General features: G+C 42.2%; 1 protein-coding gene and 3 long non-coding RNA genes across 5 annotated transcripts; 2 read left to right on the forward strand and 2 right to left on the reverse strand.

The window, feature by feature from the left end:
* The first annotated feature begins 3,399 nt into the window (after positions 1–3,399).
* LOC133391903 (uncharacterized) lies at positions 3,400–41,748 on the forward strand. Its single transcript, XR_009765343.1, has 3 exons — positions 3,400–3,473; positions 40,915–41,004; positions 41,109–41,748. It is a non-coding gene; the product is annotated as an uncharacterized LOC133391903 (long non-coding RNA).
* Positions 5,941–8,961, reverse strand: LOC133391652 (uncharacterized). The gene is made up of 4 exons (XR_009765131.1): positions 7,575–8,961; positions 6,751–7,515; positions 6,576–6,667; positions 5,941–6,509 (listed from the first exon to the last, which is right to left on the reverse strand). It is a non-coding gene; the product is annotated as an uncharacterized LOC133391652 (long non-coding RNA).
* Positions 21,527–22,473, reverse strand: LOC133391467 (uncharacterized). The gene is made up of 2 exons (XR_009764966.1): positions 21,864–22,473; positions 21,527–21,785 (listed from the first exon to the last, which is right to left on the reverse strand). It is a non-coding gene; the product is annotated as an uncharacterized LOC133391467 (long non-coding RNA).
* A 12,472-nt stretch (positions 41,749–54,220) lies between the features above and the next one.
* On the forward strand, positions 54,221–57,669 carry LOC133391929 (putative nuclease HARBI1). 2 transcript variants are annotated; one of them, XR_009765357.1, is made up of 4 exons: positions 54,221–54,480; positions 54,547–54,776; positions 54,846–54,990; positions 57,506–57,669. XR_009765357.1 is itself a non-coding variant. In XM_061648762.1 (3 exons), the coding sequence occupies exons 1-3, from the start codon at positions 54,609–54,611 to the stop codon at positions 57,592–57,594; spliced, it is 402 nt and encodes a 133-aa protein (XP_061504746.1). In that variant the 5' UTR covers positions 54,221–54,608; the 3' UTR covers positions 57,595–57,669. The 2 variants fall into 2 exon arrangements, 1 of the variants encoding a protein (XP_061504746.1); XM_061648762.1 differs by having other exon boundaries at positions 54,221–54,776.
* Positions 57,670–72,089: the final 14,420 nt, after the last annotated feature.

The raw sequence follows: 72,089 nt of genomic DNA on the forward strand, positions 1-72,089 counted from the left end.
GAGGACAGCAGGAAGGGAAGGCGGAAGTGATTATATTAGTAAACGCTGCTACAGCTTGATTAATGTCACAGTCAGCATCAATAAAGGACCAATCGGTATCGGCTAATATACGATGAAGCTTTTGGTAGTCCAATTTCCTCAAATTGAACATACGAGCCGTAGGTATTCGTTGGGAGGATGCAGGGCGAGAGTGCGTAAGGAGCACGCTTGTCTCAAGAGCAGGATGATGATTGTCTAGCGCGACGAGTGGAACAGGTGAAGCTATGACGGGAGCGCAGCAGTCCAAGAAGGCAGCATTGGCAAATAGAAGATCTAATTGTCTTCCGCGTGTATTTTTTATGCCGGATAATTGCAGCAAACCGTTTACCGACATTCCATCAAGCAGAGAAACATTTTCACGAGATACACCAGTAGGAATGAAGTGATTAACGCACGATGCCGATGGTTGCCAGGAGAGTGATGGTGAATTAAAATCACCAAGTAACACCATAAGATCATTTGGTTTAAGTTTGCCAGCAACGAAACTAACACTCTCATGTAAAACGTCAAGGACTACTTCGGAAGAACGCAAATCGGGTGGGATGTAAACGGCGCCCATATAGATTGCAAGGTTTTGAAGCTTAACAATTGTCCAAACAGACTCCAGCGAGTCGAACGGCAGTGATAAAGTTGACGTGTTCAGCACGGAAGAGCAGGCAATGAGTACACCACCACCACGGCAACGGTTACTGTTGAGAGAATTTCGGTCGCAGCGATAGATGACATACGCATCCTCCGAGATAAGAGAGGACGGAATTGAGCCATCGAGCCATGTTTCAGTTAACACCAACACATCCATATCAAGCTCAGATAGAGAGAGGCGTAACTCGTAGTTTTGTGCGCAATCCTCTTACGTTTTGATAGTAGATGTTTAGTCGATCGATCGAAGGAATGAGAGAGCGAGATGTTAACGGCGTCAAGTTATTAACGGCGGAAGAGAGTCGGACGGATTGTGTGTATTAGATGCAGGGTTAGCTTCCATCAATTCGGGTAAAGTCGGTAGTTTATGAAAATCTTCAGCCGGATCAGCCGGTTTACGCTTGCTAAAAGTACTGCGTATAAGGCAAGCTCATAGGACCATGATCGGGCGAAATAGTGAAATCAGCGTTTCGCAGTTGTGTCGTGTGGTTGATAGAAGGTGGCGATGAATGATGATCCGATTCACGGGTAACAGGCGCAGAAGATGCATGGGATGCTGCAGTAGTGGGTCGCCAAACATTGACGGAGCGGGGATTAAGGTTGATGAACTCCTTAAAAGAGATCCCGCGAGGCCAGGTTGAAGCAGCCAAAGCAATAGCCCGGTGCGAATCCGGTACACCAATTTTAAAAGATACGTAGGAGAGCGTAGAAAGATCCCGGTCGCGTCGTACAATCGCTGTATACCAAGATGTCGTCTGTCCCTATGTTGGAACAGGCCATTTCGCGGATCGCTTCAATCGGAGTATCAGGAGCAATACGGGAGATAAAGACCCAAGTACGGGGTGGGCGTTTAGGAACGGTCGTAATATTGTTGTAGGACAACCCTGTACCCGATGACAGCATAGCGCGTGTAACGGTATTGGTAGGCGACGAGTCGGGAGAGCGATCCATCAATCGACGTTTAGAAGGATTCTCACCAACAGCTTGATGGGTGAGCTTAGAGGCCGCAACTGGATTCGTGGTCGTTGAGTGCGTAGCAGGAATCGCGGAATGGTGAGCACTCGACGTAGTGGTATGCGTGGCAAGATGAGAGTTGAGCTTGTTCATTAGTGAGTTGAAGGAAGTGAGAAACTCACGGTGCATGAGATCAAGCCCCTTGATACCATGCTTAACTTCATCAAGCGTTGTGAGTAGTGGAGCGTGTGAGTAGTTGCGTTCCATTGAGTGAGAAGCAGTAAGTGAGTCGATGAAATCTTTCACGGAACGAATTGACGATGCTGATTCCTGTTTCATCAAAGCTATCTCGTTTCTAAAACAATCCAGTGAAGAGGAAAGTTCGAGTCGCAAGCCAGCTGATGTCGCCTGCACAGAACGTGAGGAATCGCGGAAATCGGACTGCAAAGATTCCAACAGGTAGGCAGCATCACGAGAAAGGCCGTGCTAGAAGCGTAAAGTGTCAACGGCCCGCAAACGCTGAGCACAATCCGCGCAAGCCCAGAATAAATTTTGTGACTTCTTAAAATCACGCAGGAGCGGGTTTGAAAGTCCAATGCACTTATCGTGGTAATAGTGTTCACACAGACCGAAGCACGGAATTGGATCGTTGCTAATAGCACCTTCACATTTCTTACAGATCACGGTCGCCATCGCAAAATAGCGCAAAGTTCAACTGCACAGTGAGTGGTCACAACAACCGCAGGCGGATCGCAATGTTTATTTGTTGAACCGTACAATTCACAGGTGCCGCACAAATTTGTGATACGTGAACGCGCGAGTGCAAATTAACCGAACTAAAACAGTTCAAGCACTTAAACACCAAGAAAATCGCGGTAAAAATCAACTTGGAAATAGGAGAGTGAGAAAGCACAACCAGCCGCTATGAGTGACAAGTGACAAGTGTTTAGAACAATATGTTTGCAGTTTGAGTTTGAGAAGTTTTCGATCGCTTTGCGCAGCGAGGTATTGAATCATAACACGAAAAAATAATTCACTGTTTTCAATACACTGAATACAAAGGTTATCCGTGTAAAAAAATATTCGACCGCATGTCCTCGGCGCGAACCAGTGTGTTTCGAGAAATGTGCCGCAGATTCAGCATTGCATCCAATGAATTTAGGTATCATAAACGTTTTCAAGCATCATACCGCAATCTTGGCTTTGGCTAAGACATATTCGGGAAGGGGTCTCGCGGTCTTGAGATAAAGTGTGAAACCCTGTATCAACAAGAACAGTAGGCTAATATAGTTTGTTACTTAGAGTATAAAAGGAGGAATTTATTAAAATAAATCAGTCTTATACCAGCATTTGATCAGTGCGTTTCTTTGTTTGGTGCTTAGATTCTCTCGGGTGAATGTTTGGGCGAATACGATTGCCTTCTCAACAACACTTTACGAAATCAGTAGCGACGCTACCACGGAACAGACCTCCCAATTTACATTGGAAAAGAGGTAACTAGCCTGGTAGGAGAAATACTGAAAGTAGTTTGGGTGAAGGAAAGTTGGACCGTTGACGCTCCCGAACCCCTTTGCCTGGGACGTTCAGTTCCGTGGCAGCAGACGGTTTACTAAATGTTCCAGAACGACTGAAACCTTCGCAGTTGGCTTGGCCGTCGGGCTCGGAACAGTTAAAAAATATTCTACTAACGATTAACCGATTGATTCAAAGTAAATTAATCATAAAACTATTGAATTTTATAATTTTTATATGAATTGGACATTTCTAGGACTATTATCCGTGCAAATCGATTAACCGGCAACCGTCCGGTGCCGAGCTGCCCGGATAATCGACGTTCTACTGTTTAAACAAAATCAAAAGAACACCGTATTCAGGTGAGTGTTAGTCTAATTTACAAATTATGTAGAGAACGCGAATGAGTTTTGAATATTAGATTATACGTATAACTTTTTTGAAGACTGCTCCAACACGCAAAAACTCGCTAGATTGAGCCTATCAAAAATGGATGAGCGATACAGAATAGCGCATGTCCTCCAGCAAAGAAGACCGAGAACACGCATTTGGGCAAGAGCAATGCTGCTGGAACGAAATCAAAATGCAAACCAGTTAATGCGTGCGATTCTGGAGGAAGAGCTTGACAATACCGTTATTAATTTTATGCGGCTAGTGAGAGAGGACTTCGCCTAACTATTGACGGTTATAACACCCCGTATCCGTATGCAGGATACTTACATGCGAGATGCTATTACACCAAAAGACAAACTGATCATAACGCTAAGATTTCTGGCTTCTGGTGATAGTTACAAAAGCTATACGCCTATCAAGTAAGTTAATTATTGAATATTCCAAAAAAGAGTAAAATAATTAATCATCTCAGAAGTGTGCAACAGTTTGCTTTTTTATCTTCGCAAAAATGTGAAGGTTTGTAAAAAAAATATTTCATTTTTTGCTTATTAATTTGATACTTATTTTAATTATGTTTCTAAATGTCTTATTACAGCTTCCGTCAACACAGCAAGAATGGCTTACAGTGTCGGATGCATTCAATGCCAAATGGAAGTTTCCCCATGCTATTGGTGCCATCGATGGAAAGCATGTTGCCATCAAAGCTCCTGCCAAAAGTGGAAAGGAATATTATAACTACAAACAGTTTTTTAGTATTTTGTTGTTGGCAGTTGCGGATGCTGACTGCAATTTCATGTTTGTTGACGTTGGGTGCAAGGGTCGCATATCAGACAGTGGAATTTAAGGACCTCTCGTCTTTATCAAAATTCTTCCATCAAAATTCTTCCATCAGAGTCCCGTATATGCTCTTGGGAGACAAAGCCTTTGCGTTAACGGACTACTGTATGCAATCTTTCGGTGGTGTTACAGAGAGTGGTTCAATTGAACGTCTTTTTAACGAACGTCAATCTCTGGCATGAAGGGTTGTTGAAATGGCATTTGGGATACTCAATGTTTAGGGTTCTTCGAAAAACTATGGAACTGAATCCAGAAACGACCAGCTTGATAGTACTTACTACAGTATACCTTCTGTATAATTTTATTAGAAGAACTGAATTAACGAGGAGAGAAAGATGGGATAATGAAGAACTCAACCATAATTTCATTGCTTTGCGTGGATTAGTTCCTCGTACAACCAACGAACTTATGCAAATCCGTTTACATTTGGCAAATGAATTTGCAAACGGTTCAATATAATATATTGCCTTTAAAGAGGGTTTCACGTATTCTCATAGCTGTGGGACACTTTTTTGTCACTTGTTCTGGGTAGTGAACTTTATGTTATGGGAATTGGACTGTATGGTACCTTTTTTAAACATACTCATAGGAAATTTCTCTTGGATTTGTACAAAAAAGGGTGCATTAGAGTCCAATTTCCATCACATAAATTTCATTTCACTACAGAAAGTATCATTTAAGCGTCCCATGACTATGAGAACCCTTGAAAAATCCTGTTATACATAAATATTACTAAATTAAACCAAAGAACATGACATAATAACAAATGAGTTTTCATTAATTAAAATTGCTTCTATCTTAGTTACTTGTTTCTATCCCCGGGACATGAGGGCGTGGCATAAGTTTTTCATCCTCATTCGTGATAGGTGAAGTTTTGCAAAAATCTGAAGTTGACACCGATCTGACTACGGAAGGTCAGTGTTAGCTCCCGAACTAGTCGCGTAGCGATATAGTAATCACTTCCTCGTAGGAATCAAAAAATGCTTAAAACGCTGAGTTTCGCTTTGGGTGGAAACTTTATTGTATCGCGGTTTTTGTATACCTTTAAAAAGTGTTTGAACTATTCTCGCTCGTTGTCGTGATGCTACTGGTGCAATCGCGATGGCGAGGAACCCGATTCCTGATCTTGAGGTCATTCCCCTTCCCTGTACCCGAACCCGTTATAGTGCCCTCTATAGGTGAGATTAAGACGAAAACGGATGACTCCGCACGACTCCGACTCCGCACGACTCCGACTCCGCACGACTCCGACTCCGCACGACTCCGACTCCGCGCAGAACTAGTGATTCGAATTTTGACGGAGTCGCTATCGTACTAATAATAGCTGGAGTCGGATCGGAGTCGTTGGTGTGTATTACTATATTACTGCATATAAGCATTTTAGGTGTCAACTGTTGCGTCAGCAAGAAGAGTTTATATAAGTAATAAGTTGCTACCCTTGTATTGTGTTCATTTCCATGCCCGAACACATGGACTTTTGATGAAGTAGACGTGGCAACCAAAACAAGCCGTCCCGATCAATCCCGTTTCCGAAGAACTAACAAATATAGAAGAAGTAAAGCCACGAACACAAAAGGCAATAGCGATTTATTAATCAAATGGAGATAAAGAACGGAATTTCATCGCGCATTGGAACAATCATAAAAATACAGATTATGTCTGATGAAGGCAAGCTCCGTGATTGACGTGAGTCTTATTATTTTATTCCCGAGGATCGTGGTCTTCTTTCTCAACAAAGCGCACAATATTCTCTTCTGCAATCATGCACTGGAATCTCACTAGCATCGCTTTCTATCGCTTCGGCGACCAATTCAGCATACCAGCGTACAGTGGTGCCAATTTATTCTCCTCTCCAGCCGATCGCAATTCCATAGCAGTTTGAGAAACATTCGTTAGCGTCGCCAACACTTCCTCATTGTATTTCAAATTGGTTTCCTGCCAACGACGCTTGGGAGCAACAGACGCAGTCTGAGGAGGAGGAGTTGGTGGTTTGGCTGACTGCTGGCTGGTTTGGCTGACTGGTTCAAACTGATCAGATGTAGAAGCAGCCATGATGATGACATCTTCTAGCATGGAGTGTCGGTGGATCGCTGAGGTGAGCTGATGTGTCGAACTGGTAGCGTGTTGTCTCCCAACTAAAAAGGAAAAGAACGTTACTAAAATAGTTCTATCCTACGATAATCCTTCATAATGTTTCTTACCGTATCTATCCTTGCGCCACCGTCTGTAGTTGCTTGGAGGAATGCCATTGCTTCATATGCGAACCACTTGGGTCGATAGAACTCGGCAGATCCTGAAATATGAACAAAATGTTTAACATGTTAATAATAAACTAATCAAATAAAGATCAATAAGGATAAATGAGTGATACTTTACCAGAACCGGTCACAAGGCTGCTCTCATAGAGCTTCTTGTAGTGCCTGTAGGATCCGTGGGGTGACCGCCACTTCTTTCGTAAAGTGGCGTTTGGAATTCCAAGATCTTGCCCAATCGTCTCCCAAGCATCGAGTTATTTGTTGCGGTTTGTATAATAGCTACCGCTCCTGTCCCAAAGGCGCTTATTTCGACACTGCAGATTAAATTTAGCACAATTTCTTGTGGCATTTCAATTGTCGGAAATATCATTATAAATTTCAATTAATAAATATTACCCTTTCCTAATTCTAATTAATCTGACCCGAAAGATACTGACAACTGATGATTAAACAAATACTACCAAATGATGATAATGCATACATATACCATTGATTAATTGATGCTATGAATAAGATTAGCAAGTGAAATTGGTGACAGTAAAGCGAGATCATGATTTGTAATCTACAATCTACAATAACGAAACAGAGGCAGGCACAAAAGCTAATACACTAAAGGTAATCATAGACAAAAATACATATACATTGCAATCTAATGTTCAATATCTCAAATGCTACTTCTTGTAGCGTTTCTTTCCGATTAGAGGCCATTGTTTGATCCGGCAAATCGCAATGGGCACGTGTTTGTGTTTTCAACTAGTGGAGCCGACGATTGGAATTGGTGGTCCCAAAATATAGTGTACAGCCGTGTCTATGAGCTATACTTACCTTCTTTTTTCTATTTTCTCACCTATCAAACTCGTGTTTAAGGCCATCTTCGTGCAGACACCTATTCAAAAGAACATTAGAAACAATTTTCATGGATTTAAATCAATAAAAACATCTTACTTTGATAATTTTTTCTCTTCACTAAACACACAAGCTTCGGTCCAAACAATCCAGTAAACATGTAAACAAAACGGTAATGACAGTTCAAGAGCTATCGCGCAAGACGGGTAGCTCTGTTTGCAGAATTGAGCTAGGGTAACTGTACCAGTTTTCGGCAGTGTACCTATTTTCGGCAGAGTAGCTAAAAACGTGAAATTCTGCACAAATGCGGTAAAAAATTTCACAAAACCCAATTTTATAGTGAAAGTGTACTTATTTGTTATTCACAAACGAGGTTTGACACCATTTCATTACGTATTTTTCAAAATTAATTAATTGTTAAATTTATTGTGCTTTTTTTTGGCAGCTTTGCTGTCAGCCAATGTTTCGGCAGGTTTTGTGGTTAAGAGAATCAGAACAGTAAAACAATGAAAAAGTGGTGTATATTAAAGATTTTATGCTTATTTAATTTATTCTAACATGTTCGGAATTTTAAAATCACGATAAACAAGTTATCTTCTTCTTGTACCAAATATCACCAATTTTACGACAAAAAAATGCACTAACTTAAGAGAATTGCACTTAAGAGAAAAATAAATATTTTTTAGCCAGTTCGCACCGTACGCTATAACCATCAAACTGTCAATTTTCTTCAATGACTGCTCTGTTTAAACATCGCATCAAAATGGCTGTCAAAACGTGCCAAAATAAGCAACATAAAACTAATAATTAAAGTGCTCTCTAACACCAATCTTAGGAAAGGAAGAGTGTTAAATTGCTTTAAACATTTTTTTTGTATATATTTACATTGCTACATTGATACATACATTGATAAAAACATTTTCTGACCCGTATTCGCGCTGCCGAAAATAGGAACACAGCCTGTCGAAAAAAGGAGCAAAATAAATGTTTGCCTTTTCACGAATATTTATGAAAAAGGGCTTTAAACCTGCAAATACAAAATAGTGTAACATACTATGATAGTTTATAAACTAGAATAACATCGCTGTAATGAAAAATAATTCAAAAAAATGTTTATGTGTGAGCAGTTTTTGTGAAACTGCTGCACTAGCGTGCCGAAAACTGGTACAGTTACCCCAAGGTGTATGGATATTAGGAGGTGAAGTGCTTCAGAGCAAATTGACAATTGGACACTTGACACTTGGTCTCAACGGTTGTGTTCTGGTTTGCGCTCTGATTAGTTTTCCGTTTTTTGTACGTGTTTTTCGTGCTGTGGTTGTTCCGGGCCTGATTGAGTGAGATTGCTGATCGAGTTCATCGTTGCTGTATTCATCAGTCAATTCCGGGCGAGTTTTTCATCAGTGTTTGGCGCTGAAGGGTGCTGCAAATCTGGATCACGACTTTTGCTGATCGTCGACAAGGCTGCTGCCTGCCCTTCATGCCTTAAGCCTGTAACGGACGAGAATGTATATGTGTGTGCTGGATGGTGTAATGAATCGTTTCACCATGCCTGTCTGGGAGTCTCTGATGCAGTGCTGAATGAGATTCTCATCCCCGAGTCGCTTACTTCCTGGTCCTGTGCTGGCTGCAAGAACATCCGGCGTTGCAAATCTGTATTATTTTACGAATTTACGGCCGTCCTGGATGGTTTCAAGGAGGAGCTTCTGAAGGAGTTTGATCGCCGTTTTAATCATGCACTTGTCGCCATGCGTAATGAGATGTTGTCAACACTTACTAAGAAAGACGTTAATACGCACACAACCTCACACTCTGTTCGTTCCATATTGGACCGCCTGGAAATGCAACCATCTCTCACCAATACATTCACACCACTCAGTGCACGCAATAGTGAATCCATCCGCACTTCTCAAAATGCACCGAAGCGCAATGCGCCTAAACGTAGACTTGTCGATTATTCACCACCAATTACAAAAACCACCAATAACGCCGCTCCTCTACTTTTTGGCACAGCAATTACAACACCGTCTCGGGTCTTAGCTACGGTTCCGATGGAACAAAAGTTCTGGCTGTATTTAACTCGAATAGCCCCCTCGGTATCAGACCAAGATGTGAAAGCGATGGTTACTCACCAACTAGGCACTGATGACGTCACCGTTATTAGGCTGCTGCCACGGGATCGCGATACGAGCACTCTCACTTTTGTTTCGTTTAAGGTGGGATTAATGCTCTCGCTTAAAAGCAAGGCTCTCGCTCCGACTACCTGGCCTGCGGGATTGATTTTCCGTGAATTCACTGACCGTCGATCGCCTGTTCAAAATTTTTGGTGTCCTGCTTCTCGAAACCTTCCCCACAAACCTTCGGAAATCTATACCAACACACACCACGCATCAATGCCACATCCCACCATGGGTCCTCACCTTGCTCATTGCCAATCACCGAAACCGATCGCACATTGCACGATAGAGCCGTCCACCGAAGCCACATGCACCGAAACAACAGACAGACAGCAAGTAACAATCCAGCATTAGATAGTAACAGTATAAATAATCACCTGGCTCCCCGCCCCTCACCATACCATAACACACCACGCATCAATGCCACATCCTACCCCGGGTCCTCGCCTCGCTCATTGCTCATCACCGAAACCGAACACACATTGCACAATAGTACCGTCCACCGAAGCTATACGCACCGAAACAACAACAGACAGACAGCAAGTAACAATCCAGCAATAGCTGATAACAGTACTAATAATCAGCTGGCACCCTGCTCCGCACCATACCTTGGCGTAGCACCAATCACTGCTGTGGGCCTCGATGATAGTTCGGCTCATACTCACCAGAATGTCTCTTCTAACTTACATCTGCACGTGTTTTATCAGAACGTTAGAGGAATTCGTACCAAACTTAATAATCTACGTCTAGCTCTGGGAGGATCTGATTACGACATAATTGCACTGACAGAAACGTGGCTCGACGAGTCAATACCATCCTCTCTCATCTCTGATGATTCCTATTCAATTTACCGATGTGATCGTAATGGTGAGAACAGTTCTCGCTCTCGCGGCGGAGGAGTGCTGATCGCATGCTCTTCTAAGCTCTCTAGTACACAGATAACACATACATATGCAACTCTGGAGCTGGTCTGGTCGTGTATCAAGCTTAATCATGTGTCCATTTACATCGGAGTAGTTTACATTCCACCGGACCGGAGTAAGTGTGACGATACGTTAAACGCTCTGCATGATAGTGTCAGTGTAATTGTGGAGAGAATGAAACCGACTGATTTGTTGCTGCTTTTGGGAGACTTTAACAAACCATCTCTCTCCTGGATCGCTTCACCATGTGACGTCAACTGTTTTATCCCTTCGATGACCGACAATGATGGATCGCTAACGGATGGAATGGTGCTTAATGGATTGTCACAAATATCGGGAGTGAAAAATGCTTTTGATCGCCAACTGGATCTTATTTTCGTAAACCAGAATGCTAAATCGGCCAGCTCAGAGATTTCTGAATCCAACACAGCGCTTCTTAATCTTGACAATTACGATCCGGCATTAGAATTAGCAATATCAATTCAAACTTCTGTTTCTGTTCCGTTCGCTCGTTCTAACCCTAGAGTAAAACGTTTTGATTTTCGTAAAATGAACTTTGGTGCTTTTGAGCAATTTATGTTGAATTCGGACCTTAATTTTATTGAATCAGCCCCTTCTATCGACGATGCCGTGAATCAACTTAATCATGTTATCCTTTCATCCTTCCCTCTTTGCTGTCCCATCCTAAATCCTCCTCCTAAGCCTGCGTGGTCGAACAGATCCTTAAAAGCTTTACGAACGGATAAGAAGCGTAAACAGTGTGCATATATGCATACTCGCTCTCAACATGCCCAACGGGTATACAAATATGCTTCCACAGCATATCGTATTTACAACAGAGCGTGCTATAAACTATACATCATGCGTCTCCAATTAAGATTTATCTCTGACCCTCGATCTTTCTGGCGATTTGCTAATAATCGTCGCAACTCTATCGGCATCCCTTCCATAATTTCCCTTGGCGATGAAGTGGCTGATACGCCCTCCAGCTGCAGCGAGTTATTTGCTAGACATTTTTCTAGCGTATTTGTGGACCCAGACTCCAGTCCAGTATCCTTATCTGATGGCTTAGCATATGTACCAAGTGATATAATTTCCTGCAACACAGTGGCTATCGATGATGAGGTCATTTACTCAGCATTGAAAAAATTAAAAAATTGCTTTTCGCCGGGTCCAGATGGCATACCCGCTTGCATATTGAAAAAATTCAGCACTTTGTTTGTTCCCATACTTAAACGCCTGTATGTGAGATCCTTTCAAGAGGGAACCTTTCCAGCTGTTTGAAAAATTGCTTGGATATGTCCTATTTTTAAAAAAGGTGACCGTTCAGTCGCTTCAAATTATTGTGGTGTGTCCATTCTATGTGCTATGGCTAAGGTGTTTGAGTCACTCGTTCATACTGCCATTCTTCCATGCGTAACGAACTATATAACGCAACATCAACACGGATTTATGCCTAAACGATCCACCATGAGCAACCTAATGCACTTTGTGTCTTCATTAATGTCGAATATTGCATGTAATCGTCAAGTGGATGCAATATATACTGATTTTAAAGCCGCTTTTGACAGTCTACCACATGACCTGCTAATAGCTAAGCTAAAGAAATTAGGAATAGGCTATCCTTTAATAACTTGGCTAAATTCATTTATAGCAAACCGTAGCTACACAGTCAAAATAGAGAACTTCCTCTCTTCTACATTCATAGGCCAGTCGGGTGTACCCCAGGGAAGTGCACTTAGCCCTTTACTGTTTATCTTATACATAAACGATTGTAATAATGTTCTACCTGCTGATGGACACCTTCTATTTGCTGACGACTTGAAGATATTTCTTCCTGTGTCCTCTAGTGTTGATTGTCAAATGCTTCAGAGTTTTTTAAATAATTTTTCATCTTGGTGCTCGTCTAATGGGTTAGTGCTTTGTCCCCCTAAATGCTGTGTTGTCTCTTTTGGTCGTCCTGACAGGAAAATTACATGGAATTACTTTTTTGGTCAAACTCAGATCGTTAGAGAGTCTTCTATAAAGGACCTTGGTGTTTGGCTCGATGACTCCCTCACATTCAAGGATCAGATCAATCATGTCGTTGCTAAAGCGAACAAAGCGTTGGGACTAATAATTCGTCTTGCCTCTGAGTTGAGAGATCCGCTATGCCTGAAGGCGCTTTACTGTTGCTGGGTTCGATCTATTCTGGATTACGCTAGTGTTGTGTGGACCCCGGCTGGAGGTGTCGCTATGCAGAGACTAGAGAGAGTGCAGAGGAAGTTTACGCGTATCGCTATTCGTAGATTTCTGCACGGACATAATGCACCTGTGCCCTCTTATTCTCTCCGCTGTTGTATGTTGGGCTTGATGGAAATCAAATCCCGGCATTCACACGCGCAGTCTTACTTCATTGCCAGCCTCCTGACTTCCAATATCGATGCTCCTTCGCTCCTCAGCTCCATTCCTATTTACGTCCCTTCTCGTCGTCTCCGCGACAGACCTCCCATTTTTATCCCCTCCCGCCGTTCTGTTTTTGGTCAGAGAGATCCATTTTTGAGAGCTTGCGCAGCATTTAATGAAGCTCATGATCTGTTCGACTACCACGTCCCCTTGTCCAGTTTTCGCTCTCGTCTTTCTGAGTCCTTGTCTCTATCATCAACCTCAAATTTTAAATCAAATCAAATTTTATTTTTTCCATCACACACCACAAACGGATGTCATAATACAAATCTTCCGATTTTGACAACTTGTCTTTACAATTTGTGTTTAATAATCGGGCCTATTGTAAATATTTGTAAGTGATTCATTTCGCCAATGTGTTTCGTACAATAAACACACACTTAAATACGACTGCGCAATTGTCCTGCTATTCTCCCTTCCAACAGGTTATGGGCCCAGGGAAAGTTCCAAGAAAGGTTTCTCGGAAAGTTTAAGTTGTGTGTTGCTACGTGTGTAGCACTCGATTGATTGAGTCGCAAACGGTAAAGATAATTTTACAAACTGTCGTTTATTCAATCAGATTTCAAGCAGATTTTAAGCAGATTTCAAGCAGTTTTAAAATTGGTGCTTTCTTTCCGTGATCTAATTTGCAACTAATTTTTGCGGTTAGCGATGGCACCCTGTTCTCGATCAGCTGTGCGAACTTGACCCTAGTTGAACCTCTTCCTGATTGGTCCTATTCTGGGAGAACTAGTTGTCGCACAAGCTAACCCTGTCGTCCCTTTCTATGTATTTAATACGCCATCTGACGGGTAAAGTGGGAGTTTGGTCGATCTGCTGTTGACAGATCGATGTTTACTTTTATGGTTTGCAACTTATTACTTATTTATTTTAACAAATTAAATATTACATAAAATAGACGCGTTTACAAGACACGCACTGTACAAGATAAAACGGGACGAGCACGCGCTACGTCCGTCCGGGTCGGCGGATAAAAGATGAAGAGGCCGATCCCTAGCCCTTCATTCGCGAACTTAGCCGAGCAGCGCCGAGCTTAGCCGAACGCGTACGTCAAGCCCTTGTCACGTGGCGACAGGGTTGAGTAGCGGTGCTGCGCTCAGTTTTCCCAACACCTCCCCCTTTTAATTCAGCCGGTACGCGCTGAACCTACGAGGCAGTCTTCTACTCCTAGAAGAACGTCGTGGTAGTCGTGCCTGCTGGTGGTTGACGTCCTCGACACCCAAGGATGGATGTGCTGCTTCCCGAAACACAGGGGCTGCCGGAGATGATGCTGAGACATCCGGCTGCGATGTGGGCACAGGCGCTGATGGCTCGGACAAGGGAGTGGAGCTTTGTTCCGTGGGCAAACCCCACTCCTCTAACAGGATCTGTAGCGGCAGGTTATCTTCATCCCGCTCTCCTTGTTTCCTAGAGACTGTGGTACGACGACGGAGCTGATTCACGTGGCGCCGAAGCCTCCGTTGCTCCGTTGTGATGACTTCGTACATTACGCTGCCGATGCTGCGGATGATCTCCCCTGCAATCCAACTCCATGAATTGCCGCGAAATATTTTGGCGTAAACTAAATCTCCAGGCTATTCGCTGAAGACTCCCGTGATGGTGAGGGCCGCAGCAGATGATGAACCGTCCGCGTCGCCCGGTTGAACATGACTTCGGCAGGCGTGCGTTGGTCCAACATTGGATTCGGGGTGGAACGGTATGTTTGCAGGAACAGATCCAAAGCCTCCTCAAGCGATGCCTTCTCGATTCGAATTTTCTTCAAGGCCCGCTTGAAGGTATCCACGAACCGCTCGGCCTGGCCGTTCGATTGGGGATGGAACGGTGCAGTCGTGATGTGTTCAATGCCGTTAGCGTCGCAGAACTCCTTGAAGACTTCACTGGTAAACTGAGTCCCGTTGTCGCTAACCAGTGTGAATGGTGGTCCGAATCTGGCAAATATTCCTCTCAAAAGAATGATTGTGGAATGTGAGGTTATACTTGCAGTTGTCACGATTTCGGGCCACTTCGTGAAGGCGTCAACTGCGATCAAGAAGTATGCACCATCGATTGGTCCGGCGTAGTCGATGTGCACTCGCTGCCAGGGAGCTGATAGTTTTGGCCAGGGCGCTGATGCAGACAAACGTAGAGACTTTGCTGCGGCCTGACAAGCATCGCAAGTAGCGACGCAGCCAGTGATGTCGTCGTCCAATGATGGCCAGTAGACGAAACTGCGCGCTATTGCCTTCATCCGCTGTATGCCTGGATGTCCCTGATGGAGCTGCTTCAGGCACCTCGTCTGCAAAGCCGCGGGGATGACTACCCTCTCCCCGAACAAAATGCAGTTCCCAACGGTTGTTAAGGCGTCCTTCCGGCTGTAAAAGCGTGCCAGATCCTTGCCGAATGTGACGTTCCTTGGTCAACCGTCCGTGATGTACCGATATACGTTACGAAGTAAAACATCGTTGCATGTAGCCTTTTCAACTTCTCTAAAACGAATCGGAAAAGTGTTTAGTGATTTTATGGATACAGAACTTACAGCTTCCTCAAGCTCGATGCTGGCGATCATATATTCTGGGTCCGGCTTAGCATGCTTGTCAATAAGCCGGGATAGTACGTCTGCGTTGCCGAATTTGTCCGTTGGTATGTACTCGATGTGGAAATCGTACAGCTGCAATGTTAGTGCGAATCTTTGGAGCCGATTCGCCGTGTAGACAGGGATTCCCTTTTTGGAGCCAAAGATTCGTAGCAGGGGTCGATGATCGGTTTGAAGCCGGAAATGTCTACCGTACAGCATTTTATGAAAACGCGTCACCGCAAAAATGATAGCCAATCCCTCGCGGTCTATTTGGCTATATGCTGCTTCGGCTTTTGTTAATGCACGGGACGCGTGTTGAACCACTTTTGTTGACCCGTCTTTAAATGTGTGACTTATTGTTGCACCCAGTCCGACGGAGGAGGCATCTGCGGCTACGATGATTTCAGCGCTAGGGTCATATTGAGTTAAAAGCAGGTCAGATGTTAAAATACGTTTAAATTTGTTGAAGGCCTCCTCGCACTGCTTCGTCCAGAGGAACTGGTTACCGTCCTTCAGTAACTCGTCCAGGGGGTACCTCAAATCCCGCATCCTGGGAACAAATTTGCCATAATAATTAATAGCCCAAATGAGCAAGCCCAAATGAGGCCCAAAAATGAGCGAACCTCCTGTATGTTTGTTGGTGCTGGTAAATTATTAATCGTATTTATCTTTGTCGGGTTGGGTCCGATTCCATTACGATCGGTTATATGGCCGAGGTATTCGATTTTCTGCATCCTAAATGCACATTTCTCGGCACGGATAGTGAATCCAAACTCCCTTATGCGTTGAAGCAGATTGGCCAAATTTGTATCGTGCTCTATTTCGGGTTTGCCCCCAACGACTACGTCGTCCATGTAACCTGACGTATCGTGTAGACCGGCGAGCATCGTGTCGATGATTTGTTGAAAAACCGCGGGCGCGATTTTTATGCCGGGAGGCAAACGGTTATAATGGTAAAGTCCCCGATGCGTGTTTATCGTCAAGAGAGGTCTGTAACACTCCTCGATCTCGACTTGCGAAAAAGCGTCCGACAAATCTATTTTGCTGAAATATTGGTAGTGGGCTAATTTCGCAAAAATATCGTCTGGCAATGGTAGGGGATACTCGTGAGGCTGCAACGCATCGTTTAGCCCGGTCGAATAATCACCACATATTCGAACGTTACCATTGCTCTTACGAACGACGACGATTGGAGCGGCCCAGTCGGAGTAATCAACCGGCGTTATTATTTTAGCTTTTTCTAGTCGTTCAAGCTCATCGTCGACTACTGCCTGCATTGCATATGCAACTGGCCGTTTTGGACGGAAAACGGGTCGACTATTTTCTTTAAGCTGCAATCTGATTTGCGCTTTCGTGCAGAGCCCCGTGCCATTAAAAACTTCCGGAAAACTTTTCTGCAGATTCTGAGGGATATGCGTGTGAGTTGAAATTGTAGCACAAAACGTATTCATAGGAACTGATGCAAGCTCGAAAAGATCCACTAGATCTGCTCCTAATAAAAGAAGCTCACCCGGCGCCACGCGAATGATCACTGGTTTTGTGACATTATTTATTGAAACTGTTGATGAAAATTCCCCCAAAAGCTTCAGTTCTTCGTTAGAGGCAGTTTTCGCATTTACTGAAGGCTTCACCAATGATGGTTGCCCTAATTTCCTCCATGCTGTTTCGTCTATGACGGTTATGTCAGACGCTGTATCCAACTGCAGGAGTATGACCGTTCCATTGATGGATACATTGACAAATTTTCGGTTTGCTTGTACGCTGCACACCCTAACGGTATTAGTAGAAAAAAAAAATGATTTCTTCCCCGGCGAACACCTTTTCGATTGCGACAGCGATTTTCCCGATGACCAGCCTTGTTGCATACTCGACACTTTTGTGTAGCTTGCGGACAATCTTTTACCCAATGCAGTTCACCGCACAGCCAACAAGGATTGGACGGCTTATCGTTTCCTGATCGGCCATCGTGATTTCCCCAGCGCGGGCGTGATCCCTTTGCGCGAATATTCGGCTTGTCCTGCCGATCGCCATTTTGTATTGCATACACTTGCTCTCCCTTTTCGCCCACAATCATTGCATTGTCGAGTTTTAAATTTGCAATACGGTTGCACTCCGCCGAAAACTGCTCGAGTGTTACATCAGCGCGCTCTTCTATGCGAGTGAGCAATTTGAGCCGGAATTCTTTATCCGTTTCCTCCTTTAACCCACACACAAAAACGAGACACTTAAGCTGCTCTTCGCTCATCCCTTTTAGCTGGAAATCGACACACGCCCGATTGACACGACACGCGTACACCAGAAAATCTTCGGAACGGGATTTATTGAGCTGCATGCACTTATAACGCTTACTTAATAGCGATTCAGCCTTGCCAAAAATTGATTTTAGCTTCTTGATTGTGGCTTCTAGCGTAAAATCACGAGGATAACGGGGTAATATAAAATTTACGTACCTTTCGTGCTCCATTGCACCCAGCTTACGCATGAGCAGCCTCACCTTTGCGGAATCTTCAATCCGTGCAGCATCATTGATGAATAAATGCTCGTACCGTGAGTACCAGGCCTCGAACGTGATTCCGGCTTCGGCCTCGAAGCGGAACTCGGTGATGTTACTGGCCAATGCATCAAGGATTTGCTCCGGGTTGGGTGGACCCGGCTGGAACTGCTGCTGTGTGTGTGATGCTGTTACCGGTTGTGATACCGGCTGCTGCTGCTGCTGCATTATTTTTGTCATCAACTGTTGCTGCATTTGCTGCATTTGCTGTTGCTGTTGCATTTGATGTTACAAAAGTTGCATTAATTGGATCATTGAGGGCTCACCGTTTGCGGATGAATTCGACAGCGATGGCGGGTGCTGGCTTGTGGCTTGCGGGAACGATGGCGCTTGCTGGCTTGTCGCTGGCTGGAACGATGGCGCTTGCTGGCTTGTCGCTGGCTGGAACGATGGCGATTGCTGGCTTGTCGATGGTTGGACTCCTGTGGGCTGATCCATGGCAAGAGCGTTGGGCAGGAGGGGCTGACCATTTACCGGTTGCAGAAACACCGGTCCCGGAACCTCGAAATGCTGCGAAAGTCTTCGCTGCTCTTCATCTATCTCGATGTCTTCCGGACTCGTGTCCTTTCGGCGCCGTTTACGCGTTGACGGAATTTTGCACACGTATTACTTTACACTTTTTTCACTACTAATGTCTTTTTCCTTTTTACTCGTCGCCACTTTTATGGTTTGCAACTTATTACTTATTTATTTTAACAAATTAAATATTACATAAAATAGACGCGTTTACAAGACACGCACTGTACAAGATAAAACGGGACGAGCACGCGCTACGTCCGTCCGGGTCGGCGGATAAAAGATGAAGAGGCCGATCCCGAGCCCTTCATTTCCCACCGGGCACCAGCACTCAGAGATCGCTTGAATACGCGCTTGAAAAAGAACTTGGGTTGGCGAAATTATTCAAGTGATTCGTCGGGTCCCGAAGCCGAAGTAAACCCGAAGCCGAAGCAAAACCCGAACGGGGTTCGGCACGAACCTTCGTTTCATTAGCCCCCTCCCCCTTTTTTGCCAGGATTTCTTTCCAAAATGATACAGTGCGAACCATTATATCAACATGATTCGATTTATTGAATATTTTATATAACATAAATACACAAAAAACACAACACATGCACAATAACCACTGCACTTAATTCTAAATTAACGCACATAATTTAACAAACACTCGCACAGAGAAAAATTAGCACAACACTTTCTGCTCCTCATCGCTGTCGCGCCTAGTTCTCGCTGCACTGTACGGCCCACCATCTCCAACACCACGACACAGCCACAGGTTTTGTTGTCTCCGTTCGCCGTGAAACACACATGAAATGGAAGAAAAATGATATTAATTAGAAGGGGGGATGTTGGTTGATAATTTTAATCACTTTTACTTACCTCAAATTAAACAAAACTCTATTTTTCACGGGGTTTATCCGCTGACTACCAAGCGCTGAAACACCACACAAGCACCAACCTCACTGGACTGAAAGTAAAGCCTACTGCGTGAATGTGTGTATGCGCTTCTGCCAAGCCAACCGCGCCGTACTGCGCGTGTAGCCAAGTGCGTGTGTGTGTATATTTGCACCACTGGACACAGAACACAAATCTCACCGCAAAGCAGAGCGTGTGTCGCCAAGTGTATGCATGTGTGTATTTGCACCACTGAATTCTGAACGTCCACCACACAGCGTGTATCGCCAAGTGCGTGGCTGTGTGTAGTATCACCGTGGACTGCAGAAAACTACCTGCACTAGAACAGAGCGCTGGTGTGGCCAAATGTGTGCATGTGTGTACTTGCTCCACTGAAAGCCGGTATCGCACCAGATTTCGGGTGTCGCCTTGTGCGTGTGTGTGTTATTGTCACAGCACACTCGTTCGTCATTTTTTTTTCGTTTTTTCGCTTGACCCAACCAACCAAGCCGAGCTCTTTCGAAGCAAATCCTTCGTGATGAGCGAGAAAGCATGTCACGCATCTCACGTGTTGCCATGCGAACAGCTGCGCGTGTAGATGTGTGAGTGCGCGGAGAAAAATTGATGGATGACGAATGGAGGAAGGGGAGGAGCTTCACTCTCTCGAAGCATTTGAAGGGGGGCCGAACGCTCTCTTCACATTTTGCGAAGAATCAGTTCAACTCAAACGCTTGGCAAAGAGGATATACTACTTTGAGGCACTAAATATTTCAGGCAATGGAGTCGTGGTCTATTAGTATTAGTATAAATTATTTCCCTTACCCCATTTATGAATTAATTTAAAGGAATAAACATTAATCTGAGTAAAATTTCAAAAGTCACTTTTAGCAAAAAACTTTTTCCAAATGTGTTTTGAAATTCTGAATCGATCTTGTAAAGACGGGTTTTTCATACAATGCGTACTTTTTAAGATATTTGGAAAAGTACGGTTCATAGGGTGCGCGGATGATATACTAGCAATGCTATTCCAATGAAATGCTATTCCGCTCTATCAAATTTTCAGCTGAGCGATTTTGTCTGTTTACGTTAGAACCGCTCCATTATTATTGCGCCTTTTACGTCCTCACGCGCGAATTCACAAATAGTTAAAGTGTTAGGCCCGCTTGTGATGAACAGTAGATCCACCATGTACCATGATTCAATTCTCTGATTAAATCGCACGTTATAAATAAATCGAATATCTCTCCTTCCAATTTCAATTAAAAACACATAACCACTGCACATAAGGTAGGAAAATAGATGAGAGGAGGAGGAGGAGGAGGAGGGGCTATAAACACGTACGTAAATAAAAGGGGGCAGGGCGCGCGTGTGAGCGAAACGCGGCAGCAAACGAGAGAATTTTTTCTTTCTCTTTTGTAACATTTCGGCTAAACACCCGAGCTTAACTTCGGTAGGAACTGCCTATCAAAGTTGGTACACCTTCGGTAGAGAACTTCTATCGAAGCTATATCGAAGCAAATTTACTTCGAAAGAGCACGGTTTGGTTGGTTGGGGAGCCACTCGATTTCGTTCTTCGCTGATTTTGGCAGCGCACGAAGGGGGTTCGGTTTCAACTTCCAACAACAACAACCACACGAGGAGGCTCGGGGACACTCATCAGGGGAAAATCGCTCAAATTAGAGCGAGAGACAGATAGAAAAAGTGAAAGGTCAATATACAATCTTCGGCTTTTGACTGTTGGGTTGCGAACTTAGCCGAGCAGCGCCGAGCTTAGCCGAACGCGTACGTCAAGCCCTTCCCAGATAGCAAAGCCGAAGGCCTTTGTATGGGAGCCATCGCGCTGATCAAGGCTCACTTTTTCGCGCGCATAAAGCAAAATGTGCGCGAAGGCGAAAAAAACCCGAAAGCGCTTCGTGTCCTCTCTCGTGTTTCTAGTTTTATTCTCTCTCGCATGTCATCACTCTCTCCCAGTTTTTCGGATTGAAATGAGAATTCACTCTCTTGATTTGGTTGCGGCAGTCTAGCTGCTTCACACTCTTTATTCTCTTCTTTTTGCAGTTCCCATAAGAGCATTCACACATGTGTTCTCACATACTTACATACACACACACACGGTGGTTGGAAGCCTGGCGCGGCTGTTTCCAATTCTGTCTTTTCTTCTTCCCTCTTCACACCGCGCTGGAGCCCGTGGTGGTGCGCGTGTTCAGCCTGCTTGGTTCAGGAAAGATGTCATCAGATTTGGCGCGCCTCAACCGCGGTGTTGTATGAAGGCTGTTGATGAAAGTACACAATTAATAGACACACTTTGTTAAAAAGATTACACTTCATTTAAAGATGTGACAAACTTACCTTTGTGCTTGAGGATCAATTGAAACTTGAACGCCTGTGCACACAGTGTCACACTTTTTAAGTAGTTTGAGGAACAGCTAGCGGTAGCAGCACACATCTGAAACTTGTAATGTGCAAAACATTGCATATTAGAATAATATTAGAATTAGAATAAATGTCACATAGCACTAGACACTTAGAAAAGGACACTTACCCAAACAATTAGATGATAAAAATTCGTCCTCCGATGAAGCAGAAAGAACACTGCGGATGGCGCAGTATGGAAAGTGTTTCACGCAGGAAAAATAGTTCACGCAGCACACAAACACACACTCTCACATCCACGGTTCAGAGCACACTGAAGTCGCTCTTTGGCTTGGATGGAAAAGAGCAAACACCCTGATGAGTGCGATGGAAGAAAATGACGTGTGTTCAACAGGGATGGGTAGAATCCAACACACGAAGTGTGCAGGAGAATTCTCTTCGTGTGGCAAGAGAGAATTGACAAACACCCTGATGAGCGAGAACGCAACAAACGTTGTAGAATGTATAAACGGGATAGGAATAGTAAGCGAAGGCAGTTTGTGGACATGAGGGGGTTGAAACTGGGAGAAAAAAGCTTCGGTTGCTACTTGGGTTGTCACGTGGCGACAGGGTTGAGTAGCGGTGCTGCGCTCAGTTTTCCCAACATTTACAAATATTATTTCCTATCTATATCCATGCGGTCTATATCGTGCTAACACCCCACCCCGTGAATCCTTAGCGTAGCAGGATTAACTAAATTAATACTGCACGATATGCAAACCCTAATTGCTCTCTAGTTATGTGTGTTCGTTTATGTACGAGATTCGACACATTTCTCCTCGATCGCTGTTGTGACGCGTACTGTTGTGTGTGTGTGTACTTGTACTCTCCTTGCTCTCTATGCCTGCTGTCCGGCACCTACGATGCTTATGCGTTTGCACTTTTCTACTATCAACAACTTCGCTCAACTTTCGCCAATCATATGATGAACGTGAATTTTGTCGACGATCTATCTTAGCGCATGTCTCTGATGTGCGTGACTGTGAAATAGGCGGATGAAATCTTCTCTGTCTTCGTGACGCGGTCGGTGTAAACCTAACCCTACTTTTCGCTGTGTCGTTTCGTATGGACCGCTTACTAATACTCATATTTTTCATTTTTAGCGCAATCGTCCCGACAAAGTGAGCATCAACGGCGACGGCAGGGGCCATATACCGCCCATCCTAATCTGCTTCTTACAGCTGAAGCCTCGCCGGGTTGGCCGATCCGTGCCTCGAGCGGTGCGACTAGCTCCAAATGCTGCAGTCCGATCAACAACTTATCTCCGCTTTCAGGTACGATTGGATCGAGAGTCCCTGAAAGTGAGCAAAGTTATTGGTTAGAATATTGGCGTTAAGGTTTTGTTGCGGCAAACTTAGCTTGTCCACAGTACGAGCGTTGGCAAGCTCGTAGCGCGTGCTATCGCCTCTTGGAGAAATCGCCAAATTTATCCGCTCCGATCTCGAATCTCGTTTCGTGAGGTTGCCGGTCCAGCTCATCTCCAGGGGTTCTGGCTGCCCTGTCACACCGAGAGTGCGTGCCAGTTCAGCTTCCATTAGTGTGACTGCCGATCCTTCGTCCAGGAACGCCAACGTCTCGACGCTTTGCTGCCCGTGTTGAATTGTGACAGGCACAATGCGGAATAGAATTCCCGACGATTTAGGCACAGTATTGTGCGTCATGCATGCCGCTCCTCCAGATTGGGTCGTCTCGTGGAGAAGCGTGTTATGTCGCATTTCGCAATCGGTGAAATCGCAACGGAATCTCGACAAGCACCGCTTGGGTCCGTGTGCGTTGAGACAAAGCCTGCACAAAGCTTTCTCATCCACTGCATGCAGGCGACTTTGCGCATTAATGGCCTTGAATGTTTCGCAGAACTTTATGTGGTGTCCCGTTTTGCTGCATATCGGACACCTCTTCTCTGCTACCGCCACTCTCGGTTGGGAGTGGACGTTAACGTAATAATGGTTGGGAGGGTGAGGAGGTGTACCTCTCCTGAGCCTTATCGCGAGGAACATATTTGCAGGCCTCACAAGCCTCATCTAAAAGCTTATCTATGAACTCACCAAAGTCCTTTAGATTTGGTCTCGTTGCCTTTGCAGCTTCCAGCAGGCTTCCCCGGTTTCGCGATTATAAACTGTCGTTTATTCAATCAGATTTCAAGCAGATTTGAAACAGATTTCAAGCAGTTTTTAAAATTGGTGCTTTCTTTCCGTGATCTAATTTGCAACTAATTTTGCGATTAGTGATGGCGCCCTGTTCTCGATCAGCTGTGCAAACTTGACCCTAGTTGAACTGTAGTACGTTTGGAAGTTAGTTACGGTCGCCATGTAATGTGATGCGCGGACATACGGTACATACTGTACATCGAACAACGTCGCGGTAGGTCAGTTTTTACTGACATGAGCCGAGGTGGAATAATACATCGATCGAACTGACTTTTCAGCACTTGATCGTCCAGGCGATCATAGAAACCTTTAGGAGGTTTCCCTTACTGGAAACGTTGGAGTTTAGAAGCCTTACCTTGGGTAGGGGGACATAACTAAACTCTTGAAATAAATTGGACGGCGAAGTATTAGGAAGCGTAACGTCCTATCTTGGCAGTCCGAACGAATCTGACTTGCCACGGTCGGATTTGGTTTTATTTATACTCAATAAGTTTCGTACATTTGGTTTTGGAATGTGTTTTTGTCCTAATTAAAGGTTATTGATATGAGGTGCAATTTATACATTATATTGGAGTGAGGTGCCTATGTTTTTACAAAGGTTCTGGAAAGTATAACCTGTTCTAGCTAAAGAACGGGTGCGTTCGTCGATCTTTGCCTACACTGCGCTTTTAGCAATAAGTTGCTATGCATTCTCTGTTTGTCCACTTTGCTGCAGTAACGCTTGAATTGCTTATGTTGCCCGTTTCGGTTGTTTTTGATAATTGTGTCACGTCTGTTATTTGTTTGAATGGACGGCCTGGACTCTTCCGATGGCGGTGCTATGCTATGATCTGATTTGCTGAATGTGTTAAAATGAATGTGTTACAATGGTGTGGTTTGGCTTTCTAAAGTGTGTTACAATGTGTCTATAGCTGATAGTGTGTATTATAATAAGTTGTGTATAGTAGATATGCTACACCTCCTCCCTTTAGGAGAATAACGAAAATAATGAAATTGTTTGAAGTTATTCTTTTCATTTAATTAAACTGAGTATTTGTTATGCTTTTTTGGTTTACTAATTAAATCATTACTTATCTCTTAAGGTGGGTAATATTTTATGTAATATGATCTATTATCTAGAGATAAAGAATTGTGAATATTTAATTTTCTCCTAAAATATTTTGATTTTCCTTTGATTCCTTTGTTGGGTTCGTTTCTAGAGTTTTCTGCTTTTATAGATCTTATGACTTTTTGCATGGAGATAACATTATGACATTTTTCTTTGAGCTCTTTTAGAATCTTGTCGTAAGTAACATTATTTCTTGTTTCTTTTATATTTTCTGCACATAATGTGGAATAATTCATTTTTCTAGCCTTATTATCGTGGCAATATAATTCTTTGTTTAATTCATTTATATACTTTTTCTTTGATTTGATGTTACGTTTTCTTTTCTTTAAATGTTTTGGCTCAGTTGCATGATTGTCGTTGCAATTAATTTCATCACTCATTTCCATGTTGTCTAGCAGTATTAAACTATCTGTTATTTGTTTTTCAACCATATTTTTCTCATTGTCATTGCTTATTGTAATCATTTGTATATGTTGCATGTTTTTATGTTTATAATCATTGTTAGTATCATTTTCATATTCTTTTGTGAATTCATCGTTCTCTTTCATTATTCTTTTTGAGTCGTCCCCTGACCTTTTCATATCATTATTTGTTTCATTATTTAATGTATGTCTTCTTTTTGATTTATCTTCATATTTTCTGTCATTATTGTTTGCTTTGCTGTTAATATTTCTATAGTATTTTTTAACTTGGTCATTTATTTGATTAGTATTTCAATAATCTTCATCATTTTGGTGGTAAATATGATTCTTATGTAATTGATTATTACTATTGAACTGTTCATAATTTCTGTTCTGTTCTGTTCTGATGTAATAACATTGTATATTATTGGATCTGTTCTGAATACTATTGCTATAATTGTATTCGCGATTATTATATCCTTGATTAACTTGACTCTGACTACTACAATTCTTTAGCTGATGGTGGCGCTTGTAGAAACTGAAGTTGTTATTATTTCTATAACTATAGTTGTTGGCTGTTGTTTGAGTAGTTAATGATTGATTCAAATTTGGAAAAAAATGGTAAGTAAGCTGGTTGTTTCTTTGCGGGTATTCATGGTTTAGACTATAGCCATGTGTGTTAAATTGATAACTATTTTTATTTATTTTCTCGCATTCATTTTCCAATACTTTTTGAGTTGCATCTGTTATCGTTGAGAAAGTACCAATCTTCAAGATCATTTTGGTTTCTTCATTTGAAATTTTTTGTTTTAGAGTTTCTATCCCTTGTTTGATTGCCATATCGCTTGCAATTTTTTCTGGGAATTCTAATTCTAGGTAAATTAAATTGAGTTTTTCTGTAAGCATTTCAACTTTCTCGCAAATTGTTTGTGTATCCTTTGATGTAATGGATTTCAATTCCACTATAATCCTGTCGGGTGTTAGTTTTTCTCTACATCTTCTTTTGATGTCGTTTATAAGCTCTGTAAAAGATGTAATATTGCTAGGTAGCCCTATTCTTGCTTTACCAATCAGTCTGGTTCGTAGGAATTTTATAAGCATCGCTTCATGGTTTGGATTTAGTTCAAACAAAAACTTTGATGCGTCTTCAAATGTGTCAAAAGTATCAGAAGAACCATCGTACATTGGTACAATACCTATGGCTGTTTCAAGATCAAATTTTGCCATTTTTGTTATTTTTGTTAGTTTTAGTTCATTGAAATGATTTAAAATCTTAAATTGATCGATATTTTACTTTAAGATATTTTTTTTTTTTGCTGTTAATTTCTAACATGGTCTTAAATTTTTTTTTTTATTCATATGTTATTGCTTTTTGTACTGGATCTATACGCCAAATATAGTTTTCTGTAGGGGTTATTAAACCTTCTTCACAATCTAGTGGTCTAGTAGTTCTTCTTATGTTAGATAAAGGCTGGTATTATTGAATCCGTTCGTAGCGGGAACGTACGGCGCTCACATGAAATTCTAGGGATGGCAACACATTTCTTGAACCCGGTCCTACAACGCCGCGGTGAATAACTTTAGCAACCATCTAGTACGTTAGGAAAATGAGTGTCGGGACGTACGCCGCCGCTACGTACGGATTCAATAATACCAGCCAAAATCAGTATTGAAAATAGATTTGTTTGATACTTCTTGAATTGTCAGCAAGTAATGATATTTAAATATGTTATCATTGATAGTGTTAGTTTGATTCTTTTGTGTTTCTTTGCTATTAGGCATATCTTATGCATCGCAAGCTCTAAAGCTTGGCTTATCTTCCTATTTACGTTAAAATTTGATTTTGTCATTTTTGCGTCTTATGTTTGATGTGGATTAATTTGATATCTTATTAGTATCTGTCTTGCAAGGGGAATATATTCTTAAACTGTTTTTTCTGCTGCTTTTGCAAATTTATGCAGCCTCATCAGTAAAATTTAGAATTTACGGTACCTTATTTAAACACATAACATGTATTTAATGTTGCTGCTGCTGATGATGATGCTACGCTGCATTTTTACCGGTGCAAGGTGTTAAATCGGTGCTAGGTACATACTCGATGTTACATGTGAAGTTCTGCGATGTCATCAGTTGTCGCTCGATGTCTTGTCGGGGTTGGGACACTTGTTCATTCTCGTCTGCCAATCCAGATTGGGCAGTGGGCTCGCCTTGTCTTTTCGTCTTCCACGTTGGGAACGGTTGTTCCATTCAATCAAGCTGATCACAACTTGTTTTGCACTGCACTTTATTATTCCATATCACTTGCTCCAAGAATCGTATAGATTACCAAAATTAGATAGGCAGTTGCATGTTATTAATTGCATCACGTTTTGCTAGAGTTTTCAATATTTTGAAAATGGTTTTAATTACTTTTTGCATGAGTATGATAGCAAGAAGTATCAGCACAATATTCAGTTTTAACTCATGGGCTTCATGGTGCTCTGAGTGAACATTTTGTGTTTGAATAATGGTAAGATCATTATCGCCATTGACATTAGCTTTAGGGTTTGATGCGTCGTTACCCATTTTATAAATCTGTGCTGTACTGTGGGTTATTGTGAAAAATTATCATTTTTTGAAGCTTTCATCGTTTCTCATTTCAACGTTACTCTACTTGGTAAATCGATCGCAAGAGCGTTCATACGTTTTTACACATTGGGATAGGTTCTCACAACACTGTGTACGGATAATGTTTGTTCATCAATTAAACATTCATTTTGCACTTACACTGCACTAAATGTTTTTATTTTTCATTCTAAACTGCACTGAACTTGCTTGTAGCTGTTCTTTCATTGATATTGTTTTTTTTTTTACCTATTAGGTTACTTGCGCCAGCTGCGTTGATGAATGTTCCGTTAAAAAAATGCACATTTGACACTTTTTTTCACTTTCCGTCGATTGCCGGTTATGGTCACAATACTTTTGGTTCGTCACACGACACTTACGCTTTACGTTACCGTTGTACGTATCACATTTTACTTCAAATAATTTGCTTACACTTCTGCCTGTCGATTGCAGATTAAGGTCACGGTCGCCATGTAGTACGTTTAGAAGTTAGTTACGGTCGCCATGTAATGTGATGCGCGGACATACGGTACATACTGTACATCGAACAACGTCGCGGTAGGTCAGTTTTTACTGACATGAGCCGAGGTGGAATAATACATCGATCGAACTGACTTTTCAGCACTTGATCGTCCAGGCGATCATAGAAACCTTTAGGAGGTTTCCCTTACTGGAAACGTTGGAGTTTAGAAGCCTTACCTTGGGTAGGGGGACATAACTAAACTCTTGAAATAAATTGGACGGCGAAGTATTAGGAAGCGTAACGTCCTATCTTGGCAGTCCGAACGAATCTGACTTGCCACGGTCGGATTTGGTTTTATTTATACTCAATAAGTTTCGTACATTTGGTTTTGGAATGTGTTTTTGTCCTAATTAAAGGTTATTGATATGAGGTGCAATTTATACATTATATTGGAGTGAGGTGCCTATGTTTTTACAAAGGTTCTGGAAAGTATAACCTGTTCTAGCTAAAGAACGGGTGCGTTCGTCGATCTTTGCCTACACTGCGCTTTTAGCAATAAGTTGCTATGCATTCTCTGTTTGTCCACTTTGCTGCAGTAACGCTTGAATTGCTTATGTTGCCCGTTTCGGTTGTTTTTGATAATTGTGTCACGTCTGTTATTTGTTTGAATGGACGGCCTGGACTCTTCCGATGGCGGTGCTATGCTATGATCTGATTTGCTGAATGTGTTAAAATGAATGTGTTACAATGGTGTGGTTTGGCTTTCTAAAGTGTGTTACAATGTGTCTATAGCTGATAGTGTGTATTATAATAAGTTGTGTATAGTAGATATGCTACAGAACCACTTCCTGATTGGTCCTATTCTGGGAGAACTAGTTGTCGCACAAGCTAACCCTGTCGTCCCTTTCTATGTATTTAGTACGCCTCTGACGGGTAAAGTGGGAGTTAGGTCGATCTGCTGTTAACAGATCGATGTTTACAAATATTATTTCCTATCTATATCCATGTGGTCTATATCGTGCCAACATTGTGTGTTTAGAAGTTTATTTTCTGTTTTCTGGCGTGCATCGATGGCAGATGCCGGAAAGTTTTCGTTTGCCAGGTTAAATAATCAAAACTATCAGGGCTGGAAAGATTGCTATACTGTACTGTGCTGAACTTAGGTTGTTGTTAAAAGTTAGCATTTTTTTTTTCTATAGTTTCCCATTTCAAGGTTACTCTACTAGGTAAACCGATCGCATAAGCGTTAATACGTTTTTACACATTTAGGTAGGTTCTCACAACACTGTGTACGGTTAATGTTTGTTCGTCAATTAAACATTCATTTCGCACTTACACTGCACTAAATGTTATTATTTTTCATTCTGCACTGTACGGGACTTGCTTGTAGCTGTTCTTTCATCGTTATTGTTTTTGTTTATATATGGGTTACTTGCGCCAGCTGCGTTGATGAATGTTCCGTAACAAAAAATTGCACATTTGACACTTTTTTTTCACTTTCCGCCGAATGCCGGTTATGGTCACAATACTTTTGGTTCGTCACACGACACTTAAGCTTTACGTTACCGTTGTACGTATCACATTTTACTTGAAATAATTTTGCTTACACTTCTGCCTGTCGATTGCAGATTAAGGTCACGGTCGCCATGTAATGTTCGGATGATAGGTACGGTCGCCATGTAATGCGATGATCGTACAACTGTACTTCGAGTACCGTCGCGGTAGGTCAGTGTTTCGCTGACATGAGCCGAGGTGGAATAAAACTTCGTTCGAGCGGACTTTTCGACACTTGATCGTCCAGGCGATCATAAAAACCTTTAGGAGGTTTCCCTTACTGGAAACGTTGGAGTTTAGAAGCCTTACCTTGGGCAGGGGGACATATCTAAACTCTTTAAATGAGAACTCGATAGATATAGGATGGGCATAGTCCTATCCTGACAGTCCGAACGAATCTGACTTGCCATGATCGGAGTTGGTTTTATTTATACTCAAAAGAAGTTAAGGGTTTCTCACATTTGGTTCCGGGTTGTATGTTGAAAAGTTATTGTTTTCACTCAGCTAGTTACGTTTGTCTTTTGTTGACAAGAACGATGGTTCTTGTCACTAAGTTCCTGTTTTGGGTTATAATGCATAAACTGTTCCTGCTTATGTTGTACGTTTCGGTTGGTTCTGTTAAGTGTGTCACAATTGTTTATGTTGTACGTTTCGGTTGGTTCTGTTAAGTGTGTCACAATTGTTTTTATATGAACGGTGTGGCCTGAGCTCTTCCGGGTGCGGTGCTATGGTATGATCTGATTTACTGAATGTGTTATAATGAATGTGTTACAATGGTGTGGTTTGGCTTTCCAAAGTGTGTTACAATGTGTCTATAGCTGATAGTGTGTATTATAATAAGTTGTGTATAGCAGATATGCTACACCTCCTCCCTTTAGGAGAATAACGAAAATAATGAAATTGTTTGAAGTTATTCTTTTCATTTAATTAAGATACGTTTTTAGCTATGCTTATTTGATTTACTAATATAATCGTTTCTTATCTCTTAAGGCGGGTAATATTTAATGTAAATAGATCTATTATCTAGAGATAAAGAATTGGGAATATTTAATTTTCTTCTAAAATATTTAGAATCTTCTATGATTCCTTTGTTGGGTTCATTTCTACAGTTTTCTGCTTTTATAGATCTTATGACTTTTAGCATGGTAATAACATTATGAAATTTTTCTTTGAGCTCGTTTGGAATCTTGTCATAAGTAACATTATTTCTTGGTTCTTTTACATATTCTTCACATAATGTGGAATAATTAATTTTTTTAGCCTTATTATCGTGGCAATATAATTCATTGTTTGATTCATTTATATACTTTTTCTTTGATTTGATGTTACGTTTTATTTTCTTCAAATGTTTTGGCTCAGTTGCATGATTGTCGTTGCAATTAATTTCATCATTTATTTCCATGTTGTCTAGCAGTATTAAACTATCTGTAACTTGTTTTTCAACCTTATTTTTCTCATTGTCATTGCTTATTGTAATCATTTGTATATGTTGCATGTTTTCATGTTTATAATCATTGTTAGTATCATTTTCATATTCTTTTGTGAATTTATCGTTCTCTTTCATTATTCTTTTTGAGTCGTCTCTTGACTTTTTCGTATCATTATTTGTTTCATTTTTTAATGTATGTCTTCTTTTTGATTTATCTTCATATTTTCTGTCATTATAGTTTGCTTTGCTGTTAACCTTTTTATAATATTTTTTAGCATGGTCTTTCATTTGAATGGTATTTCTATAATCTTCATCATTTTGGTGGTAAATATGATTCTTATGTAATTGATTATTATTATTGAACTGTTCATTTCTGTTCTGTTCTGTTTTGATGTAATAGCATTGCATATTATTGGATCTGTTCTGAATTCTATTGCTATAATTGTATTCGCGATTATTATATCCTTGATTAACTTGACTCTGACTACTACAATTATTTAACTGATGGTGGCGTTTATAGAAACTGAAGTTGTTATTATTTCTATAACTGTAGTTGTTGGATGTTGTTTGAGTTGTTATTGATTGATTAAAATTTGGACAAATTTTATAATTATTTAGGGTGTCTTTATGATGAAAATCCCTGTTGTTATTTCTGTTATAGTTATTTGATCCTTGGAAATGATGTATCTGTGCGATGTTCTGCCTAGATTCACATTCATTTACTATTCTAGTCACTTCGTATATTGTTTCAAATTTTCCTAATGTTAAGGCTGTTCTTGAGTCTATATTTGTAATTTTATCAATCAGAGTTTCCACTCCTTTTCTAACTGCCAATTCGTTTGCAACATCGGCTGGTATATTTTTTTGTATGTATAAAATTTTTAATTTTTCAGTAAGCTCTTCTATCTCATTGCATAGGATTTTTGTATTCTTTGTCTTTAGTGCTTTCATATCGGATATTATATTTCCTAGTTCTATCTTTTTCTCGCATCTTGATCTTATATCTTCCACAATTTCTGCTACTGTTGATACATTTGAAATTATTCCTGATTCAGCTTTTCCTGTTAATCTGGTATAAATAAATTCAACTAGTATTGATTCCTGATCTACTGAAAACATTTTTTTGGCAAATTGTATCGATCTTATAAATGAGTAAAGTTGCTCGTTTGAGCCATTATACATGGGTATAAGAGCCAAAGCGTCTTCCAAATTGAACTGTGCCATTATTCGCGTTTTAATGTATTTCAATTCCGTGAAATTGTTTGAGATTATATAGTTTAATAAAAAAAAATGTTATTTTGTTTGATTTGTGCTGGACGTATAGGTCATAGAAAATGTTCTGTACTGTTTGTATTTATCTTTTTTTTTTTTTAAACTGGATGCTAAAAAAAATCAGTATCGAAAATATAATTGTTTCTTACTTCTTTAATTATTTGCTGGGTATAATATTTTAATATGCTATCATTGATAGTAATAACTTGATTCTTTTGCGTTTCTTTGCGTTTGGGCATGTCTGATGCAGCGCAAACTCTAATGTTTGGCTTGCCTTCGCATTTTTGTTCAAATTTGCTTTTGTCATTTTTGTGGATAATTATCTGTATCTAACATGCAAGGGGGATACATTCCTAACCTGTTTTTTATGCTGCTCTTGCCAATTTATACAGCCTCGTTAGTAATATTTCAAATTTACGATACCTTCTTTAAATACATAGCATGTATTTGCTGTTGTTGCTGTTGCTGATGCTACGATCGTTACCGGTGCTTGGTGTTTCAACGGTGCTAGGTACATACTCGGTGTTGGATGTGAAGTTCTGCGATGTCATCAGTCGTCGCTCGATGTTCTGTCGTCTCAACCCCGACTCGTTCATTCTTGTCTGCCAATCCATATTGGGCAGTAGGCTCGGTTTGTCTTTTCGTCTTCCACGGTGGGAACGGTTGTTCCATTCAATCGCGCTGACCACAGCTTGTTTTGCACTGCACTTTATTATTCCATATCACTTGCTCCAAGAATCGTAAAGATTGCTATACTGTACTGTGCTGAACTTGGGTTGTTGTTAAAAGTTAGCATTTTTTTTTCTATAGTTTCCCATTTCAAGGTTACTCTACTAGGTAAACCGATCGCATAAGCGTTAATACGTTTTTACACATTTAGGTAGGTTCTCACAACACTGTGTACGGTTAATGTTTGTTCGTCAATTAAACATTCATTTCGCACTTACACTGCACTAAATGTTATTATTTTTCATTCTGCACTGTACGGGACTTGCTTGTAGCTGTTCTTTCATCGTTATTGTTTTTGTTTATATATGGGTTACTTGCGCCAGCTGCGTTGATGAATGTTCCGTAACAAAAAATTGCACATTTGACACTTTTTTTTCACTTTCCGCCGAATGCCGGTTATGGTCACAATACTTTTGGTTCGTCACACGACACTTAAGCTTTACGTTACCGTTGTACGTATCACATTTTACTTGAAATAATTTTGCTTACACTTCTGCCTGTCGATTGCAGATTAAGGTCACGGTCGCCATGTAATGTTCGGATGATAGGTACGGTCGCCATGTAATGCGATGATCGTACAACTGTACTTCGAGTACCGTCGCGGTAGGTCAGTGTTTCGCTGACATGAGCCGAGGTGGAATAAAACTTCGTTCGAGCGGACTTTTCGACACTTGATCGTCCAGGCGATCATAAAAACCTTTAGGAGGTTTCCCTTACTGGAAACGTTGGAGTTTAGAAGCCTTACCTTGGGCAGGGGGACATATCTAAACTCTTTAAATGAGAACTCGATAGATGTAGGATGGGCATAGTCCTATCCTGACAGTCCGAACGAATCTGACTTGCCATGATCGGAGTTGGTTTTATTTATACTCAAAAGAAGTTAAGGGTTTCTCACATTTGGTTCCGGGTTGTATGTTGAAAAGTTATTGTTTTCACTCAGCTAGTTACGTTTGTCTTTTGTTGACAAGAACGATGGTTCTTGTCACTAAGTTCCTGTTTTGGGTTATAATGCATAAACTGTTCCTGCTTATGTTGTACGTTTCGGTTGGTTCTGTTAAGTGTGTCACAATTGTTTATGTTGTACGTTTCGGTTGGTTCTGTTAAGTGTGTCACAATTGTTTTTATATGAACGGTGTGGCCTGAGCTCTTCCGGGTACGGTGCTATGGTATGATCTGATTTACTGAATGTGTTATAATGAATGTGTTACAATGGTGTGGTTTGGCTTTCCAAAGTGTGTTACAATGTGTCTATAGCTGATAGTGTGTATTATAATAAGTTGTGTATAGCAGATATGCTACACCTCCTCCCTTTAGGAGAATAACGAAAATAATGAAATTGTTTGAAGTTATTCTTTTCATTTAATTAAGATACGTTTTTAGCTATGCTTATTTGATTTACTAATATAATCGTTTCTTATCTCTTAAGGCGGGTAATATTTAATGTAAATAGATCTATTATCTAGAGATAAAGAATTGGGAATATATAATTTTCTTCTAAAATATTTAGAATCTTCTATGATTCCTTTGTTGGGTTCATTTCTACAGTTTTCTGCTTTTATAGATCTTATGACTTTTAGCATGGTAATAACATTATGAAATTTTTCTTTGAGCTCGTTTGGAATCTTGTCATAAGTAACATTATTTCTTGGTTCTTTTACATATTCTTCACATAATGTGGAATAATTAATTTTTTTAGCCTTATTATCGTGGCAATATAATTCATTGTTTGATTCATTTATATACTTTTTCTTTGATTTGATGTTACGTTTTATTTTCTTCAAATGTTTTGGCTCAGTTGCATGATTGTCGTTGCAATTAATTTCATCATTTATTTCCATGTTGTCTAGCAGTATTAAACTATCTGTAACTTGTTTTTCAACCTTATTTTTCTCATTGTCATTGCTTATTGTAATCATTTGTATATGTTGCATGTTTTCATGTTTATAATCATTGTTAGTATCATTTTCATATTCTTTTGTGAATTTATCGTTCTCTTTCATTATTCTTTTTGAGTCGTCTCTTGACTTTTTCGTATCATTATTTGTTTCATTTTTTAATGTATGTCTTCTTTTTGATTTATCTTCATATTTTCTGTCATTATAGTTTGCTTTGCTGTTAACCTTTTTATAATATTTTTTAGCATGGTCTTTCATTTGAATGGTATTTCTATAATCTTCATCATTTTGGTGGTAAATATGATTCTTATGTAATTGATTATTATTATTGAACTGTTCATTTCTGTTCTGTTCTGTTCTGATGTAATAGCATTGCATATTATTGGATCTGTTCTGAATTCTATTGCTATAATTGTATTCGCGATTATTATATCCTTGATTAACTTGACTCTGACTACTACAATTATTTAACTGATGGTGGCGTTTATAGAAACTGAAGTTGTTATTATTTCTATAACTGTAGTTGTTGGATGTTGTTTGAGTTGTTATTGATTGATTAAAATTTGGACAAATTTTATAATTATTTAGGGTGTCTTTATGATGAAAATCCCTGTTGTTATTTCTGTTATAGTTATTTGATCCTTGGAAATGATGTATCTGTGCGATGTTCTGCCTAGATTCACATTCATTTACTATTCTAGTCACTTCGTATATTGTTTCAAATTTTCCTAATGTTAAGGCTGTTCTTGAGTCTATATTTGTAATTTTATCAATCAGAGTTTCCACTCCTTTTCTAACTGCCAATTCGTTTGCAACATCGGCTGGTATATTTTTTTGTATGTATAAAATTTTTAATTTTTCAGTAAGCTCTTCTATCTCATTGCATAGGATTTTTGTATTCTTTGTCTTTAGTGCTTTCATATCGGATATTATATTTCCTAGTTCTATCTTTTTCTCGCATCTTGATCTTATATCTTCCACAATTTCTGCTACTGTTGATACATTTGAAATTATTCCTGATTCAGCTTTTCCTGTTAATCTGGTATAAATAAATTCAACTAGTATTGATTCCTGATCTACTGAAAACATTTTTTTGGCAAATTGTATCGATCTTATAAATGAGTAAAGTTGCTCGTTTGAGCCATTATACATGGGTATAAGAGCCAAAGCGTCTTCCAAATTGAACTGTGCCATTATTCGCGTTTTAATGTATTTCAATTCCGTGAAATTGTTTGAGATTATATAGTTTAATAAAAAAAAATGTTATTTTGTTTGATTTGTGCTGGACGTATAGGTCATAGAAAATGTTCTGTACTGTTTGTATTTATCTTTTTTTTTTTTTAAACTGGATGCTAAAAAAAATCAGTATCGAAAATATAATTGTTTCTTACTTCTTTAATTATTTGCTGGGTATAATATTTTAATATGCTATCATTGATAGTAATAACTTGATTCTTTTGCGTTTCTTTGCGTTTGGGCATGTCTGATGCAGCGCAAACTCTAATGTTTGGCTTGCCTTCGCATTTTTGTTCAAATTTGCTTTTGTCATTTTTGTGGATAATTATCTGTATCTAACATGCAAGGGGGATACATTCCTAACCTGTTTTTTATGCTGCTCTTGCCAATTTATACAGCCTCGTTAGTAATATTTCAAATTTACGATACCTTCTTTAAATACATAGCATGTATTTGCTGTTGTTGCTGTTGCTGATGCTACGATCGTTACCGGTGCTTGGTGTTTCAACGGTGCTAGGTACATACTCGGTGTTGGATGTGAAGTTCTGCGATGTCATCAGTCGTCGCTCGATGTTCTGTCGTCTCAACCCCGACTCGTTCATTCTTGTCTGCCAATCCATATTGGGCAGTAGGCTCGGTTTGTCTTTTCGTCTTCCACGGTGGGAACGGTTGTTCCATTCAATCGCGCTGACCACAGCTTGTTTTGCACTGCACTTTATTATTCCATATCACTTGCTCCAAGAATCGTAAAGATTGCTATACTGTACTGTGCTGAACTTAGGTTGTTGTTAAAAGTTAGCATTTTTTTTTTCTATAGTTTCCCATTTCAAGGTTACTCTACTAGGTAAACCGATCGCATAAGCGTTAATACGTTTTTACACATTTAGGTAGGTTCTCACAACACTGTGTACGGTTAATGTTTGTTCGTCAATTAAACATTCATTTCGCACTTACACTGCACTAAATGTTATTATTTTTCATTCTGCACTGTACGGGACTTGCTTGTAGCTGTTCTTTCATCGTTATTGTTTTTGTTTATATATGGGTTACTTGCGCCAGCTGCGTTGATGAATGTTCCGTAACAAAAAATTGCACATTTGACACTTTTTTTTCACTTTCCGCCGAATGCCGGTTATGGTCACAATACTTTTGGTTCGTCACACGACACTTAAGCTTTACGTTACCGTTGTACGTATCACATTTTACTTGAAATAATTTTGCTTACACTTCTGCCTGTCGATTGCAGATTAAGGTCACGGTCGCCATGTAATGTTCGGATGATAGGTACGGTCGCCATGTAATGCGATGATCGTACAACTGTACTTCGAGTACCGTCGCGGTAGGTCAGTGTTTCGCTGACATGAGCCGAGGTGGAATAAAACTTCGTTCGAGCGGACTTTTCGACACTTGATCGTCCAGGCGATCATAAAAACCTTTAGGAGGTTTCCCTTACTGGAAACGTTGGAGTTTAGAAGCCTTACCTTGGGCAGGGGGACATATCTAAACTCTTTAAATGAGAACTCGATAGATGTAGGATGGGCATAGTCCTATCCTGACAGTCCGAACGAATCTGACTTGCCATGATCGGAGTTGGTTTTATTTATACTCAAAAGAAGTTAAGGGTTTCTCACATTTGGTTCCGGGTTGTATGTTGAAAAGTTATTGTTTTCACTCAGCTAGTTACGTTTGTCTTTTGTTGACAAGAACGATGGTTCTTGTCACTAAGTTCCTGTTTTGGGTTATAATGCATAAACTGTTCCTGCTTATGTTGTACGTTTCGGTTGGTTCTGTTAAGTGTGTCACAATTGTTTATGTTGTACGTTTCGGTTGGTTCTGTTAAGTGTGTCACAATTGTTTTTATATGAACGGTGTGGCCTGAGCTCTTCCGGGTGCGGTGCTATGGTATGATCTGATTTACTGAATGTGTTATAATGAATGTGTTACAATGGTGTGGTTTGGCTTTCCAAAGTGTGTTACAATGTGTCTATAGCTGATAGTGTGTATTATAATAAGTTGTGTATAGCAGATATGCTACAGTCCTAATTAAAGGTTATTGATATGAGGTGCAATTTATACATTATATTGGAGTGAGGTGCCTATGTTTTTACAAAGGTTCTGGAAAGTATAACCTGTTCTAGCTAAAGAACGGGTGCGTTCGTCGATCTTTGCCTACACTGCGCTTTTAGCAATAAGTTGCTATGCATTCTCTGTTTGTCCACTTTGCTGCAGTAACGCTTGAATTGCTTATGTTGCCCGTTTCGGTTGTTTTTGATAATTGTGTCACGTCTGTTATTTGTTTGAATGGACGGCCTGGACTCTTCCGGTTGCGGTGCTATGGTATGATCTGATTTGCTGAATGTGTTAAAATGAATGTGTTACAATGGTGTGGTTTGGCTTTCTAAAGTGTGTTACAATGTGTCTATAGCTGATAGTGTGTATTATAATAAGTTGTGTATAGTAGATATGCTACAGAACCACTTCCTGATTGGTCCTATTCTGGGAGAACTAGTTGTCGCACAAGCTAACCCTGTCGTCCCTTTCTATGTATTTAGTACGCCTCTGACGGGTAAAGTGGGAGTTAGGTCGATCTGCTGTTAACAGATCGATGTTTACAAATATTATTTCCTATCTATATCCATGTGGTCTATATCGTGCCAACATTGTGTGTTTAGAAGTTTATTTTCTGTTTTCTGGCGTGCATCGATGGCAGATGCCGGAAAGTTTTCGTTTGCCAGGTTAAATAATCAAAACTATCAGGGCTGGAAGTTTCGCATGGAAATGCTTATGATTCGCGAAGAGCTCTGGTACGTGATCGACGAACCAAAGGTTGAACCAGTGACGCAGCAATGGATCAAGGATGATAAAAGGGCCCGAGCAACTATTGGACTATGTGTTGAGGAAACCCAATTCATCATAGTGAAAAAGGCAGATTTGACGAAGAAATTCTGGGAAAAGCTACGTGAGTACCATGAAAAGACAACCGTTACCTCAAGGGTGTCCTTGTTGAAAAAGCTGTGTAACCTGAACCTGGGCGAAAACGGTGATATGGACCGCCATCTTATACAGGTTGATGAACTCTTCGATCGACTCACAATTGCGGGCCAGGCAAAGGAAGCATCGCTTAAGATCGCCATGATTCTGCGTAGCTTGCCAAAATCATACGGAGGCTTGGTTACGGCGTTAGCGAGTCGCCCAGATAGTGATTTAACCATGCATTTGGTAAAGTCGAAGCTACTAGACGAGTACGAGCGAACAAAAGAGCGATCATGTGGTACGGTGAGTGTAGAAAAGGCCATGAAAAGTTCCACCAACCGCCCTCACTTTTGTTTGAGTTTGCCTCAGCTGTGGTAAGCCGGGCCATCTTAAAAGAAACTGTCGTTCCCGTTCTGATGCAAAACAAAGCGACAGAGTGAGAAGGCCGAGGGAATCGAAACAGAATGGCTACCAAGCCGAGTGTAGCAGTATGTGTTTTATGGTGGAAGAAGCACATCGTGATGTGTGGCTCATCGACAGCGGTGCTGCCATATGACGAACAACATGCGTTTCTTCAAAGAGCTGTACAACACAAAAGGACCGAGCGTAATTTTGGCGGATGGTAATGTCGCGGAAGCAAGCGGTTACGGTCATGGATTACTGCGCCGTGCAAACGGAAATGGCGGCGTGGTGGAAATAACACGGCAAAATTTTTTATACGTTCCGTCGTTAAAAACGGGACTCATTTCAGTGGACAAAATTACCGCCAACGGATTTTTTCAGCGGTGCTTAAAGCAGATAGTTGCGAGGTTCGCAATGCGGATGGAAAATTGATGACCGTGGGGACGCGTTCCGGTTGTTTATACCAGCTACAATTAGCTGAAGCATCAAGCATGGCTAAGGAAAAGGAACATAACAGCAATTGCTTGCATTCGTGGCATCGGCGACTTGGATATCGAGACCCTAATATGATCCTAAGGATGGTAAACGAGGATTTGGGCACAGGAATGAAATTCGTCGACTGTAGTATTCACCAATCCTGCGAAACGTGTATGGAGGATAAGTCAGTACGTAACCCTATTCCTACATCAATTGAGAAAAGAACGACGAAGATTTTGGACCTGGTTTACACTGATTTATGCGGTCCAATGCGGTCGGCTACACCCGGGGGAAAGAGATACCTGATGACGATGATAGACGACTTCAGCCGGTATACCATCGTGTATTTGTTAGAGAGGAAATCCGAAGCAGCTGAAAAGATAAAGGAGTATGTTCGTTACGCGGAGAATCTCTTTGCAAGCAAGCCTCGAACAATAAGATCTGATGGTGGTGGTGAGTACGTTAATGAAGACCTACGTATTTTTTTTGTAGAAGAAGGCATTAAGGCACAATACACGACAGCCTACTCGCCATACAAAAATGGCGTATCAGAGAGGAAAAATCGATCTATAGAGTAGATGACAACAACGATGCTCCTGGATGCCGGATTGGATAAGCAATACTGGGGCGAGGCAGCTCTAACGGCTGTATACCTGCAAAACAGATTACCATCACGATCTGTAAGTACTACTCCCTATGAGCTGTGGTTTGGTCGGAAGCCGGAAATAGGTCACCTTAAAGTAAATGGTTGCCCAGCATACGTACACATTCGTAACGTCAATAGAGGAAAGTTTGACAGTAAGGCTCGAAAACTAATTTTCATAGGGTACTCGCCAGATCATAAAGGTTACCGTTTCGTTAACACTGAGACCGACAAGATCACGATTAGCCGGGATGTAACATTTTTGGAAGATGGTATGATGTCTACCCATTGTAATAGCCCCGTAAAGAAGCAGAGTAAAGTAACAGAACCGTCGCAAGAACAGGAATGAAAATAATGATTCAAATGAAAACGATATAGAATATTTCTTGTCGAGTCCATCAAAGCGTAACACTACGGAAGATAGTTCACTCGTATTTGCTGATGACGAAAGCGAAAATGTCGAGTTTTTCGATGTCGATAATAACGAGGACTCGCATTTTCACGTGAAAACAGAGATGATCAGATGCAGGAAGCTACAGATACAGTTAAACGGGCTTATAGAGTGAATCGTGGTAAACTTCCTAGTAGGTTGTGCGACTACGTAGTGGGGGTTGTGACGGAAAGGGAAGGAGATCCTTCCAGCTACAAGGAAGCGATTTCGAGCGTAGATCGAACGTCTTGGAAGCAACTGATGGAGAGTGAGATGCAGTCTCACATCCAAAACCAGAGTTGGGAATTGGTTCAGCTTCCCAAGGGAAAACGTGCATTTGGTAGCAAGTGGGTCTTCAAACAAAAGCGGAACGAGTCAGACAAGATCGTTAGATATAAAGCACGGATCGTAACTCAAGGCTATAATCAACGATACGGTGAAGACTGTGAAGAGATTTATGCTCCGGTCACAAAATACAGTACTCTTCGATCACTGTTGGCCCTGGCGGGAAAGAAGAATTTGTTTCTTCAACACTTCGACGTACGTACGGCTATATGTGATATCGATGAGGAGATCTACATGCGTCAGCCACAAGGGTACGAGGTTCCAGGAAAGGAGGAGTTGGTGTGTCGCCTGCGGAAGAGCATTTACGGACTGAAACAATCGGCTCGGTGTTTGAACGAGAAGCTGTCGGAAGTGCTTGGAAAGCTGGGGTTCATAGCGAGATTGTATACGGCGAACAGGAGAGGTGAGACGGTGTATCTCATCGTGTACGTCGACGACATTCTCGTGGGTTGTAAGAGCGAGGAAATCATAGCTGGCGTTTATGAACATTTACGAAGACGTTTCGAGATAGCTAATCTTGGTCATGTGAAATTCTTTTTAGGATTGGAAATTCGAAAAGAAGATGGTGTATACAGCATCGGGCTAAGCAACTACATTAACAAGCTAGTTAACATCGTGGGGCTTGTTGAGGTGAAGACATCACAGACACCAATGAAAGAGGGTTTCCTGAAGGACACAGCTGACACCAAGCCGTTGGAAGACAACACCAAGTATCGATCCGTTGTTGGAGCAATACTCTACATAGCTGTTTGTGCGCGACCCGACATAATTGCAACGGCTACTGTACTAGGTAGAAAGGTTAGTGCCCCAACGGAAAAGGACTGGACGGCAGCCAAGCGTGCGGTAAGGTATCTTAAGGATACTAAAGATTGGAAGCTGAAGATGGGTGGAGAGCATGGTGTAACTGACTGCGGTGACTTAATCGCGCTTTCCGATGCGGATTGGGCAGGCGACTCTTCATCACGGAAATCAACAACCGGTAACGTGGAATACTTCTCAGGAGGAGCAGTGTCCTGGGCTAGCCGTAAGCAGGGCAACGTTACGTTATCTACGATGGAGGCTGAGTACGTTGCGTTGGCCGAGACCTGCCAGGAGGTACTGGCAGGTAACCCCGCATTGCGTGCGTTTGTTGTATTACACATACCAAAGATTAGTTGTTAAAATACATATTCTGTTTGTGCCGTACACACCGTGTTTACGTTTCATTTGTGCGGACACAACAGTGGCGACGAGGATGGGATCCTCCTCGCGTAGGGGGAGATCCTACTAACGAACCGACGCAGCACCGAGACCACCATCGCGGTTCTACCATCGCACAACCGCCATCGCGTAGGATGGGGACGCTCAGGGCTTGCGCGAAGCCCCGAAGGGATCCTCACTCCGCTGCAGCATTATACCGGTCAAGGCGAGGGGACATTCCGCTTTGGACCGTCGTCACACGGCATCACCGCTGACTGCTGCAGCGTCATCGGACACACTGGTGCAGCATCGGCGTCGCGGCACCACAGCCGCCCTTCTGCACCAGCATCATCGCGGAGTCCGATAAGGCACAGTGCTGAGGCATTTCGGCTGCCCCCTGTGGACCTTCATCGCCGGCGCTCCAGCTGCACAGGTGGATCTCGACGGCGACACCACTGTCGCCCCTGTGCAGCACCATCACATGTGTCCCAAGTGCACAGTCGTCGTGCGCGGCATCACGGTCGCCCGCTGTGCACTCGCATCATCATCATCATCACCATCATCCTGCGCGCCCTGCACAGCAGTTCACCGGCAGCGACATCACGGTCGCCCCTGTGCAGCGGTTCCGGCTGAGCGGTTGAAGCGCGCGCGGCACCACGGCCGCCCCCTGCTCAGCCGCACAGTGACGCCCCATCGGCAGCAGCAGCCGGGAGAGCTGTCTCATCATCGTCGGCGTCAGGTGCAACAGCCATCGACAGCGGCAGGATTATCCGCTACTGTTGCACCATCAACAACAACACCAACAACAAAAAACCACAGCGGCTGCAACGGAACCAGCGAGCGCAGCACATCGGCTGCCCCCTGTTGCAGCCCGCAACGCTCATCCCGATTGAGCGTGTAGAGACCGTGAACGGTTTGCGAGATTTAGAGACAGGGAACGGTGCTGGAACTTTCGTTAGGAACAAGGATGAGAACATTTCTTCTCTTTCACGCAAGGGTCAAGGAGGATATAAAAAGCCGCGATCGGCCGGAGCAGATCAGAAGGTTCTGGCTCGGCTTACTGTGTGTATCGTCGCGAAATTGAAAGTGAAATAAAGGCTCACAGTTGTGTTACACTTTATTGGTGACCCCGACGTGATCAAGAGAGATCACATAATCGCACACTCTTTGTTAAGAACACTAAATCTACGATTCATTCAACGTGGCGATTTGTTTCGTATAGTACGCCAGCCTTCTAATTAACGTGACCGTCGTGACCGTACATGTATAGTACAAGCGCGAATAAAACGTACGTTGTATCGCGATCGGGCGTGTGCTGAAGTACGTATGTTCAAAAGTACGGAAAATAAACATTGCGTGTGAGTTCTAGTGAAAAAAGAGAGCAGGATTATTTTCTAGAATCCTTTGTGGATTACACGTCATCCGGTTACGCTCACCCCACAACGACACACACCAACACTCAGCACTAGTCTGGTGATAGAAACGTTTCTTCAACGCGTCCACATACACACGCACCATCTTGCAGTAAATGTTACACACACCATCAAGAGGTCCGTGACTAGCAATCATCGTGGTTTATCAGAATCACATTCGTCTGGGTTTCGTTCGGAGCGTTATTCCTTTGCGATATAAAAGGATCGGAACAGAAACATGGCTACAAATCAACCACAACTCGGAGACGAGACGAACGCGTCGGTACATCATGCGGCTCAAGAGGAGGCACATTTCGCAACTCCATCGACGACACCTCAATCCGAGATGACGAACCGCGTGCCGCCACCTACCGCACCACAGAATATCCGGGATGAGATGGAGATCAGTGCTGTGAAGCTGCCACCATTTTGGACCAACTCACCAAGTACATGGTTTATCAGAGAAGCTGTCAAATCGGCATAGTCAGACGTGTTTACGTATAGCTCCGTGATTTATTTTCCGTATTTCGGTTATTTTAACAAACAATCAGTTTTCTATAAGTAAAAAAGTTGTGTAGTGAGCTTGCCCGCAACGTATTATACATACTTTTAGCAATTGTGCTAGTTCTTCTTCAATTGCTCGTCGGTCGCATCACCCGCGTAGTGCGTCTATTAACCGGTCAAGGCATCGACCTGTGAATTCCTTTTCAAAATGGAGCATACTTGCAACTCTTGCGCAACCGAGATCACCGAAGACCTGATTAGCTGTTATATTTGCAACTCACCGTTCCACATCCGCTGTTCGCGCATTCCTGAGAATGCACTGAAGCTAACCAACGAATACCAACAACTCCACTGGTGCTGCCTAGCGTGCAACAATGTGATTATTAATCCTCGCACTAAATACATCAAACAAGCTTTGGCCCAGTCGAGCATACAAACAACAATGGATGCCGTCGCCAATAGTCTCAAATCTGCACTTGAACCTCTAGCAAAAGAAATTCGTACTGGTCTATCGCAGCTTAATGAATCGCAGAAGAGAACACCACTGAGCAGTCACCCTCCTGCCAAATTGCGCAGAGTTTTACCAGCGAAGAGATTATTCTCCGAGTTGGTCAGTGCTACAAACACTTCACCTGCTATCTCGCTTGTCGCCAAAAGAACAACAAACATCAATAACAACAATATCAACAATAACATAGCCGTACCGTCACTAGCTGAGCACAACAATATTAACATCACAAATAACATCACTTCTCGCCAGCCAATTGCTATTTATGGCACGGATAACGATTCTCCAAACCTTCCAACCGTTCAAAACCGCTTTGTACCCAAAATGTGGCTTCATTTAGCTAACATTGCTCCTGGCACTTCCTGTGAACAAGTCGTGGAATCTGTGAAACGACGGCTGGCCACAACCGACGTCATTGCATTTAGCTTGATGGGCAAAAATTTCGACACTACTTTGGCTAGACCGATGTCGTTTAAGGTTCGCATCCTGGCTCACCTTCGTGAAACTGCGTTATCGTCCTCGGTTTGGCCTTCTAATCTACGTGTACGTGAATTTATACTACGTGATAACCGTCCAGCCTCATCCCATCCTTTGGCTTGTCTCACACCGATGAATGCACATGAAACCCCACTTCAAAGCATCAATGCAGTGCCTATCGATAATATTCCGAAACCGGCAGAGCAAACCATCAATGAAAAGCCAAATAGTTCATCACCTAGTAATGTACAACCAATAGTGCACAATATGGAGCATTCACCTATCCCAGCTGATCGTACGGCTCAAAACAATGACGTTCATCACGAACACAGCTCATGAAGCTTACGCACACAAGAAGCATCAGCCAGTCGCTATTCGCACACTAACACTTCATGTAATGACCACGCACGCACTAACACAGCAACTCACTTGAAAATGTTTTCAGTTCGCGATATTAAAAACATTTCACATGCCAAACCGACTGACACTGCTTTGAAACCATGTGATATACATTTTCACTACCAAAATGTTAGAGGACTACGTACCAAACTCACAGAATTTGGATTGAACACATTGGACGCTAAATATCAGATAATAATACTCACCGAAACCTGGCTTGACAATTCAATTCCATCATCGCTACTGTTTGACCCGGGCTATTCGGTGTATAGATGTGATCGTAGCTTGTCTAATAGTATGCATACTCGTGGTGGTGGCGCACTGATCGCATGCTCATCCTTATTGAACACCCGTGAACTCACTCTACCTCGTAACTCACTTGAGCAAGTGTGGGTTACCGTTCGCCTATCATCTTGCACGATATTCATCGGGACTGTTTACATTCCTCCTAATCGAGCTAACGACACAGATACTCTTACATCTGTGATTGAAAGTGTAAGTGCAATAGTAAACCATGCAAAAACTAATGATCTAATATTTTTGTTTGGAGATTTTAATTTTTCGGCAGTATCGTGGTCACTAGCACAACAAACATTTGGTCACTCATCATCGTTCGCGCACTATGTGGCAAATTCATCATCTTCGGTCAGATCCCGGTTTTTGGATGAAATTAACGCTAGCGATCTTTATCAAATAAGCTGTATCAAAAACTCGCTTAACCGACAGCTCGACTTAGTATTCGCAAATTTTATTGCCGCAACTTACTGCATCGATTTGCACCCCTGCCCAACACCACTAGTCTCTCCTGACCTGTACCATCCAGCCATCGATTTAACGGTTCGAATTCCAAGCACAATGCCTAATCCTACACTGACGCAAGCAAGTAGACCTAGGATGAATTTTTATAAAACCAATTTTACTCGGCTTGATGAGCTCATAACTAATTTTAATAGCCAGTTCAGAATTAGCCAGTTTAATTCTGTTGATGAAGCTTTATCGATATTTATACGCTTTCTTTTATCCTCGTTTGATTCGTGTGTACCAATTATCACACCAAAGAGCGGCCCTGCTTGGTCTGACCGCCACCTAAAAAAACTTAAAAGAGCTAAGGAAGCTGCATTAAAAAAATATACGAAGTACCGATCACCTGTTAACAAAAGCATATTAAATGAAACAACTCGCTTGTACCGTAGTTACAATAAAATACGCTACGGTGGCTACTTGTCTCGGTTGGAGAAGAATTTTATCAAAAGGCCCAAAGCTCTCTGGAGTTTTCGTAAGAAACACAATAGTACAAATGTGACACCTAAATCGATTTACCACAATGACCGAGCTGGTTCAACTGCTTCAGATATGTGTGATATATTTGCGTGTAGATTCGAGGAGGCATACACAATCTCAACTACTGACGACAATATTATCACCAACGCTTTAATTAATACTCCTAATGATGTCATCGACCTTAATTTAACTAATATATCGCAAGAATCTGTTCTAAATGTGCTCAAAGCAGTCAAGCCCAAAGCTAGTCCCGGCCCAGATGGTATTCCTGCCATCATTCTCAGCCGATGCTGTGAGTCCATTGCGCCGATCTTCACCAAAATTTTTAATTTTTCGCTGCAACAAGGAGAATTCCCCTCTATTTGGAAGAGTTCATGGATAGTCCCCATATTTAAAAAAGGTGACAAGGAAGATGCAGCCAACTATAGAGGCATAACATCACTCAGTGCTGGAGCCAAAGTTTTTGAGAAAGTGATCCAAACAAGTTTACTCACGGCTTCATATCACTATATTAGCCCTCAACAACACGGTTTCGTTCCAAAGCGGTCGACGATTACTAACCTTGTTGACTTTACATCACAATGTCTCCGTAACATGGATAGCAGGATTCAAACAGATGCAGTTTATATGGATTTAAAGGCTGCTTTTGATAGCATCGATCACAACATCCTTTTAGCCAAGATGAACAAGTTGGGACTTGGGCGAAATTTAATATGCTGGTTAGAATCGTACCTTGTCAATCGATCGTATGCTGTATCTTTCTCACGGTGCCATTCAAGGTCTTTCATTGCATCATCTGGTGTGCCACAAGGTAGCAACCTGGGTCCACTACTGTTTGTACTGTTCATCAACGACCTATCGTATGTAGTACCAGCAGCGAATCATTTAATGTATGCAGATGACATTAAAATCTACATGACGATAAAAAATGACAGAGACCACTCCGAGCTACAACAATACCTTCTCGATTTTCACCAATGGTGCAATCGAAACCGCCTGAGCCTCTGCATTGAAAAATGCCGAGTCATTTCATTCACACGCGCACGAGAAATTAAGAATACCAGCTACACAGTTAACGGTTTACCAATAGAACGCACTAATACTATGAAGGATCTCGGAGTCATACTTGATTCAAAGCTGTCATTTGACCAGCAAACAGAGGAGGTGATTACCCGAGGTAATCAATTGCTTGGCATGTTGTTTCGGATAACAAGAGATTTCAAAGACCCAGTCTGCATCAAAGCGTTATACTGTGGTATTATCCGCCCGGTACTCGAATACGCCTGTGTCGTCTGGAAGCCCTCAACCCAAAGACTTTCTGAGAGAATGGAATCGATACAGCGTCGCTTATCCCGATACGCAACACGCTTGTTACCTTGGCCACCTGGCAGTCAGTTACCACCTTATGAATCGCGACTTCTGCTCCTCGGACTGCAACCGCTCCACATCCGACGCCGTACCGCACAACAACTATTTGTGGCTGGTTTACTGCAAAATAACATCGACTGTCCTTCCCTACTCCAGCAGTTAAACTTTTACGCGCCTGCTGTTCAGCTTCGCTCTCGTCCGTTACTTGCCCTGAACCGTAGTCGAACTGGATATGGATCTAGAGACCCCCTCAACTCCATGATTAGGGTGTTTAACGAAGTTCGTCATTTGTTTGATTTTGGAACCTCAGTGCAATCCTTTAAAAACTGCCTTAGAAGCGAATTATTAAGATGATCTTACTACTTATTTTAATCTAATATTAGACTTAAGAACATTCACACGGATCCATTGTTATCCATTGAACGAGTAATAAACAAATTAAACAAATTAAACAAATTATTCAAGCAGAGGTTCAGTTTGAAAACGCGAGAACCAAAACCGAGCGCACCAAGTATGCTCATCTTCTAACCGCCATGCCGCCCGAGACGCTGGAGAAAGTGATCGACATCGTCCAGAATCCTCCTGCGCACAACCGGTATACGCATTTGAAGGAAGCTTTGCTGACGCGCTTATCGATTAGTGAGGAGCAGCGGATCTCGAAACTTCTCTACAACGCCGAGATGGGAGATAGCAGTCCGTCGGAATTTCATCGTCGTCTCGTGCAGCTTGCAGGATCATCCAGTGACATTTCAGATATGTTGATTTTTCGTTTATGGTTAGGGCGACTACCAAAATCAATAGAAATAGCCATGATTTCACTAGGGAAAACTAACCTTAAAGAGATTTTACCTATTGCGGACAAAATATGGGAAGCATCAAAAGGGGCGATGGTGAATGCATGTAGCGTTAAACAAGAGTCAAGCAACGAGAATAGTAAGGTATTTGCCCTTCAGAAAGAGGTCCAGGAATTAAAAGGCTTAATGGAACAGATGCGAATTTCTCGCAGCCGTGATCAATCGATTGAACGAAATCGGATGCGCAATCGTAGTGCTTCTCGCGGCAAAGTAGGAACACCTAAAAAACCTTTTTGTGGGTATCATTATAAGTTTGGCAGTGCGGCAACAAAATGTGTTGAGCCATGTAATTTCTATAACAATGACGCGCAAAAAAACGAATAAACGCTGCAGATACGGCAGGATCTGTGAGTGTTTTTTCTAATTCAAGCCGCCTTTTTCTTTATGACGAAGAGTCTAAGCTAACATTTCTTATAGATAGTGGGGCCGATGTTTCTGTCATTCCTAATTCCATTTTTGGCATTTTAGCAAAATCGAATGATACGTTAGTTGCATCAAACGGAACTCCCATTCCAACTTATGGAGTAAAATTCTTAAAGGTGTCCTTGGGGCTACGTCGTTCTTTTCCCCATACTTTTGTGCTTGCTGCAGTGAACCATCCGATCATTGGGGCAGATTTCCTCAAACGATATGGTCTATTGGTTGATCTGAGTAACAAACGGTTGTGGATCCACTCACCGCTTTATCTACCAAAGCGAGTATAGCCAAAGTTGATACTCCGTCCCCAAAATTGTTTGCGGTTTCTGATGTTTACACAAATTTGTTGAAGGAATTTCCATCCTTAATGGAAGCCCCGGATTTCAACAACCCGATTAAACATCATATTGTCCACCACATTCAAACCAAAGGGCAGCTTCCGGTTGCAAAACCACGCAGATTAGACCCAGTAAGGCATAAAGCTGCCCATGCGGAATTCCAGCATATGATGGAATTGGGCATCTGCCGTCCTTCTTCTTCACCTGTGTCATCTCCATTGCACATGGTGGCTAAAACAGACAATGATTGGCGCCCGTGTGGGGATTATCGGCGTTTAAACGCTGCCACAATACCCGATAGATACCCAATTCCACATATTCAGAACTTTGAGCAATTATGTAAATTCATGGCAATTTTTTCAAAATTAGATATTATAAAAGCTTATCACTTGATACCGATTGCTCCAGAGGATGTGTACAAAACAGCGATTACTACTCCTTTTGGGCTTTTTGAATTTTTAAGAATGCCTTTCGGTTTACGAAATGCCGGTCCAACCTTTCAACGTTTTGTGAATTCAATTTTCCAGGATCTAGACTATGTATATGTTTACATCGATGACATCTTGATAGGAAGCACCTCACAGGAAGAACACCTTGTTCATTTGAGGGAGGTTCTGAAAAGATTGTCCGAAAACGATGTAAAACTAAAACACTCCAAATGCGTTTTTGGAGTACCACAGATAGAATTCCTTGGCCACAAGGTTAATAGTCAGGGCATCACCCCCACTAAGGATAAGGTCGAAGCAATCACGAATTTTCCTCAACCAACATCACTAAAACAATTACAGCGGTTCGTGGGGATGGTAAATTACTACCATAGATTTATCCCTCGTATCGCAGAAATTATGAGACCTTTACATAAGCACATAGCAATGTACTCCAAATCAAAGACTCTTCCATGGAGCTGGACATCAGATTGCGAAACTTCATTTGAAGCGTTCAAATCCAGTTAAAATCCAGTTAAATATCACAACCGATGCTTCCAATGTCGCGGTCGGTGCAGTACTGCAACAAGAGAATAACGGTTGTTGGGAACCTCTAGCATTTTTCTCGAAGCAATTGACAGAAGCTGAACAGAAATATTCTGCTTTTGATAGGGAATTGTTAGCAATATACCTTGCAATTAAGCATTTCCGGTATTTTGTAGAAGGGCGAGATTTCTTTGTTCTCACGGACCATAAACCACTCACAACGGCTATTTCATCAATAGCTGAGAAAACTCCAAGACAGGCTAGACATCTCGACTACATTTCTCAGTTTACTGCGGATATCAGATACATAAAAGGGGATAGCAATATTGTTGCTGACACTTTGTCACGCGTAGGAGAAGCTAGTACCATAAATTCTCTCAATTATGAGGAATTAGTAGAGGGCCAAAAACATGATATAGAGCTGAAAAAATGTTTAGAAAACCAATCAAGTGATTCAAGGTATAGACTTAACAAATTAAACGTAAATAACCAAGGTATATACTTTGAGACATCAACAGGTATCAACCGTCCTTACATCCCTGAACCATTTAGATTTTCCGTTTTTAAGGATCAACACAATCTATCACACCCCGGGATTAGAGCCACGCGGAAATTAATAACATCAAAATATTTCTGGCCTAGTATGAATAAAAACATAACAGGATGGACCAAAGCTTGCGAAAATTGCCAGAGGGCTAATATCAATAAGCACATGCACTCACCATTAGCACAATTTGATCTTCCAGCTGGTAGATTTGATCATATTCACATTGATATTGTAGGACCGCTTCCAATTTCCGATAACAAATCGTACCTTTTAACAGTTGTAGATAGATACACGAGGTGGCCGGAGGCTTATCCAATAGAAGATATTACAGCAGAAACGGTAGCCAAAACATTGGTGTCAGAATTCGTATCAAGATTCGGTTGTCCTATTAACATTACAACAGATAGAGGTAGACAATTCCAGTCAAAACTGTTCACAGAGCTAGCTAAACTGTTAGGAAGTCATCATATATCGACTACAGCATACCATCCTCAATCCAATGGTCTTGTGGAGAGATTTCACAGGCACTTATAAGGCTCACTGATGGCTAACGATATTTCTGAACGATGGACCGAACGATTACCTCTCATGTTGTTAGGAATCAGAGTTAGCTATGTACTCCGTACCAAATTATTGAAATGTACTCCGGCCGAATTAGTATACGGACAGAATTTGCGGTTACCTGCAGATTTCGTTTCACCATCAGACAAAAATATTCCTGATGTTACTGATTACTTAACCAGGCTTAGAAACGCGTTTAGAAAAGTATCTCCGACATCACCTCGCGTCACAGAAACAAAGGTTTACGTAGCTAAGGAATTAGAAACATGCAAAAGGGTCTACGTCAGGATAGATAGGGTTAGGAAAGACCTCGAACCGCCATATGGAGGGCCTTACAACGTGGTAAAGAGACTCAGGAAATTTTTTGTGATAGAGAGAAATGGTAAGCAAATGTCCGTATCAATTGATAGGCTCAAACCAGCATACCAACTGAACAGAGTAGATAGGAAAGTAAATTTTTCACTCCGCGAATTTAGGGGGGAGTAGTGTAGAGACCGTGAACGGTTTGCGAGATTTAGAGACAGGGAACGGTTCTGGAACTTTCGTTAGGAACAAGGATGAGAACATTTCTTCTCTTTCACGCAAGGGTCAAGGAGGATATAAAAAGCCGCGATCGGCCGGAGCAGATCAGAAGGTTCTGGCTCGGCTTGCTGTGTGTATCGTCGCGGAATTGAAAGTGAAATAAAGGCTCACAGTTGTGTTACACTTTAAGCGTATGGCATGGAGGCCGGTCTGCACTCTCCCCCGTTACATAGCGTCCCATGACCCGTGCGCTTGCCACGCCGGTTTTATTCGTAATAAAACCGCTGCGTCGGCTTAAGCCGTACCGGCTAAATTAAAACGGGGAGATGTTATGGGCAGACCGCTGCCTCATCCTGAGGGTTACTGTTGACAGCAGGACTGTCATCCGGTGACGTCCTTAGTGAGGATCGCGGCGCGAGAGAGATCAGTCGTCCTCTCCCCGCATTGCGTGCGTTTGTTGTATTACACATACCAAAGATTAGTTGTTAAAATACATATTCTGTTTGTGCCGTACACACCGTGTTTACGTTTCATTTGTGCGGACACAACAATCATTTCATACGGGATCTATGCCAGCGAGGCGATATTAAGTTGAGGTACTGCCCTACTGATAGCATGAATGCGGATATACTAACTAAGTCATTAGGAACGGTAAAGCACAATATGTTTGCGATTCGTTTGGGATTGATGAGAGGTAATTTGAGGGCTATTAATTGAGGAGGAGTGTTGAAAGTAGGCAATTTCCTACCCCTCAAATATAACGCATATATGAATTGTTACTTGGGCAGGGAAACCTTTCACCAACATTGTCAAAACATGTAAGCGATTCATTCCGCCAATGTGTTTCGTACAATAAACACACACTTAAATACGACTGTGCAATTGTCCTGCTATTCTCCCTTACAACATGCGGCATGCGGCTCATTTGTGCAAACCGTGTTAAACATGTGTGGTTGTTCTTTTCAGATTTAAGAAAAAAATTCGTGTGTCGTAGGAAATTTTCCTTGACATTCTGGCGGCCCAATCGAGCCCAAGTTCCCACCGGTTAAAGGAAAGGGGCTTAAGCCAAATGAAAATTTGGTTGCTGCTCTGCAATTTTTAGCTGAAGGTAGCTACCAAAATGGAACAGGAAATGATTACAAAACAGTAATTGCCCAGCCTACTTTCTCGGTAGCCTTTGCAAAGTGCTTGAACATAATCGAAGAAACTGTTGGGAACAAATGGATCTCTTTAGCGATGGAACCAAATGAGCAACAAGATGCACGACAATACTTCTTCTCAAAAAGTGGCATCCCTGGTGTAGTGATGTGTGTTGATGGAACACACATAAAAATTATTGCACCAGTGGACGATTACGATCAGCATTTTAACCGGAAGGGCTATTACAGCCTAAACACGATGATTGTAAGTAAAGCTTTCAGTTTTTTTGTCTTATGTTGTGTATTTTAATATTATTTTTCTTCGTACTGGTAGATTTGCGACCATCTCATGAAAATTCGGTATGTGAATGCCAAATTCGGAGGAGCCAATCACGATTCACATATTTGGAATGAAAGTGGAATGGACAACATTTTCGAAACAAAACATCGACGCGGAGAAACTGCATTCAAGCTACTAGGTAATACATTAAACCATCCTGTCCATCACTTGTCACTTGTCACTCAAAGCGGCTGGTTGTGCTCTCTCACTCTCCTATTTCCAAGTTGATTTTTTACCGCGATTTTCTTGTTGATTAAGGCTTGAATTGTTTTAGTTCGGTTAATTTACACTCGCGCGTTCACGTATCACAAATTTGTGCGGCACCTGTGAATTGTACGGTTCAACATATAAACATTGCAATCCGCCTGCGGTTGTTGTGATCACTCACTGTTCAGTCGAACTTTGGTCTATTTTGCGATGGCGTCTGTGATCTGTAAGAAATGTGAAGGTGCTATTAGCAACGATCCAATTCCGTGCTTCGGTCTTTGTGAACACTATTACCACGATAAGTGCATTGGACTTTCAACCCCACTCCTGCGTGATTTTAAGAAGTCACAAAATTTATTCTGGGCTTGCGCGGATTGTGCTCAGCGTTTGCGGGCCGTTGACACTTTACGCTTCTCGCACGGCCTTTCTCGTGACGCTGCCTACCTGTTGGAATCGTTGCAGTCCGATTTCCGCGATTCCTCACGTTCTGTGCAGGCGGCATCAGCTGGCTTGCGACTTGAACTTTCCTCTTCACTGGATTGTTTTAGAAACGAGATAGCTTTGATGAAACAGGAATCAGCATCGTCAATTCGTTCCGTGAAAGATTTCATCGACTCACTTACTGCTTCTCACTCAATGGAACGCAACTACTCACAGGCTCCACTACTCACAACGCTTGATGAAGTTAAGCATGGCATCAAGGAGCTTGATCTCATGCACAGTGAGCTTCTCACTTCCTTCAACTCACTAATGAACAAGCTCAACTCTCATCTTGCCACGCATACCACTACATCGAGTGCTCACCATTCTGCGATTTCTGCTACGCACTCAACGACCACGATTCCAGTTGCGGCCTCTAAGCTCACCCATCAAGCTGTTGGTGAGAATTCTTCTAAACGTCGATTGTTGGATCGCTCTCCCGACCCATCGCCTACCAATACCGTTACACGCGCTATGCTTTCATCGGGCACAGGGTTGTCCTGCAATAATATTACGACCGTTCCTGAACGCCCTCCCCGTACTTGGGTCTTTATCTCCCGTATTGCTCCTGATACTCCGATTGAAGCGATCCGCGAAATGGCCTGTTCTAACATAGGGACAAACGACATCTTGGTATATAGCCTTGTACGACGCGACCGGGATCTTTCTACGCTCTCCTACGTATCTTTTAAAATTGGTGTACCGGATTCGCACCGGGCTATTGCTTTGGCTGCTTCAACCTGGCCTCGCGGGATCTCTTTTAAGGAGTTCATCGACCTAAATCCCCGCTCCGTCAATGTTTGGCGACCCACTACTGCAGCATCCCTTGCACCTTCTGCGCCTATTAATCGTGAATCGGATCATCCTTCCTCGCCACCTTCTATCAACCACACGACACAACTGCGAAACGCTGATTTCACTATTTCGCCAGATCATGGCCCTATGAGCTTGCCTTATACGCAGTACTTTCAGCAAGCGTAAACCGGCTGATCCGGCTGAAGATTCTCATAAACTACCGACTTTACCCGAATTGATGGAAGCTAACCCTGCATCTAATACACATAATCCGTCCGACTCTCTTTCGCCGTTAATAACTTGCAGCGAGAGCACTCCCGGCGCATCTCGCTCTCTCATCCCTTCGATCGATCAACTAAACATCTACTATCAAAAAGTATGAGGATTGCGCACAAAACTAGACGAGTTTCGCCTCTCTGTCTATCTGAGCTTGATATGGATGTGTTTGCATCGTGCGTTAATCACTTCATTCCTACTGGTGTATCTCGTGAAAATGTTTCTCTGCTTGATGGAATGTCGGTAAACGGTTTGCCGCATTTATCTGGCATAAAAAATATACGCGGAAGTCAATTGGACCTTCTATTTGCCAATGCTGCCAATGCTAGGCCTTCTTGGAGCGCTGCTCCCCCGTCATAGCTTCACCTGTTCCACTCGTCGCGCTAGACAATCATCATCCTGCTCATGAGACAAGTGTGCTCCTTACGCACTCTCGCCCTGCATCCTCTCAACGAATACCTACGGCTCGTATGTTCAATTTTAGGAAACTGGACTACCAAAAGCTTCATCATATTTTAGCCGGTACCGATTGGTGCTTTACTGATGATGACATAAATCAAGCTGTAGCAGCGTTTACTAATGTAATCACTTCCGCCTTCCCTTCCTGCTGTCCTCTCCTATCCTGTCTACCGATCCCGTCTTCGCTCCTTTTCCGTACCATAAACTCCTTCCTACTCCTTCGTGAATAATTGTATACTATAGTCAGTAAGTACTATTGCTGTAACCCAACGTGGCCGAGCAATTAATAAAATAAAAATAAATAAATAAATAAATAAATAAATCCTATGGGTATTTGTGTATGTAAATAATTTTTTAAATTCTCACATGTGATGCTGGATACCCGTCAAAACCATGGTTAATAACACCAAAACGTACTCCTGGTCCAAACACACCAGAAGCTGCCTTTAATAAAAACCATTCTTTAGGTAGAGAAATAGTGGAGCGCACGATCGGGTTGCTAAAAATAGATTTAGGTGTTTGTTAGGTGCTCGACAGTTGCACTACACGGTAAAAGCAACTCAAATAACGAACGTATGTTGCATCTTACACAACATGTGTATTGCGTATGGATTGGAAGAGCTAAGCTCAGATGAATAAAAGGCAACGCAACTAAGCTAGTGGTCAAGCTCAGATGAAAAAAAGGCAACGCAACTAAGCTAGTGGTCAAGTTTATTTATATTTTTTTAAAGTTCATCACATAACTTTGAATCACAAAAAGAGTTCATTGATCGTTAATAGAAATTTACTTAATAAGAACATTAAACGCTAACTAACAACTAAAATCCTAAAAATTATGAAAACAAAATTACAATTCGGTTTTGCGTTCAACAGCCTCTTTTAACACAACTGTGATATTTTCTAATATCACAACTGCCCTATTCAACGCGGCTGTGGACTCTTTTTGAGCTTCAATATTTTGTTTCATGAGGTCAAGAAGCTTCTGATTTAGCCGCTACACCGCTTCCGACTTCGTTTTTACTTAGCTTTTGCCGTTACAGGATTTTGCTCATTGTTTGGCGCCTCGCTGCCGTTTTTTGGCGCCTCGCAGCCGTTGTTTAGCGCCTCGCTGTCGTTGTTTGGCTGCTCTATGTTACTAATTGACAACAGTTGGTTGTTGTTGTTGTTGTTGTTGTTGTTGTTATTGTTGTTGTTGTTGACGTTTAAATTTCCCCAAGAGCGGCCTGCGTTTCCTTCTATTGTGGCCTTCAAATTAGTTAAATCGGTCACTCTTTCTTCCACGTCGTTCAATGGCCTTTGCTGGAACCAGTGGCCAACAAAGAAGCTTTGTTCACACGTAGTTTTTTTAACCGCACATTTGTAATCGAACCACACCTATAAAACAAACAGCGAACATTAAAAGCAAAATGTAAATATGTTCTGTTGCTCTTTTAATCTTACCCGCTTCTACGTTGCACCCGTTCTTATCGGCGGTCCCAGGGCGTTAAGGTGCTCAGCCATTCCCTACCAGAAAGCGGTCTGGTCACCTTTATACATCCCTCTGGCGATATCAGGGACCTTTTCCTACTCATCAACCATTCGTTTGTACTGAGTTCGAGATGTGCGGGCGTCTTTGTTATTCCTAAAAGTGTATACAGTATTAGATGTGTTAATAACTTTTGCTTATGCTGTTGGTTGTTGAAGAAGTTTCTAATTGAAGAAGTAGCTGGGATCCATTGCTGTTGAACGCAAACCGGGTGGGCGTGCCCTGCATCTTTCGACTATCATCGAACAACAGCAGAGGAAGGAAATAACAGCAGCTTCTTAAGCCGTAACAGCAGCACGATACCAGTATCTTCAGCATATCGCCATTTGTATGGATGTGGCGGTATACATATTTTTGTTTAAAATGATAAAATTTGATTATTTCTAAAATAAAATACTTATATTTTGTCGTGAAAGCAGCAGCAACAACTCTGTTGTTGTGTTGTGTCGGTCAAACAATCTGAGATTGGCGCCTTTCGACAAAAAGCTGACGGAAAGCAGTTTGACAGTTTTGGATTTCCGTTTGTGTTTCATAATACATATCTTGGCAGTGTGTTTGTGAGTTTGTGTTTCGTCAAATTTTATTTTTCTAAAACACAACACAAACGGATGTCATAATACAAATCTACACAGAGCCCGCCAAACTGACAGATTGAAATGGCTTATACCGATATTGAAAAATAGTGTTACGATTTTGAAAACAAAACTTTTTGTATTGAACTGGCTTTTCAGACTTTAAATCACCTGTGCAGCCTTCAGCATTCGTTTAACGTGGTTGAAATTTTCAGTTTCAACATTGAAGTGGCTTGGAAAACCCTGTATGTTGACTCAATAAACAAATGGTTATTGACCGAGTATGCCCGGTATAAGGCAAATATTATGAGGTAAATTCATTTTAACATAAACATAACATACATACAACATTAAATCAACCAGAGAATTCATTAAATTACATAAATGACAGCCATTTATCACATTCAATTCAGTTTTAGTTAAGTATTCAGTAATAGAGTTATATGGCTAAATCTAATTCGTGTGTTCTGTTCGTTTCTTATTGCTAAGCTATTGTATTCTATTGATTGTTTTTGCGCTTAAAAGAAGTTCGCAGCCCTTTCACTAAACTTCGTGCTTTTCCGTGATTTAGCTTATCAACTAGAAAAGTCTTCACTGTTTCGTGTGAAACCGTAGCTGAGTCATCTATAAAGCTAGTGCCTCCAACGAATTTAAATAACCTTATAACTTAGACGTATTTTTCTAATGGAATCTTGACTTTCGGAAACCCAACACCTGTCCAACTAAACTTGGCAAAAAAAAATCGCAATCGAATAACAAATCGAGTGTTAGCGATAGTCTTTCTTGAACATTGTCGGTCCCTTTTAATACACTTAACAAAAGGCAAATCGTCTTTGCCATGTATAAACTTTCATTTTTTAATTTCCTCTCCATTTCTTCTAGCATGTCAAGGTTTTCCATTTTTCGATTTGGGGATTTCTTTCCGAATTTGCGTCTTTGTAGCAGAGATTGTCTAAAACTAAGTTCGTCACAAATTGTGTGTGACAAGCTACTTTGGACAGAATGTTCACCTGTTTTTCAATGCGATCCAATTGTGTTAAATTTTCAGGTGTATTGAGTTTTCTGTTCGGCTCAGGAAGGGACACAGTACAAGATCGTGGTGGTAAGGTAGGAGGATGCGATGCACTTTCGGTGTTAACCGGGACTTTTGGAAGAAACGTGATATTCTGAACTGGACTAGAATTTGGCATAATTAAGGAAGAGGATCGTGGTGGTATGGTGGGCGAATTTGATTTGAAAATATTATTCGGATCGGAAACGGGAGCGCTTATGGGTCGAAAGGAAATGGATTTCACCGGAAAGCTTTGCTTGGACAAGGATGTGGTTCGAGGGGGTGCGATGGGAAAAGGAATTCGTGAGGCTTTTCTTCGTTTTCAAGATTATTTGAGGATTTGGTCGGGGCAATGAGGAGGATAGTGGTTGCACGGCAGGAGGTATGGAATTTTGATGATTCTGGGATGGATAAGTAGGGTACTTTTCATTTTTCAGTAGAGCTGATCCGGTTGAAATTGCTGCTTTAAGTTTTTTGCACGACGTCTTGACTGGGACGGTGTCGTATAGTTTATCCTCAACATTATTGTTGAAATCCATTTTCCTAAGAGCATATGCAAATGTATTACTTTTATTAGCTCTCTAACGCTTCTCAAGCAAAACCGCGGGATAGTCAAGCTGTAACGCGGTGAGCTGTTGAATCAAAGGGTTTGCGTTCAATTCAGTGTAAGTACACAAATTTAGACAATACCAACCTGTATAAAGGCCGGGCTACATTGATCGTACTCCGTAGTGTAATTTCAACTTTCACTAGCGCACCTGGCGGCGACTGACCGAAGCATTTTTCCAAACAATTTGGAGTCGCTTCAGAAAATGTTATTTTTGTATGTTTTGTACTTAATTTGGACGAGAAAAGTTTTGTAAAAGGTGCACATGTCCTGCACGCATTGCATCCATTTTCATGACAAAAAATGATGGAAAAACTACTTAATTTTGAGATCCGGCATGACCATTCCCTCGATGACCAAAAAAAGCTTCCACCAGCCGCCGTCAGATGCGCTAGTGAAAATTGAAATTACACCAGAGAGTACGATCAATGTAGCCCGGCCTTTAACAGATATACTGCAAGTAGGCGGTGGCGCGGCGGCAGAGATGATGTTGAGGCACAAGCTGTGTGAGTTGAACGAACAGAATGACCCAACTTTTTGCCTGTTTTCAAGCCATCAGAACGAGCTGACAGTGAGTCTCAATGTGTGCGTGTCATCGTGTTCATTTGCGCTTGTGTGCGTGCAATCTGGACCCCTCGTTAAGCTGAAATCGGTTGTGTGTCATTAAAAAAATGAAGAAACAACTGCTCGATTTTTCTACTTGGGCCGCCAAACTGATAGATTGAAATGGCTTACACCGATATTGAAAAATAGTGGTACGATTTTTAAAACAAAACTTTTTGTATTGAACTGGCTTTTCAGACTTTAAATCACCCGTGTAGCCTTCAGCATTCGTTTAACGTGGTTGAAATTTTCAGTTTCAACATTGAAGTGGCTTGGAAAACCCTATATAAGGAAGGATGAACTCCCCACCCCCCTTCCTGCAATTGCTATCGCGACACCCACTAACCAAGCAGATGATCTTTCAAACTGCTACGTAGGGCTCCAGAAGGTTCACCTCCCACGCGGGTGGGCCTCCTTGTGTATCACTTAAGTCCGCGATGGACACCCCATAATAGTAGCTCGCTCAAGTCAACCCAGGCAACCGTCGTATCTTTCACCCGTACGACGACGCACAGAAACGTTTGTTTTAAAAAACCCTGGTGCAGGGAGCTTCTGCGCTTGGGAATTGCTACGTCTAAAGGAGAAACTCTTCATATACGTCAAACTTTGTAGCAAAGCTAGACCAGTGTCGATATAACCTCATTGATGCTTTTGATTTGACTGACTGGCTCCATCCGTACATCCAAGTTTACTCCCTACGCAAGCCTTCGGCAGGGTACTTGCGGTGCGGACAGCTCAAAGTAAACTGTCCAGCACATCACCTCATCAACTCGGGTGATTACGTACATCCTTCCCCCGTAGGAGAGATCTGCACTAAGGTCTCGTTATACAGTGACTGTATTGCAAGTAGTGAGGGGCAAAACGGCTCCAAAGCCGGAGCCGGCTCCGACCGGTTCCAGACAAATTCGGAGCCGGCTCCGGAGCCGTGGGTGCACCAACGGCTCCGGAGCCGGCTCCGCACCAACGGCTCCGGAGCCGGCTCTGCACAAACGGCTCCGGAGCCGGCTCCGCACCAACGACTCCGCTCCAACGGCTCCGGAGCCGGGTTTAACACAAAGGACCAAAATAACTTTTTCAATGAAGTTTCAATCGAGGAAATCCGTAAATAGCGGAGTAGGTCATGTTTAAAAGAATTTATCAAAAAAAAAAAACATCGATTAGTTTTGAATGTTGTTAAGAAAGACGAGACTAACGAATGCTACACAACGTCATGCATGTCAATACTGCAATCATATCGTGTGTTAGCTTCCACACGTGCGAGAATATATAGTCGTTTTTTTATTACGCTATCATACAATGATGTCTCTATTGAACCGTTAGTTCTGAGCCGTTGGTCTGGAGCCGTTGATTCGTCGCCGGCTCCGGAATGGTGGTCCCGAAGCCGGCTCCGCAGCCGTTAGAACGGAGCCGTGAGTGCAGAGCCGTTAGTCTGGAGCCGGCTACGGAGCCGTTAGTGCGGAGCCGGCTCCGGAGCCGTTGGTGCGCTCCGAAACGCCCATCACTAATTGCAAGTCAGCTCCCCTTCTTCAGTCAGGTAAACCAGTCCAGTGGCGCCGCGAGGAGGCAGAAGGTAGAGACTCTGGATAGAAGATCCATTGCCACCGATACAACATGCATTGTAACCTTCCAAGATACAACCTATAACTGAACCGATTATAAATACAAAAAGCAGAAGCAACATGTTTAAAAATTCTACGATTGTACTCAGAAGGAGTCGATCCAAGTTTTTAAAGAGCTAGTGTCCTATTTCATTTTTCGAAAATTCAACTGAGATCTGAAAACTGGTGAACATGAATATGTCACTAACTCATTACCAAAAATTAAATTTAGTGTGTCCGAAAAAAATTTGCGACCCCTGAAAGTTGACGCAGATTGAATTCAGCTAATCCGTCTAGAAAGTAGGATGATGCAGGGTTAACGGCAAGCGGTGCGAAGTAATCCTTATGTTGAGACCACGACAGTCCAGGTTGATTGAAATCACCGCTTAAAACAAACAAATCCCTATCTTTCATGCGATATTGTATTAATTTAATTGTATTGAACAACGAGTCTAACGTGTCAGTATTCGGGCTGAGGTTGGGGGTTAAATACACACCACCAACAAAGAGTGAGTGACTGTTCAGTTTAATTTGAATCCATAAAAGTTCTAACGAGCATTGGGATACTTCAATGTGCAGCGACGAGAGCTTTGCGGAATAGGTAATGAGTACACCACCGCCGCGAGAGCAGGTACTGTTAACGCTTGAACGATCACAATGATAAACGGTATACTTTCTGTCACAGAAGAGAGATGAAGGAATCGAATCGTCCAGCCACTTCTCAGTCAGTATTATGACATCATAAAACGCAGCTTCGAGAGAGAGGCGAAGATTCGAAAGTTTGGTTTTGAGACCGCGAGTGTTTTGATAGTGAAACATTACCGGAGATTTAGAGTGCGAGTGTGTAAGTAATGTTGCTATTGTTGCTGTGATGATCGAGGAGGTGAAGTCGAGACTGCAGTGTTGTTGGTGGTGGCAGTAATGTTGTTGTTTGTTTCCATATGATTGGATACATCAGTGTTGGTCAGGAGATTAATTGTTTAATTGTTTATTGTATTTAAGTGATTGGTCAAACAAGTGGCCTTTTCACTGAATTAAAACTAGATGTTGATTTTTATCCGAATCGTTTTATTCCCTCCTCTCTAACGTTCGTCTTGACTGATCGTTAAGTTTAAAATATAAACTTATGAGGCTTTTGGATGAACATAATTTTAAATAATGTTTTTAAGATATGAATTAGAGTTATTATCGTTGCGTTCGCAACATCTGGCGCGATTTTGACCGAAATTTTTACTTGGTTTTTCAAATATTGCGCCTACATACTCGGATATTTGGGTTACCTTTTTATCCTTGTTCGGATCTGCCTTTTTGTGCATGTCGAGTATGGCTACTCCTGTAACTGGATGACAATACGTGCTAGTGTTGGGTCATACGATTCATTTCTCGACCCGACCCGGAGTCGGGTGCGAGCCAGCCGGAATCGATTCCGACCCGTGGGTGCAGCGGGTGCGTTAGGTCGGAGTCGGAATCAAATCCGACTCGCGGGTGCAACGAGTTCGGGTCGACCCGAAAGATCAGTAGGTACGAGAAAGCATAAGCGACCCCGACCCGTTGGTGCAGCGAGTTCGGGTAGGGTCGGGCCACGGTGGTTTCATTTCGATCCGCGGGTGCAGCGAGTTCGGGTCGACCCGAAAGATCAGTAGGTGCGAGAAAGCATAAGCGACTCCGTCGGGCCACGGTGGGTTCAGTTTGACCGGGGTCGGGTCGGGTCGGATTGAACCTACCTTGACTCGACCCGACCCGAACTCGTTACACCAACGGGTCGGAGTCGCTTATGCTTTCTTGCACCTACCGGAGTCGTTGCACCTACTTGTACTTTTGGGTCGACCCGAACGACTCCGGGTCGCTTACGGATGGCTCCGACCCGATAGGTTCGGGTCGACCCGCCCATCACTAATACGTGCCTTGAAGTGTTTTAATTTTTACAGACCTAACCTGTCCGTGTTTTTCCTTTTACTCGATAAAACACGTCTCCGTGTAGAAATCACACTCGTGATTTATACTAGATGTTGAAAACTTGGTGGTTTTTTTTGGATAACTTCTTCTTCTTCTTTTAGCTCAACAACCGTTGTCGGTCAAGGCCTGCCTATACCACTTGTGGGGCTTGGCTTTCAGTGACTTTTGGATTACCCCCCATAGCAGGATAGTCAATCCTACGTATGGCGGCACGGTCCATTTGGGGCTTGAACCCATGACGGGCATGTTGTTAGAGTCGTACGAGTTGACGACTGTACTACGAGACCGGCTTTTTAGGATAACACGTAGTTTTTATTGTGCTGATGGTGAATCAAAAAAATAGTCCACTTGTAGAGATTACCGTTTTCAACTAAAAGGGCTGTCGGCGCACAGGCGCATCTTGCCCTTTTATCTCCAAACTTAACGTTTTCCTGCTCTATTCCTCTCGCTCGTTTGGCTTCCATCTCACTCTTTCGTCATCTTTCCATTTCTTCTCTCGCGCTGTGATCTGGCAGATTGTTGGGCACTCACGAGTTTCCAACACTAGAACTTAAATAACTATCACAAAGAGCAGGTTAAACGCAGTGTACAATATGAAGGCGGATCAACAGAATCTTTTAGGTTGATGTCAGTCAAATAAAGTGTAACGCTGATTAAATTTATGGGCCATCGCAGTCATAGGGTCGTTCTCGTTGTATGCACGTCTTGTAAGGTCAGTTCTTATTAATCTGCATCTATCCTATTGTGTATGTATGTATTCTATGTACGATATTCTATCTTGTGCACATATGCGGAAGATAGATGCTATGTACGTGTATTGCATCGTAGTAGTTGCGGCCTTGATATGCTATAGTTATACCTTATCGGACTAGCTATTCCAAAGAACGACATTGGCGTACACTTATCAACAGAAATTAGCAGGTAGTTATTGATACACCAGTCAGAAAAAAAAAACATCAATCGATCTTTGCAGAGAAAAGTTCTCAGAACCAATTCACCAGCGGAGTAGAGAGACCGATCCGGGCGATCTTAACCAACAGCAAGCGATGGTTCACGCAGCCTTAACGCAGCCTTAAGATCAGTGTATACTGTATCCATCTGAGCTCCAGAAGTGAAGGCTGCTTGGCAGTTGGAGTCGAATTCCATCAGGTTTGTGGTAACACTGCGTCGAGGAAAGAAACCATGTTGTCGTGTAGAAATATAAGAACGACAGTGATACATTAGCGAGTTTTGTATGGCGATCTCAAACACCTTGGCACAAGAAGGCAAGGTAGTTCTCATCAGAGTTTTTATTCCCTTTTTTGTACACCGGAACCATCACTCAGGATTTCCAAGCCGTGGGGTTACTTGCAGATTAGCCAACAATTTAGTAATAGGAGCATTCGTACGATCCGTGAACTCTTGAAAACAGTTCCGATCGGCCAGGATGAGCATAATAATGCTTTCTCCTTATAATCCGGCGACAAACCGACTTTAAACGAAGAGTAAGTTAGAGTACGGACATCGCGGTTAAGTGGCACCAACTTAAAAACGGTGACATCCTCGATGCCGATTTGCTCCTTGACGAAAGTCTCCAATTCTAAGATTGTGGCTGTCGGGCGGCAGCGCGACAGGTACAACCAGAATTTAGGCGTTTCTGGTGACAGAAGCAATGTGGCATGAGCTGAAGTTGCCATGGGTGCGGTGCCATTGAGAAGCGGGGAGGCGGCGACAACAGACGGCGGAGAACGGTCCATTAAACGACGTTATGCCGGGTTGCTAAGTTCGGTGGCTGGTGTTGGATGTCGATGCCTTGCGTTTAGTTGTGAATGTAGAAGTGTGTAAAGCAGGACGAGTATCTGTGTTTTCTGTGATTGAGTGAGGATAGCATCGTGCGTTTTAGCGAATGCGCGGCAGCATCCATACGTGTTTTGAACTCAGCTGACAGCTGAGATTTGAGATCGGTGAGTGCCGCCGTTAACTCAGCAATCATCACTGAGCGTCCGTTGCGGCGATTCTCCGAACAATTGTGGCAGAGCCACATAATTTGAGAATCTTCTTTGATGAGATCATTGACTGCAGCACTACTCACACCAAGGCACGAACGATAGGCCCATCACTTGCAGAAGCCGTTGCAAGTGTAAGTTGGTTCCTCAGATGACGAAGCACGGGCGCAGGTCAAACAATGATCAGCCATGACGATTCAATCGGCTCACAGCACCAGGAAGAATACACACTGTATCACTTACAGAGGCTTCGAGGTTTTGAGTGTATAAACAGTTTGTTGAGGGTTGCACAACTGATAATCAAAACACAGTGCAATGATTGAACCAGGTCGGAATTTGCGAAAATAAGTGCACAAAACGTAAATAACGCGGAGCAAAATGTAGTACGTGCTATCAGTGCGAGTGTGAGTGAGAGCATCGCGTTTTTAATTCCAATTATGAGATGAATGACACTTTTCTTTAAGCTTTCGCACACTCTATATAAGCCTCACTTTGATTTGCACTCGTCTTTACACTTCAGCTGCCAACTGTCGAATGGTTGATAATTGTTGTTGTTTGACAAATCGTCATTTATACAAAGCGCTGGGCAACATTTCTTTCCATCTTCCATTATGTATCCATCATTGGGTAAAATTATAGCCTCCTCTAGCATGGACTGTGCAGGAACGAGGTTCCATATTGCAGAACGATTTGACAAGTAGTATGATTGTTACAGGCAGTTTGACATCTAAGAGCCCTTTTCGGTTCAAATTTTATTTATAAATTAAATGATAATTCGGTCTGGTCATTGCCAGAAAAATGTTAATTGGTTCATACATTTTCCAGAAAGTGTTACGAAAAGGCAGTGCTATAGATCAGACCCGGACGTATAAACGAAATGAAGCGAAATGACAGCGAAGGAAAGTGACAGTTGAAAAGACAGGAAACGGTTGCACGCGCGACAACCCCCTGTGCAAAGCGATCCAAAAATTGGAACCTCTCGCTCATGTAGTTCGTTTTTCTCTTTCCCTCCTACAGCGTTTTTGTCGAGCAGCACATCGAGCAATGCGTCCCTTGCGTTTCCTCTTCCTCTTCGCCTGAGCGCACTGCCAAAGATGTGCATGTGTTGGTGCGTGTAGTGGCCATCATGTGTCAAACAATGTGCGCTTTCATTTTTTGTCTATTGTCGTCTCTTTCACACCTACGTATGCTTGATGTGGAACGATTGCGGCGTCGATAGGAAATGTAAACATTGCGGACTGCTCATCCAACAGTGCTCCGGCGTTCATTAAATAATAATTGTATAAAGTCGAGTGAAAATAGGATCAAGCCGTGTTAAAAGAATACATTAAATGTATCCCGACACTGTCCATAGTCATGCGCGTCAAATGGCACGGATGGAACGCGAACATACTGCGACGCGAATGCGTTTTGCTGGGCAACCGGAACCGGACCCCGGGTAAGAGAACATTCAGCAGTGCGGTCTAAGGAAAAGTGTCCTCAATATGTTCCTTTTGTCTATGTTTTAGATGACCGAGTCGATGATACTGTGCCACTAGTGTACAAAGCAAGTTTAGGCCCTATGGAAGTGAACGATAAGTTACAATCATTATAAACTGTGGATTGCGAACCGCTTATTATGTTTGTGTACACATTTTTTACAGACAAATTTCTACCGATGAGTTCTAGTGTGCGATGAGAGAACAGTGCGTAGACCAAAAGCAGCGATGAAGAAGGTAAATTGTATTTATATGGGGCAACAACACAGCTTAAACCGGAATGCGTGATCGTTCCTGTGCACGCCCATTGCCAATGTAATGGACACCGAATCGACGGTAATCGTAGGGGTACAGCAGTTGTACCTGGTAAGAATACCAGTCGTGTGTTGATCGTGGTCCAGTTCAGACGTGTCCGTGCTACGCTCACCACTTAAAAAAAAAAAAACGCCAACAGCCGCAATACCGTGTGTGTGTGAGAAAGTGTGTGCAGAGACTTTCCAAGAATCAGTTTCAGCACGGCGACTGATACAAACGTATGTGAACGTTTTTTGCTAGGTTGACTGTACTTGGAAGGTGGCCCGTTTTTTTCTGTCTTCCCCCCATTTCTGGGGAAAAAAACGAACAGCTGGTTTCGTAGTGCAGAATGATGGGGCCCCCCGCCCCACCAAGGGAATTTTTTCGCATGGAAAATAGAAACCCGTTAATGCCGATATGGATGGACCGTACTGGTAATTCGGGCATACTGAAATATTTGGTCATGAGTCTAGTAGAAGCTAAAACCTTCCCAAACAACCCTTTTCTAATTGGGAAAAGTATCGAAAACATGATTGGAAATTTCCTACCGGCAATCAAAATAGAAAACGGCTCTAAAGTACTGATAAAGACCCGCTCCGCTAAACAGTTTGAAAAAAATACAAAAAATGACACAGCTTATTAGGCATGTGTAAAATGAACGAAAATCGCACCGTTCGAACAGTTCGGTAAAGTGCACGAACGAACGAGGTTCTTAACAAAAAGAACGACCAGGACTTTTGGAAGAAACTGACTACACCGAACGCGTTCGAACGTTCCGTTCAGTGTTCGACGGCACACATAAATGTGGTAATGAAACGTGCAAAATCATATTGCTTTCTCGCTCTTTCTCGCACCGTGCGAACGGGTCGTCAGAGATCAAAATTTACCCTGTTGGTGTTGAAATCGTACCCATACAACTCAATTCCTCGAACGCCGTCGAATTTGTCCAGCAGTGTTCGATACGTGTGCTATTGGTGTGGAAATCGTATCTATACGACTGAATTCATCGAACGCGTTCGAACTGGTGTTCGATCTGTGTTCTGTTGATGTGTAAATCGTACCTAGACAACTGAATTCATCGAACGCGTTCGATCTGATCCGTTAGTGTTCGCTCTGTGTTCTGTTGGTATGTAAATCGTACCTACACAACTGAATTCATCGAACGCGTTCGAACTGGTGTTCGATCTGTGTTCTGTTGGTGTATAAATCGTACCTACACAACTGAATTCATCGAACGCGTTCGAACTGGTGTTCGATCTGCGTTCTGTTGGTGTGTAAATCGTACCTACACAACTGAATTCATCGAACGCGTTTGAACTGGTGTTCGATCTGTGTTCTGTTGGTGTGTAAATCGTACCTACACAACTGAATTCATCGAACGCGTTCGAACTGGTGTTCGATCTGTGTTCTGTTGGCATGGAAATTATACCTATACAATTCAATAAATCGAGCCCGTTCAAACGGATTAGTCATTGTTCGCGAATGAACTGAATTGATTGCGCTCATCATGTTGATCCATATTTAAGTAGTTTTTTTGAAATAGAATCCTTAAGTGTGTATAAGGCATGGGGTGCAATATATGCAGGAGACATTTTTGCTCGTATTAGTTTTTTACATGCTAGTTTTTGGTCGGTTTTGCGATGGATTGTATTGACCAGACAGCCGAGTGTTTAATGTTTTTAAATGATTGGTTTCAACCGCAGAATGAGTACTTCTTTGGCTACAGTATGCGTCTATGGTGGGTAAATGAAAAAGATAACGAGCGTTCTTTGTGAATAAAAACCTCATGAAACAAAGAACGAAAGAATCGTCGTTCGCGTTCGGTTCTTTTTGGTGAGCGAACTAGTTCGTTCGCGTTCGGTGAAAAGAATCGTTTTGCCCATGCCTACAGCTTATTGATGGCACCAAAGTCTCAATTGTACCGCACGCAACGATGAATTCAGTGCGTAATCTATGCTCCGGAATTATCCGGAATGCCAGATAGCGATATCATGGAAGAACTAAAAGAACAGAATGTAGTGGAGGTTCGGCGCTTTATACGAAAAACAAACCAAACGATCACACCAACAAACTCTTTTCTTCTGACAATCGAAGCTCCAAAAATCCCGGAATGTATTCGTCTGGGAGCCTTTCAGGTAAGAACAAGAGTTTATTACCCGCGCCCAATGATGTGCCACAAGTGCTATCGCTACGGGCACACAAAAACCCGGTGCAAAAATTGTGGCGAACCTGAACACGGTGAATGTAATAAACAAGCGAAATGCCCAAACTGCAGCGGAACACACAATGCATACGATAAGAGCTGCCCAGTCTACATGAAAGAAGAGGAAATAATCAAATATCGAGTAGACAACAATCTCACCCACAAAGAGGCACGTATGGCTTGTCAAACAACAAGCTCAGTCCAAAATAGACTAAATTTTGCACAAACTTGCGCGAACAACAATAGTGACGATAAAGACATAATCATCGAAAACCTGTCTCGCACCATCGCTGAACTTACCAACGAACTAAACAGTATGAGATTACAAATGGAAGAAATGTCAAAAAAATTAAACAAAGCCGACAATAAACAGCCACAAACTCAAAATCAAGAAGAAATCAATGATACTGACACCACAACAACAGAAAAATAAACTGAATCAGCTTCATCATCTAAATGCAAACGACAACGCAACAACAAAAAAAAGAGCTCAGAAGAAGAAGCACTTCCCCCCAAAATACATCTCCAATCTACAACTCCACCACCAAATCTCCACACTACCACTCCCACGCATGCCGTCCCACCTAAACCGCCCTCACACCTGCTACCGGAATGCAATATGGATTCATCTCAAGCTTTGCCATGAAAAAGAAAATTACCGCCGTGTTTATATCTCTACGACCTTTTTACAAAAGCCAACAAAAAAAATTCTCCCCTCTCTTCCTCTTCGCATATCATAGAAACTCTAAAAATTGTCACTTGTCACTTGTCACTCAAAGCGGCTGGTTGTGCTCTCTCACTCTCCTATTTCCAAGTTGATTTTTTAGCGCAATTTTCTTGTTGATTAAGGCTTGAATTGTTTTAGTTCGGTTAATTTACACTCGCGCGTTCACGTATCACAAATTTGTGCGGCACCTGTGAATTGTACGGTTCAACATATAAACATTGCAATCCGCCTGCGGTTGTTGTGATCACTCACTGTTCAGTCGAACTTTGGTCTATTTTGCGATGGCGTCTGTGATCTGTAAGAAATGTGAAGGTGCTATTAGCAACGATCCAATTCCGTGCTTCGGTCTTTGTGAACACTATTACCACGATAAGTGCATTGGACTTTCAACCCCGCTCCTGCGTGATTTTAAGAAGTCACAA

Source organism: Anopheles gambiae, chromosome 2 (assembly GCF_943734735.2).
Source record: "Anopheles gambiae chromosome 2, idAnoGambNW_F1_1, whole genome shotgun sequence".
NCBI classification, from domain to species: Eukaryota; Metazoa; Arthropoda; class Insecta; order Diptera; family Culicidae; genus Anopheles; species Anopheles gambiae.

Bases quoted from the DNA above. Each gene is read 5' to 3' on its own strand.
- LOC133391929 (XM_061648762.1), top strand. From the start codon at position 54,609: ATGGAACCAAATGAGCAACAAGATGCACGACAATACTTCTTCTCAAAA. The intron at 54,777-54,845 runs GTAAGTAAAGCT...TCGTACTGGTAG, and splicing joins ACAGCCTAAACACGATGATT to ATTTGCGACCATCTCATGAA. The intron at 54,991-57,505 runs GTAATACATTAA...CAAACACACCAG, and splicing joins AACTGCATTCAAGCTACTAG to AAGCTGCCTTTAATAAAAAC.